The 72,089-nt window shown below is 36.3% G+C and overlaps 1 protein-coding gene across 1 annotated transcript; it reads left to right on the forward strand.

The window, feature by feature from the left end:
- Positions 1 to 28,976: 28,976 nt before the first annotated feature.
- Positions 28,977 to 29,762, forward strand: LOC147388927 (uncharacterized). Its single transcript, XM_086419686.1, has 3 exons — positions 28,977 to 29,167; positions 29,216 to 29,506; positions 29,669 to 29,762. Exons 1-3 carry the CDS (start codon positions 28,977 to 28,979, stop codon positions 29,760 to 29,762), a joined length of 576 nt encoding a protein of 191 aa, XP_086275812.1.
- Positions 29,763 to 72,089: the final 42,327 nt, after the last annotated feature.

Genomic DNA, 72,089 nt, shown 5'->3' on the forward strand with positions numbered 1-72,089 from the left:
TCAATTTTCTGCTACCTAGTTCAAATATCTCCTTTCTTAGCCCTTTGCAACCATTTTTTTAAAAAAAAAAATATATATAGATATACACACCTTTTTTTTCTTCAGCCCTATACCTAACCTAGGGGAGGAAAAATTCGAACTACGTTTTTGGTCTGGGGTACGTAGGCAACCTGAGAAGTTACTTTAGGGCAATCTAGGCAAAAGCTAAAACACTTGTTAGATTGAAAATCTAAAAGGGCAATCTAGGCAAAAGCTAGAGCATGCTCGCTAGTTTGAAAACTTGAAAAGGCAATCTAGGCAAAAGTTAGAGCAACAAAGCAAAATAGAAGAAAAACTAAGAGCAGTCCGAGCTGAAACATCAAAAGTCTAAATAATCAAGTTCAATACTTAGATTAAACCAGGCACAGACTCAAAAGCCACAAGTATCTTGTCTACAATCGATCTGAAAATTTTTACTTCTTCAAGGGAGAGAAAGGTGAATTCTATTATGAGTCTCAAAAGGAAATATTTTGTTCTCTTGAGCCTAACTCAAAATCTTCAATAAAATTAATCAAAATTAAAAGTTGGATCTTTATTGCGCTTGGGGTAATCAAATATTTCAAACCTTCATACAAGGGGAATTTTCTTTCTCCTCTAAATATGTAGTTTCCCCCTTTATACTATGGGCATTTTTTTAATTTTTGCATCATTTTCAATGGCATGTTTATTGTCAAACTAGGGGCATTTTATTTTTGAGCAATGTTAATCCTAAAAGATAATGGGAACCCCAAACTTAAGGTTACCCTCGTGACAATAATTTTTTGAAAAACCCTTGAGATCCAAAAGAAATAGAAACTTAGGTTTTAAATTCATAAAACTTTTGGATAAAACCTTGAGGCAAAAAGACAAAAGCACTTCGGATCTCACATTTGACTGTGCCCAGAGATTAACTAATAACTCATTAGGAGATATGGCATTCTTTCATTCCCAGATTCTTTTCCAGATCCATTCATTCTTAGATGTCGATCATTATCTTCCAGATTCATTATCTTCCAGATTTATTTGTCCTCCGATTCATTTTAATCAGTCTTCTCCAAATTCATTCATTCTTTCCCAAAAGTCATTCATTCCTCAGCCAGTTTTGCTCAATTGCCGCCAAGGGTTAATTTGAATTTTGCTCAGTTTCCGCCAAGGGTTATCTTGGATTTTGGTCAGTTGCTGCCAATGGTTAACTTGGATTTTGCTCAGCTACCGCCAAGGGTTATCTTGGATTTTGCTCAGTTGTCGCCAAGGGTTAACTTGGATTTTTCTTAGTTGCTGCCAAGGGTTAACTTTGATTTTGCTCAGTTGCTGCTAAAGGTTATCTTGGATTTTGCTCAGTTGTCGTCAAGGGTTTACTTGGCTTTTGCTCAGTTACCGCCAAGGGTTATCTTGGATTTTGCTCAGTTGCTGCCAAGGGTTAACCTTGATTTTGCTCAGTTGTCGCCAAGGGTTAACTTGGATTTTGCTCAATTTCCGCCAATGGTTATCTTGGATTTTGCTTAGTTACCGTCGAGGGTTTGCTTGGATTATGCTCAGCTAGATGCCGTCGCCGAGGGTTTGCTCGAATTATGCTCAGCCAGTTTCCACCAAGGGTTTTCTCGGATTATGCTCAGCTAGTTGCCACCGAGGGCTTTCTTGGATTATGCTTAGCTAGATACCACCGAGGATTTTCTCAGATTTTGCTCAGATTTTACTCAGATAGTTCATTACTCTTTCACCTCGAGCATGTAGAGTAGAACTCCCAGAAAAAATAGTTCATTACTCTTTCACCCCGAGTAGGTAGAGTAGAACTCCCGAAAAAAGTTCATTACTCTTTCACCTCGAGTAGGTAGAGTAGGACTCCCAGAAAAAATAATTCATTACTCTTTCACCCCGAGTAGGTAGAGTAGAACTCCCTGAATGTGCCCTCGATCTGCGGGGTGTGCAGATCAGCTTTTGACCCTTGAGGTTTGGGAGTCGCCACCTAGTTATTACGGTCTAGAAACCGGATATTGACTCTAAACGGATAAAGAAACTAATCTATTGAAGAAAAACTGAATCTGGGGATCACATTACGGGGTTGGAAGGTGTTAGGCACCAACCCCGCCCAGCCAATGCCGGTCTCTACTTATCCCAAATAAGACTACATTGCTAACAAATAACCTAGATAAAAAAAATAAAAATAATAAAAGAAAGTTTACCTTCGAAACGCAACAATTCTATTCCCTCAGATCTGATAAAATCACTATTTGTACCGTACTCCTTGCTTGTTCTGTCTTCGGATTTGATTTCTGATTTTCGAAGTGAGGTATCTCTTTCTTAGATCTGGATTCTTCGAGTTTGTTATGGATTTTGGGGTGTTTTTGAAGGGCTTTTAGGTGTTTTTTAGGCTAAAATCGAAGAAGGGATGCTAGGTAAGGAGTTGGGGCTCCAAAACTAGGGTTTATGGGAGGCTAGGGGGGGCTTTTTGACCTACTTCTCTTAGGGTTTATGATTTTATCCGAAAATAGGGTGTGAGAACCTCTATTTATAAATTTTTTTAGCGGTTGATTTAGATAGAGTTAGTGTTTAATTAGAGTCCTTTTAATTAGAGTTGTGTTTTAGTTAGAATTATTTTAGGTAGAGTTGTGTTTTAATTAGAATTGTTTTAGGTGGAGTTGTGTTTTAGTTAGAACTCTATTAGATAGAGTTATTATTTAATTAGAACTCTATTATGATTTTGACTTTTGGTCTTATTTGATTGACTTTTAATGTTTTGACTTTAGTCTTAATTGATTGACTTTTAATATCTTGACTTTAGTCTTGCTTAATTGACTTTAATTTTGACTTTAGTCTCACTTGATTGACTTTAATACCTTGAATTTAGTCTTGCTTGATTGACTTTAATTTTGGAGAACCCCCCCTCTATTATATCTGTAATTCTTTGGACCCCCAAATGGAGTGGTCCTTAAAAAAATATCTCACGAACCCTCAACAATTTTGCCTTAGAGCCCGATTGATCGATTTCTTTAGTTCAAAATTTTAAATTAATTTCATTAATGTTTCACTTTAATTATTTAATGTTTTATTTATTAATTTCAAAAATTTTAATTATGAAAATTGTGAAATTACCGTTTTGCCCCCGAAGAGGACTTTTCACGTTTTAAGTCAATTTTTAATGTTTTAAGATGTTTTAGAATCGATTTTTCGTAAGGAATTCAATGGAAATATTAGTTTGTATCATTTATGAAATTTTTTGTGTGAAATGGTCATGAACTTTATGAGGGGCATTTTCATAATTTTGTTAAATTCTGTGAAAATTGGCGAAATGATTTATTTGGTTTCGATTTGTTATTTTATGTGTTTTAATGAGTTTTCCTAATCGTAACATAGGCTCTAGGGTTGTTTTGATGTTAGGGGTATTTTGGTAATTTGATCATTTTTAGTGATTTTTATCGTGAAGCTTCTTTTTGGTCTGCAAGATGATGATTTCTATGTTTCTGGAGTCATATTTTCCTAGCGTAGCGTGGTTTCTAAGGTTTTGTCAGTTTGAGATACCTCATCCGAATTTCTGAAACACATCAGGTAACAAAATAAAGCAATGGAATACACATCCATCATTGAGAATCATTGCGATCGGGTTGACGAGTTGATTAATTAGGCGGATGCAAAAATGGGGTGTCTACACTCCCGAAAAAAGTTCATTACTCTTTCACCCTGAGTAGGTAGAGTAGGACTCCCAGAAAAAATAGTTCATTACTCTTTCACCCCGAGTAGGTAGAGTAGAACTCCCAGAAAATAAGTCCATTACTCTTTCACCCCGAGTATGTAGAGTATGACTCCCAGAAAAAATAGTTCATTACTTTTTCACCCTGAGTTTGTAGAGTAGAACTCCCAGAAAATAGTTCATTACTCTTTCACCCCGAGTAAGTAGAGTAGAACTTCCCAAAAAATTAGTTCATTACTCTTTCACCCTGGGCAGGTAGAGTAGAACTCCCAAAAAGCTTAGTTCATTACTCTTTCACTCCGAGTAGGTAGAGTAGAACTTCTCAAAAAAATTAGTTAATTACTCTTTCACCCTGGGCAAGTAGAGTAAGACTCCCAAAAAATTAGTTCATTACTCTTTCACTTCGAGTAGGTAGAGTAAAACTTTCCAAAAAAAATTAGTTCATTACTCTTTCACCTTGGATAAGTAGAGTAGAACTCTCAGAAAGCTTAGTTCATTACTCTTTCACTCCGAGTAGGTAGAGTAGAACTTCCCAAAAAATTAGTTCATTACTCTTTCACCCTGGGCAGGTAGAGTAGGACTCCCAAAAAGCTTAGTTCATTACTCTTTCACTCCGAGTAGGTAGAGTAGAACTTCCCAAAAAAATTAGTTCATTACTCTTTCACCCTGGGCAAGTAGAGTAAGACTCCCAAAAAATTAGTTCATTACTCTTTCACTCCGAGTAGGTAGAGTAAAACTTTCCAAAAAAAATTAGTTCATTACTCTTTCACCTTGGACAAGTAGAGTAGGACTCCTAGAAAGCTTAGTTCATTACTCTTTCACCCCGAGTAGGTAGAGTAGGACTCCCTAAAAAAAAAAAATTTATTCATTACTCTTTCACCCAAGGTAGGTAAAGTAAGACATTCAACTTTTTTATGCTCAGATTTTGCTCAGATTATGCTCAATTTATGCTCAGTTATGCTCAATTTATGCTTAGATTTTGCTCAAACCCTCTCAGATTTCAAGTGTACACACTTGCACATATTAGTCAAGGAGAATTTTTTTGAAATTCAAGGATCTGACATTGTCAGTGAGAGTTCTCGCTCAATGACCTGACAACTTTTTAGTTCGGGGAGAGTTTTACGCTCAAGGATCTGAACATCCCGACGAATTGCTAAATCAGGCTGCAAAATGAGCTGTCACTAGCTTTGGCATTCGGATATCGCACCATCTACCAAAATAGATTTGCTATCTAGTTTACTTCAACCTTCTACCAAAGAGGGGCATCTGTAGATATCCTATTTTTGCATTCTCCTGATTAATCAACTCGTCAGCCCGATCGCAACGATTTCCAATGATGAATGTTTATTCCATTATTTTATTTTGTTACCAGATGTGTTTCAAAAATCCGGATGAAGTATCTTGTACTGATAAAACTATAGAAACCACGCTATGCTAAGAAAACACGACCTTAGAAACATAGAAATCATCATCTTACAGACAAAAAGAAGCTTTACAGTAAAATTAATTAAAAATTATCAAATTATCAAAATACCCTTAACCTTAAAACATCCCTAGAGCCTACGTTACGCTTAGGAAAACCCATTCAAACGCATAAAACAACAAATCGAAACTAAATAAATCATTTCGCTAATTTTCATAGAATTTGACAAAATTACGAAAATGCCCCTCATAAAGTTCTCGACCATTCCACATAAAAAATTTCATAAATGACACAAACCAATATTTGCATTGAATTCCTTACGAAAAATCGATTCTAAAACATCTTGGAACATTGAAAAATAACTTAAAACGCAAAAAATCCTCTCTGAGAGCAAAACAGTAATTTTACAATTTTAATAATTAAAAATTTTAAAATTAATAAATAAAAAATTAAATAATGTAAAGTGAAACATTAATCAAATTAATTTAAAATTTTAAACAAAAAATCGAACAATCAGGCTTTCAGGCAAAATTGTTGATGGTTGCTAGGATATTTATTCAAAGACCCCTCCATCTGGGGGCCCAAAGAATTAAAGATATAATAAAAGGGGACTCTCCAAAAATTAAAGTCAATCAGGTAATACTAAAGTCAATCTTAAAGTCAATCAAGTAAGACTAAAAGTCAATCAAGAAAGACTAAAGTCAAAGTATTAAAGTCAATCTCATAAGACTAAAGTCAAAACCCTAATCTAAACTAATCAAGTCAATCTCATAAGACTAAAGTCAAAATCCTAATCTAAACAAATCAATTCAATCTCATAAGACTAAAGTCAAAACCCTAAATTAAAACCCTAAAGACTAAGTCAATCTCATAAGACTAAAGTCAAAATCCTAATTAAAATCCTAAAAGAAACCCTAATCAAACCCTAATTCTTCTAAAAAAGTTTATAAATATTAGCCTTCATACCCTATTTTCGTATCAAATAATAAACCCTAAGAGAAGTAGGTCAAAAAGCTTCCCTAGCCTCCCATAAACCCTAATTTTGAAGTTCCAACTCCTTACCTAACACCCATACTTCGATTTTAGCTTGAAAAACACTTAGAAACCCTTCAAAAACACCCCAAAAGCCATAACAAATTCGAAGAATCCAGATCTAAGAAAGAGATACCTTACCTTAGAAATTAGATCCGGAGACAGAACAAAGTGAGAAATACTATACGAGGAGCTATTCTATCAGATCTGAGGGGATAAAATCGTTGCGTTCAGAAAATGTGAGTATTTTTATTTTTTTTATTATTATTTAGGTCTTGTTAGCAATGTAGTTTTATTTGGAAATTAGTAGAGACCGGCGTTTGCCGGGCGGGGTTGGTGCCTAACACCTTCCAACCCCGTAACGTGATTCCCGGACCCGTATTTTTCTTTCATAGATTATTTTATTTACCTTTTAGAGTCAAAATTTGATTCCTAGACCGTAATAACTAGGTAGCGACTCCCAAATCTCAAAGGTCAAAAGCGGATCCGCGTACCCCGTGGATTGAGGGCGCTTTCAATCGTCGACCAAATTTTGACAACACACAGCTGGCGTCATCTGTAAGAACACCAGTAGTAGATTGATTTCAATTGAAACAATGGTGAGATCTACAAGAACAAATGAGGTCAATGCGCCCCTGTTGGTGGTTCCGGTCGTAGATGCGCAGCTTCTGACGATGTTGGAAGTTATGAGAAAGTAGAAAGAGGAGATGCAGAAGAGGATGGACGAGTTGATAGAACAAAATCAGAACTTGAGCTAGAGTCTTGATAACCGATAATAGGCGGAGCGAGACAACACGCCGAAGGATTCTCAGGTGACAAGTGAAGATGGCCATGCTTTCAGTATATAAGGGAAACACCATCATTAATTCCTGTAGGAGAAGACGAAACAGAAGTTGCTACGAAAACTACTCAAACTGAGCCTATAGCAGGCTTGACTAGAGAGGAGGCTAGAGAAATGATTAGAAAAGATAAGGAGATGATGAAGGGAGTAGATGCAGGCACAACAACCGCACAAGCCATACGAAAAATATAGAGATCCCCCTTTTCAGCAAGGATTTTAGTCGAAAAGATTCTTAAGAAGTTTGTGCCACCACGATTTACCCCTTATTCTGGGATGAAGGACCCGGTGGAGCATTTGTTTCATTTTCGATAGATGCCCGCATTGTGGGAAGAGAAAGAGGGGTTAATGTGTAGATTGTTCCCTTCAAGTTTACAGGAGAATGCTCTAACCTGGTTTCACAAATTGTCATGTGGGTCTATTGGCTCGTTTGAGGAGCTTTGTACTACCTTTGTCATATGGTACATTGGCAACCAAAAGAGTGGAGAGATGTTGATTCACTATTTAACATGAGGCTGGGATCAGGTGAGAGCCTCAAGGAATTACCAGGAAGTTCAGAGAGGAAGCGATGTCACTAGAGTGTCGTGACGAATGGACAACAGTAGTGGCGTTCAAGAGCTCATTACCCTCTAATTCAAGATTGTATAGATCCCTTATGAAAAAGAGACTAGAAACCTTGATTAAGTTATTTGAGAGAACGGAGAAGTATATCCACTTAGAAGATGATCTCCGAAGTTCAACGGGAAAGAGCAAAGTCATCTATGTTGTGGAAAAGCCTAGTGCCTATCTTCAGCCGAGGTAGCAGGATAGGAAGTGACTACGAGAGTAGGAATGGGAGAGGGGGAGATCTGGGACGTATTTCACTATGCCCTGAAGAGGTTTCTGTGAAAGTTGGCAGAACAGGACAGACTAAGAGATCTGCCCAAGAGACAGAGGGAAGACCTGCTGCAGGACAGGGATTACAAAGTGGAATAGTCCCGAGTAAGAGGGTAGGATGGAAGGACAACTGTAATACACGTTGTCCTTAGGGAGGAGCGTAGTAAGACTAGGCAGACCAGAACTGTTGAGAGGATAAAGAAGAGAAGGGTAGAGCATTTGGCCCACATCTATACGACAAGGTGTGGGCCTACCGAATTGGAACCCTTCGAAGAGAAGACGATGGCATTTACTTAGAAAGATTTGGAAGGGGTAGTGAGATCCCATTATGATGTGCTGGTAATAACCCTACAAGTAAGCACTTTATACTAAAGAGGGTGCTAGTAGAAGATGAGTGTCTCCAAACACTCAATTATACGCACATGTTTTGGATATTTATCTTGATTTTTGTACCTATTTCTCCATATTAAGGTAATAATTATGATAAGCCTCAAAACACAATGTTGCATGGCTTAATTATATATATATAAATTCATTTACTAGATAAATATAATTACGTGTGTTTCTTGTGCAAGAAATCAACATTTTGGAATCAAAATCTCAAGGTAAAAGTATTTGGGCCCACTTTGGAATGCCCTAATCCTTAACTTATATTCTCCTATTTTGTCTTTTTTGCAAAGAAAAGTGGAGGCTACTTTTAGACTCTTCTACACACATTTTTCTCTATAAATAGAGCCTCTATCTCTAGAGAAAGGGTCCCCTCTTTGTTCTCATATCCAAGACTCCTTTAATCTAAGGCTCTTAGCCTATTCTTTTTTTTTTGTATTTTTTTTTTCTAGTTATTTTCTTTTGATTAAATAATCTTGTAAGAAGAAGAAGAAGTTGTAAGTTTCTCCATGAAATGAAGAAAAGTTCTCTCATCTCTTATCTTCCATCTCTTGCAATGACATTAGGCTAAGTTCCCCTCCATTGGAGAGTGGAAAAGCCTAGAGCAAGTTCTTCTGTTGTTTCTAATTTCATGCCTTTCTGTTATTTAAAATGCTTATGAGTTCTCTTTAAGTTTCTTGCACATTTTATTCTTAATATAGATAATTTATGCTTAGATTAGATCAAGATAAAGTATGCTTAAACTAGATAATTGATAGTAGTAAGTTTTTAAAGAATTCTACTTTGTATATGTTCCCTCATTTCATTTCATTTGCAAAACGTTTCAATCTAAGGAGCTAACACCAAGTCCTTACGATTGAGTTATAAAATGGCTAGAGACTAGGAGTTGCTCATCAACATGTTTTAGATAGATCCATCTCCAATGGTGCCTTAATTTCATAAGTTTATTTGCTTTTAATTTCATTTACTTTAGTTCATTTTCTAGTAATTTTACATATTCTTATAAGTTCAAAAATACAAAGAAAAACAGTTTGAATTCCTTTTAGTTAATTTGAATTTTATCCTCTTAGCTTAACTCTACTCCTATTTTCTCTTGGGTTCGATCCCCTACTTTTCCCACAAGTAAGGTAAAAGTAAGATTATTATTAACTCCGGTGAGAAGAACAACGATAGTCTCATCAGAATTTTGGCACCGCTACAGGGGGAAAGGTAAAGGTAGTAGTGGTAAGTTTTTATTTAAAATTCATTTCTTTCATTTTTATTTTTTTTTATTTTTTTTTTTTGGTTTCTTTCTGTAATTTCAATTGTTCTTGAGGTTTTAAGAGAGAAAAAAGAAGAAAAAAACATTGAAAAAAAAATGTCATTCCCGTTTTCTTTTTCACCCTAGACAGTAGAACTTAAACTGACTGTAACTTTCTGCTCCGATCTCCGATTATCTATTATAGTATATCGGTTTGGGGTAGAACAAAATTTTCTATAAAATATGACAAAGTCAAAAAGATTGTAGTTAGTCAAATTCTGTTTTTGAGTCCGTTTACTATCATTTCTACTAACATTTCTGTTTTGCTCTTTGTAGGTAAACATTTTTTTCTTTTTTTTTTCTCTTTCAATTTCTTTTAATCTTTAGTTAGGTTTATTTTTCTATTTTAGAAACTCTTGTATAGGATTCCTTGTAATTTTTTTTTAATTATTCAAGAAGGCTTGGGAAGGACGACGGGTGGACAATACCGTCACGGCTCCTTAGGTTTGCACACCAAAATTGGAGTTAGTGGTCTAAGTCGATTCAAACCGTCTTCACCCTGTCTAGCACGGGAGGTAATCTCGAAACACCCACGCCTCTCTTTGTTAGTGGGTTACTCCTTACTTTTGTGTGTTATTTTTTCAATTTGCACACACTTGGAATAGTTAATTAAGTAGTAAAGAGCACCCCTCTTCTAGGGATCGCATGATAAGATAAGGATTGGAAGTCATTATCAATTTCTTGTTCTAATTAGGATAATCAACTCACTAGTCATCCAATCAAATCAAATAAAATCAATTAGACTTGACTATAGGGCCCACAAGCTCAATAGGAGAAATTTCGCTTCAAGTTGTGCCAATTGCGCTTCTTGGTTATATTTTGTATCTAGTAAGATCTTGCCCTTTGAGGGGATAGAATCAGTCTATTTAAGAAAGGAAGGTGATTTAAGAGTGCCCTTGCTTATGCATTGTGCGCCACCTCCGATCTGGAGATTCGAATGATTCAAAATTTACTTCATAGATACGAGTTGGAAGGCTAGTTGCGCTATTTCTACCCAGTTAGGAATTGTCTAGTTTTAGGCAACCTATTTAGGTCCAGTCTATTATTTTCGTGATTGTTTGATCGAATGTGTGATTTGCATTGTCATGGAGTTTAGTAGAGAATCTTGGATCCCATACGTCCTATGTGATAATTATGGTCATCCTCCCAAGTTTTGTCCGAGTCTACCCATGTTTCGTTCTACGCAAGCCAATATGCATCATTCTCAAAATTCATATTGGATGCCGACACCTAGCTCGTTCGACCAACCATACCACATAGATAATTGGTTTCCCTTGGATACCATACCGTGTTAGAACGAGTTCACTCAAGGTAGTCATTTTGGTAACCATGAAGATTTTTATATGCACAACACCTCGATGATGAATCCAACCATAATTTCCCAACAATCCTATGATTCTCAATATTTCTCCGAATATTGAGCTGTAGAGCCAGAGTCAACATTCAATGACTCATTTTTATCCTCTCCTCCAACTTCATCATTAGAGTCCTTGATGACTGAGTTGTTAAATCTACAACAATAGTTCATCCAACAACAACAGCTCCATCAACAACAACAGGATATAGGTCAAGCCTTAGCTAGCATAGGAACTCAATTGAGTCACCTAACGCTATCTTTAGAAGAAGAAAATTTTGATAAATTCAAAAATAAGGATATCTCCATCTTAGGAAATCCACAATTCTTTCAAAATAACCTTAGTGACCAGTTCTACTCTTTTGAAGATTTCAATGATTGTCCATCAATAATTGATAATCCCGTCTCAATTGAAGTTCAAATTCAAATCAACGAGGTTACAGTTCCAACCAAAGTAATGATGGAAGTCCAACTAGGTCAACTTACTATGTCCTTAGAAAAAAAAAGAATGATCAATTTTCAAATGAGATAATCCTTGAGAGCCAACAAATGTTTCAAATTCCCAATAAACTAATCAATTGTACAAATTTGACTAAGGAAACTGATCTACCATCAGAGAAAACAGTTGTTCAGGAAAAATCAAGGATGAACTCTAATTTGTTAGTCACACTAATTCCGACCACTACTGATCTAACCTCGTGCCCCATCTAACCTATTTTTTTTCAAGATTGTAAAGACCCTGCCTATCTTACAACTTTCATTCTCCTAGGAAATAGGATGGTTAAGAATTGTTTCGAAAAGGTGATGACACTAAGAACTGAGGATAAATGAGGGATGTTGATCATTTTAAAAAACCATTTTCATATCCCGTCAATGATCAAAATATGTCTGCTTATCATTTGGGGTGAGAAATCGATCGTTGTGTCTGTAAAATTAGATGTAGGAAAATACCTAGGATTCGGACCTTTTGATAGGTCTGGCTAAAGACGTTAAACTTAGCGCTGCTTGGGAGGTAACCCATGTGCTTTTATTTTAATAAGTAGTGTAGTTGGGAATAAACTTTCTTTTAAAAAAAATCCAATCCTAATCCCTTTCTTATTCTCTTTCTCTTCAAGATAACTCTCAACCAAACCAATCAATCAGCGTTACTAGGACTGCAGATTAGTCAACAATTGTTAATTGAGTAACAGAGATAGATGTTGGCCTATATTGAGAAGAAGAAGGCACAGGTCACTGAAAATTCAGATTCAAATTAGGATGAGTTTCATTATTAGATTATGACGTTTTTTTGTTGTTTCTTGATTCTTAGGTAGGATTTTATTTATGCAAAACTATTGTAGAAATTATAATTGTTATAACTTTCAATCTTTTTAGATAAGTTGTAACAAGATTTTACACTTTAATGCCCAATCCGTTTCAGGTGTGATCTAACATTTTTCTCTCTTTCCTTACTGCATGTATATTGAGGACAATATTTCATTTAGGTTTGGGGATATTAGGTTAGCTCACAAGTGCATTGCATATCATTCTAGTTTAGTTTCATATTTCATTCTAGTTTAGATTCATTTCAAAAAAAAAAATTTTAAAATATTTAACACTTTCTAAATATTTTCTTCAAAATCTTTGTATGTACTTTTTACAAATGAATTTTAAATATCTGGCTCATGTCCTAACTTTTGATCATAAGTTCTTTTTGGTTGTTCCTCATTAAGAAAATCATGAAAAAAATTACTTTGAAAAATTTACTTTTGATTGAGTACTTGAAAAAATAAGATTTTATGGAATAAGAGTTGACGATTTTCTTTGTCTAGAGTATTAGAGGAAACCTAGTTTAGTGAACTATGACTTCCTTGTCCTTTGGTTGGCTGATTAGAAGAAAAACATAATTAGGGTAATATGACTTGGACAGCAACCATAGGATTAAACTGGGTACCTTGAAAAGGGTTACCTGTTTTTTGTAAAAAGAACATCAGAAAATGGTGAAGTATGAAAAAGTTGAAAAAATAAAAAACAGAAAGATGTGAAAAAGACCAAAGTAAAGTAAAATGTTAGAACTGAAAAAATACAAAAATGAAAAAAGTCCAATGAGACCAATTAGTTCAGTAGGGTGAAAGCAGTCAATGGTAAAAACGTGAGTATACTGGAATATCACAGAAAAAACCCCTTAGAGGTTTTAAAGTGAACATCCACACCTCTCACAATCTTAGACATTATGCTTAGTTTCGAGTTAGAACTTAGGTAGAACCGACCATTCTTAGCAATTAGGAGGTAAAATCTTGTTTCTTAAAAAAATGTTATTTTTAAAAAGAAAAAAACTCAGAAAATCGCACAAGCACTCAAGTTATCTTTCAAATTTTATAAAATGAGGAATAAAAACTTAGAACTTTGTTCAAACATAAATGACTTTTGATTGATTTGTGAAATATCATTATGTTCGTCTTATATACTTTGATTTTGATTTTGATATTGCTGTAAAGTGTTGGAATTTTGTGGGTATATTTTTTGCAAACCTTCACGAGTCAAACTCGTCTACTAAGGGTAACCTAGCGGTTCAAGGGCTTGCTGCATTCGCTAAATGCAGTCGAGGTGCCTGCGAAAGTGGTAGTTTTATTTTTTAGGGACTAGAAAAAGGTAAGTTTGGGGGTGTGATGAGTATCTCCAAACACTCAATTATACACACATTTTCCAGATATTTATCTTGATTTTTGTACCTATTTTTCCATATTAAGGTAATAATCATGATAAGCCTCAAAACACAATGTTGCATGTTAATTAGACTTAATTATATATATTCATTTACTAGATAAATATAATTACGTGTGTTTCTTGTACAGGAATCAACATTTTAGAATTAAAATTTCCAGGTAAAAGCATTTGAGCCCACTTTGGAATTCCCTAATCCTTAACTCATATTCTCTTCTTTTGTCTTTTTGTGCAAAGAAAAGTGGAGGCTACTTTTAGACTCTTCTACACACATTTTTCTTTATAAATAGAGTCTCCATCTCTAGAGAAAGGGTCCCTTCTTAGTTCTCTTATCCAAGACTCTTTTAATCTAAGGCTCTTAGCCTATTCTCTTATTTTTTGTATTTTTATCTTCTACTTATTTTCTTTTGATTAAATAGTCTTGTAAGAAATAAAAGAAGAAGAAATTGTAAGTTTCTCCATTAAATGAAGAAAAGTTCTTTCATCTTTTATCTTCCCTCTCTTGCAATGACATTAGGCCAAGTTCCCCTCCATTGGAGAGTGGAAAAACCTAGAGCAAGTTCTTGTATTGTTTCTAATTTCATACCTTTCTTTTATTTAAAATGCTTATGAGTTCTCTTTAAGTTTCTTGCACCTTTTATTCTTAATATAGATACTTTATGCTTAGATTAGATCAAGATAAAGTATGCTTAAACTAGATAATTGGTAGTAGAAAATTTTCAAAGAATTTTACTTTGTTTATGTTCCCTCATTTCATTTCATTTGCAAAATTTTTTGATCTAAGGAGCTAATACCAAGCCCTTACGATTGAGTTATAAAAAGGCTAGAGACTAGGAATCACTCATCAACATGTTTTAGGTAGATTCACCTCCAATGATGCCTTAATTTCATAAATTTACTTGCTTTTAATTTCATTTACTTTAATTCATTTTCTAGCAATTTTACATCTTCTTATAAGTTCAAAAATACAAAAAAAAATAGTTTTAATTCCTTTTAGTTAATTTGAATTTTATCCTCTTAGCTTAACTCTACTCCTTCTTTTTCTTGGGTTCGATCCCCTACTTGTCCCACAAGTAAGGTAAAAGTAAGATTATTATTAACTCCGGTAAGAAGAACAACGATAGTCTCATCTGTAGACAACGACAGTTCGGTGGATATCTTATAAACGCCAGCCTTCTTAAAGATGGGTCTCAGCAGGAGTGTTCTTGCCCTAGCAGGAGCGCTGTTGGTCGACTTCGATGGGAGATTTAGTCAGTCCTAGGGGGAGATAGTATTACCAGTCAAAACAGGGCCAATAACCTTGATAACTCGATTTGTAGTTGTTGAAGCAAGTTCTCCGTACAATGCCATCCTGGGCATATGGTGGACACATGAGATGAGAGCGGTCTTGTCCACCTATTATGAAGTTCTAAGGTTTCCCATACCACAGGGGATGTGGGATGCTAAAAGCGACCAAGTAACAGTACAGATGTATGCGCTAAGCAGGAAAGAATTGATTGAAGACAAAGTTCAACAATAGCAATTACAATGGGAGGAGACCACACTTGTTGGACTCCCATGTTTGAAAGGAATACAGATGGTAGACGTTGGAAAAGGAAAGTAGATAGGACTAGGGGCCGAGCTGGAACCATGGGAGTTAATAATTCTGGTTCGACTATCGTTGTTCTTCTCACCGGAGTTAATAATAATCTTAGTTTTACCTTACTTGTGGGGCAAGTAGGGGATCGAACCCAAGAGAAAGGAGGAATAGAGCTAAGCTAAGAAGATAAAATTCAAATTAACTAAAAGGAATTAAAACTATTTTTCTTTGTATTTTTGAACTTATAAGAAGATGTAAAATTGCTAGAAAATAAACTAAAGTAAATGAAATTAAAAGTAAGTAAACTTATGACTTAAAACACCATTGGAGGTGGATCTACCTAAAACATGTTAATGAGCAATTCCTAGTCTCTAGCCTTTTTATAACTCAATCATAAGGGGTTGGTGTTAACTCCTTAAATCGGAAAGTTTTACAAATAAAATAAAATAAGGGAACAAAAACAAAGTAGAATTCTTTGAAAACTTCTTACTACCAATTATCTAATTTAAGCATACTTTATCTTGATCTAATCTAAGCATAAAGTATCTATATTAAGAATAAAAGGTGCAAGAAACTTAAAGAGAATTCATAAGCATTTTAAATAAAAGAAAGGCATAAAATTAGAAATAACACAAAAACTTGCTCTAGGCTTTTCCACTCTCCAATGGAGGGGAACTTAGCCTAATGTCATTACCAGAGAGGGAAGATAAGAGATGAAAGAACTTTTCTTCATTTCATGGAGAAAATTACAACTTCTTCTTCTTCTACTTCTTACAAGACTATTTAACCAAAAGAAAATAACTAGAAAATGAAAATACAAAAAATAAGAGAATAGGCTAAGAGCCTTAGATTAAAGGAGTCTTGGATAAGAGAACCAAGATGGGACCCTTTCTCTAGAAATGAAGGCTTTATTTATAGATAAAATGTGTGTAAAAGAGTCTAAAAGTAGCCTCCACTTTTCTTTGCACAAAAAGACAAAATAGGAGAATATGAGTTAAGGATTAGGGCATTCCAAAGGATAAGGGCATTCCAAAGTGAGCCCAAATTCTTTTGTTTTGAGATTTTGATTCCAATTTGTTGATTTTCTGCACAAGAAACACACGTAATTAGATTTATCTAGTAAATGAATTTATTTATATATAATTAAACCTAATTAACATGCAACGTGGTGATTTGAGGCTTATCATGATTATTATCTTAATATGAATAAATAGGTATAAAAATCAAGATAAATATCCGAAAAATGTGTGTATAAGTGAGTGTTTGGAAACACTCATCACACCCCCAAACTTACCTTTTTCTAGTTCCTAGAAAATAAAACTGCCACTTTCGCAGGCACCTCGACTGTAGTTAGCTAATGCAGCAAGCCCTTGAACCGCTAGGTTATCCCTAGTGGATGAGTTTGATTCGTGAGGGTTTGCAGAAAATATACCCACAAAATTTGAAAACAACTTTGAAGTAAAAATAGTCAAAATCAAAACTTATATTGAAAAGCACAAGTCTTTTTTTTTTTTGTCAATCAATTGGAAGTACTGCTTGGTATAGAGTCCCAACCCTTATTTCTCTATGACAAAATTTAGACTTAAATTGACCTTTGAGCGATAGTGATTCTAACTTAAAAATTTAAGAGATTCGATTTCCTCAAATGAGTTTCAACCTTCTAACTTCTCAAGAATAGTTGGAGTAACTTAGGGTTTAATTCTAAACTTAACATCCTGTCTGGGGTAGTGAGAAGTGTGGATATTCACTTTAATACCTCTTAGGGGCTTTATCTGTGATATTCCAATATACTCACATTTTTACACTTGATGGCTTTCACCCTACTAAAACTTTACATAAACTTTTAGATCTTTGATATTTTTTTTTTTGAAATGTCTTTTTTTTTTTCTATTACTTTTTCATTCTTTTTCTAAGAAAAGTAGGCAGCCCTTTTCAAGGTACCCTGTCTAATTCAATGGTTGTTGTACAAGGTGTATACAACCCAGTTCTGTTTTTCTTTTAATCAGCCAACCAATAGAACAAAGAAGTCAAAATTCATCAAACCTAATTTTTCCTTAAACTCTAGGTAGAAAGAAGGTAATAAGCTCTTTTAATACAATCTAGATTCTTGGTAACCTTATTAGAAGTGACTATAAACCAAAAGATAACTTTGCTCTAATTTTTGCCTAAGAGAAACACAAATGGGGACTCCAGATCATAGCTTCCAATGAAAGACTGATTAAATATTTTTAACTAAGTGCTTAAAGATACAAGCTAAGATTTTGAGTAAAATACAACAAAGTCGCCAACTAAATATTTTTCAAATTTTTTTTTTTTTTTTTTTATAAAGAAGAAAATAATAAGTGGAAATCCGACCCACACACCCCCAAACTTAAACATTATATTGTCCTCAATATTTCAACATATACATGCAAAAGTAAAATTGAAATTGACAAAATGAAATGAAGTGGGTTAGATAGCACCTGAGACAGACCCTATAGTCCTGTTGATATTTAACACAATGTCCCTTGAAGTGCATGGATTGCCTCCCAAAAGCGCTAAGTTTAACGTCTTTAGCTAGACGAAAACATAGTTAATTTTGATAGACGGGATCATCGAGAAAAAGAACTTCTTCCTGCGGAACATACTCGAGAAATGGTTTGAGACGTTGGCCATTCACTTTGAAAGTTGATCCGTCCTTAGGATTAAGGACTTCAATAGCACCATGAGGGTAAACTGTTTGGATAATATATGGGCCAGTCCATCGAGACTTAAGTTTTCCTGGAAAAAGGTAGAGTCTATTTTCATACAACAAAACTCTTTAATTAGGAATGAAATTCCTCCTAAGAATGTGCCTATCGTGAAAGAATTTGGTACACTCTTGTACCTTTTGGCACAATCATACGAGTCATTTCTAATATCTTCTAACTCGTCTAGTTGTAACTTTCGCTTATCACCGGCTTTATCCAAATCAAAGTTGAGGCGTTTGATCGCCCAATATGCACGATGTTCTAGTTCTACCGGGAGATGGCAGGCCTTGCCAAAAACTAACCGGTAGGGAGACATCCCTATGGGTGTCTTGAATGTAGTCCTATAGGCCCAGAGTGAATCACTCAATCTCAAAGACTAATCTTTCCTTGAAGGATTGACTGTTTTTTCTAAGATAGTCTTTATTTCCTTGTTAGAAATCTCCACTTGTCCACTTGTTTGTGGGTGGTAAGGTGTGGCAACCTTATGCGTTATGAGATATTTCTTCATCAACGCAGCAAAGATCTTGTTGCAAAAATGCGAGCCACCATCACATATGATAGCTCGCGGGTACCAAATCTTGAAAAAATTATCTCCTTGATGAATTTTATCACAATCTTGTGATCGTTAGTTCTACATGCCACAGCTTCGACCCATTTTGACACATAGTCAACGGCAACTAGGATGTATTGGTAACCCTAGGAGATAGGAAAAGGTCTCATGAAGTCTATACCCCACACGTCAAAAATTTCGATGATCAGTATAGGATTTTGAGGCATTTCATTTCTCTTAGAGATTTTTCCTAATCTTTGACATCTATCACAAGATTTACTAAACTCGTGGGCATCACGAAAAATACTAGGCCAGAAAAAACCGCATTGTAGGATTTTCATGACGGTCTTCTTACCACTAAAGTGCCCTCCGCAGGCATGATTATGGCAAAACTCTAGGATACCGACTCTCGGATGGCTTGTTAACTATCCTAGACAAGTGATCAGCTACGATATTTTCTGCCCCTTTTTTGTCTCGAATCTCGAGATCAAACTCTTGTAGAAGTAGAATCCAACGGATTAACCTTGCTTTAGCATCTTTCTTTGATAGAAGTTACTTCAATGCTGCGTGGTCTGTGTAGATCACGACTTTAGATCCTATGAGGTAGGGGCGGAATTTTTCAATGGCATAGACCACTGCTAGCATTTCCTTCTCTGTTGTAGAGTAATTAAGCTGAGCATCGTTTAGGGTTTTTCTAGCATATTGGATAACATGAGGTTGTTTTTCAATTCACTGACCCAAAACAGCGCCTATTGCATAATCTGAAGTGTCGCACATAACTTCGAATGGAATGCTCCAGTTTGGAGGTTGAATAATGGGTGTCGAGGTTAACTCAGACTTGAGTTTGTTGAACGCAGAGAGACATGACTCTGAAATGTCGAAAGGAACATCTTTTCCCAATAGCTCACATAAAGGTTTCGAGATTTTCTCAAAATCTTTAATGAATCTACGATAGAAACCTGCATGGCCTAGGAATGACCTAATTTATTTGATCGTTCTAGGAGGTGGTAATTTTTCAATTAGACCTACCTTTGCCTTATCTACCTCAATCCCCTTAGCAGAAACAATGTGCCCTAGCACAATCCCTGATGTTACCATGAAATGGCATTTTTCCCAATTGAGGACTAGATTGACCTCTTTGCAATGTACAAGGACCAAAGTCAAGTGATGGAGACATTCCTCAAAACTTGATCCAAAAACTGAAAAATCGTCCATGAATACTTCGAGATATTTTTCTAGCATGTCGGAAAATATACTCATCATGCACCGTTGAAAAGTAGCGGGTGCATTGCACAATCCAAAAGGCATGCGACGATACGCGAAAGTTCCGAAAGGGCAGGTGAAAGTTATTTTCTCTTGATCGATTTGAGCAACAGGTATCTGGTTGTACCCGGAATAACCATTTAAGAAGCAATAGTAAGAATGTCCTGCTAGACGCTCTAACATTTGATCAATGAAAGGTAAGGGGAAATGATCCTTAGGAGTCATCGAGTTGAGTTTCTTATAGTCAATACATACTCTCCATCCATTTTGAACTCGAATGGGGATTAATTCATTGTCTTGGTTCACTAGCACAGTGATACCAGACTTCTTAGGAACTACTTGTATAGGACTCACCCAACGACTGTCAGAGATAGGATAGATAATACCCGCATCTAGCAATTTCATCACTTCCATCCGAACTACGTCTTTCATTATAGGATTTAGTCGTCTCTGAGGTTCTAAGGAAGGCTTAGCGAAATCCTCTAAACGAATATGGTGCATTACCACAGATGGACTAATTCCCTTGATGTCAGCTATGCTCCAACCAATAGCTTCTTGATGTTCTTTTAATACTCCTAACAACTTTCCCTCTTGAACTTCATTAAGGTGAGAGGAAATGATTACGGGCAAGGTTTGATTCTTACCAAGAAATGCATATCTCAAGGTCTCTGGAAGCGACTTGAGTTCTAATTTTGGAGGCTCGATATAAGAAGGAACAAGATTGGATGTGCGCACAGGAAGACTTTCAGTTTTTGCGTGCCACCGCACAGAATCTAAGAGTGGAACAGATTCAAGCAAAGCATTGACTTCGCTTATAGACTCTTCGACGTCCAAGTCAAGGCTAAAGTGAGCCAAACATTTTGTTAGGGGATCAGAGTACCCTAACTCTTCATACGTTTGATTGACTAGGGTATCTATCATGTTCACTTCCTCCATACCATCATCTACATCAATTCCTTGAAAATTGTGGAAGACGTTCAGTTTCACTTTCATATCCCCAAATGCTAAAGTCATAATTCCATTTCTACAACGATTGACTGCGTCAGACATGACTAAGAATGGATGTCCTAAGATGATAGGAATATGACTATTCGAATTGATGACTGGCTCCGTGTCTAAGACAACAAAATCAACAGGGAAATATAAATCTTTGACTTTAACTATCACGTCCTCAACTATACCTTTTGGAATTTTTATGGACCTATCGGCTAGACTCAACGTGATATCGGTGGGTTTCAATACCCCCAAACCTAATTGTTTATAAATCGAATATGGTAAAAGGTTCACACTAGCCCCTAAGTCTAAGAGACATTTTTCGACCACTTGATTTCCAATATGAATGGAAATTGTCGGACATCCAGGATCCTTAAATTTTGGTGCAATCGTTTGTTGGATGAGAGACGAAGCTTGGGCTGCCATGATAGCTTTCCGAGGAAATGGTGTTTTCCTTTTAGCTGTGGTCAAATCCTTTAGGAATTTCGCATAAGAAGGTATCTGCTTAATGGCATCTAGGAATGGGATATTGATATGCACATTTTGGAAGACTTCTAAGACACCCTCAAATTGCTTACATTTTTTAGAATCTCTAAGGCGATGGGAAAATAGAGCTTTTGGAAGTGGCAAAATGATAGGAGGATTTTCCAAATCTTTCTCTTTCTCTATTGGAGACTCTATGACTTCTTTTTGAACTTTGTCCTTCTCTAGGACTTTTTCTCCCATGTCAAAAGGTTGGACCTTGTTGTCCACTTTTTTTCCCGAACGCAAGGTGTGGATAGCCTGGACTGAGTCTTGTGGAGCTTCAGAATGGCTTCCTACTTCGTATTGACCTTTCGATCCATTTGGAATCAAAGGTTGACCTCTAGGGTTAGGGATAGTCTGACTAGGAAATTGACCTTTCTCTCTCCCACTCAAGGAGAGAGCTAACTGCCCCAACTGAACTTCCATCTTAGCTATGGATTGCGCAGTAACCTGGTTAATCTGAGTTTGATTTTGATGGGTTTGCTGTTGAGTTTGGATGAACTGCTGTTGCTGTCTCATCAACTCGGCAATCATAGATTCTAAGGACGACTGTTGTTAGGCAGGCTACTTGTAATTGGTCATGGGATCTGGTATGATGGTTCTGTAATCTGTAGATTGTTGGGGTTGATAAGGGACTTGAGGAACAATAGCTTGATTTGTGGAAGAACCAGATTGCCTAGGAAAACACTTATTGTAATTTGACGGACCACTAGATTGAATAGGTTCGTTCTGCCTGTATGAGAAATTAGGATGAAACCTATTATCTGGGTGATACGTTTGGCTAAAAGAGTTTGGAATTGGCTTCCTAAAAGCACTATAGCCATTAATCGCATTTGCTTGTTCAGCTTTGATTTGAGGCAAGGTGGGACAACACTCAACCAAATGGTCGTTGCCGTCGCATATGACGCACAAAGAACTCGGTTCAACAGTTACTTGCAAAATTGCACGAGGGTCTAGGTGAGGTTTGGATGCCGAGATGGTAAAGGCATCTACCTTCTTCGTGAGATTGTTCATCCCACTCACTAGATTAGACATAACATTTTTGAGATCAGGGTCTGCCTTCATCTCATACATGCCTGTCTTTCTAATCAGATCATCTCTATCAAATTCTTCTTGGTTAGTACTCCAATTTTGAGCACTCTCAGCTAACTCTACGAGGAAATCGTACGCTTGATTGGGAGTTTGGTTTATGAACTGACCCTTATGCATTGACTTGACTAAGGTATGTTGATTCATTGTTAATCCTCTATAAAAACTTTGCACCAACTGTGCTTTGTCAATGCCATGGTGTGGGCACTTGACCAATAAATCATTGAATCTTTCCCAAGTTTGAGAAAATTCATCATCAGGACGGGCTCTAAAATTTCTAATAGAGTCCTTTTTTCTCAGTTTTGGCCACGGGATAGAATTTGGCCATAAATTTCTTGGATAGAACATCCCAGGTAGATATGGAATTGGTGTTAGGGAGTTCAACCACGCAGCTGCGTGGTCTTCAAGGATAACGGGAACAGAATAAGCTTGATACTCTCCTCATCTAGATTCTGATTTCTAAAAGTTTGACATATAGTCAAGAATCGATTAAGATGGGTGTAAGGTTGTTCACGCTCTAAATCGTAAAACTTAGGGAGCATATTAATGGTGGCAGCCCTAATTTCAAACTGAGGTGCATTGTTCAATGGTAAAATAATGCATGTAGGAAAAGATGCGAAAGCTGGAGCGAAGAGCTCATTGAGAGTTCGCTCTCGATCACCCATCATAACTACTGATGGTGTCTTGCGTATCCTATTGATGGTACGTTCGATCTCAGGATCAAATGGTTCTAACACGTTGTTTTGTGAACGTCTACTAAGCATGCAAATCACACAATCGATCAAACAATCACAAAAAGAAAAGACTGGACCTAGATAGGTTGCCTAAAGCTAGACAGCTCCTAACTGGGTAGAAATAGCGCAACTAGCCTTCCAACTCGGTTCTATGAAGTCAAGTTTGAATCATTCGGATCTCCAGATCGGAGGAGGCGCACAATGCATTACCAAGGGCACTCTTAAATACCTCCTTTCTTGAATAGACTGAGTCTATCCCCTCAAAGGGCAAGATCTTACTAGATAGAAAAATGACAAAGAAACGCAATTGGCACAACTTGAAGCGGAATTTCTCCTATTGAGCTCGTGGGCCCTATAGTCAAGTCTAATTGATTTTAATTAATTTGATTTGATGACTAGTGAGTTGATTATCCTAATTAGAGCAAGGAATTGGTAATGACTTCCAATCCTTATCTTATCATGCCATCCCTAGGAGAGGGGTGCTCTTTACTACTTAATTAACTATTCCAAGTGTGTGCAAATTAGAAAAATAACATACAAAGGCAAGGAGTAACCCACTAGCAAAGAGAGGCGTGGGTGTTTCTGAAAGCGCCCTCGATCCGCGGGGTGCGCGGATCCGCTTTTGACCCTTGAGGTTTGGGAGTCGCCGCCTAGTTTAGGTCTAGGAACCATAAATGACTCTACAATGGATAAAAAAGAACTAATCTACATAGAAATCTGAATCCGGGGATCATGTTACGGGGTTGGAAGGTGTTAGGCACCAACCCCGCCCGGCCAATGCCGTCTCTACTTATCCCAAATAGATCTACATCGCTAATGATAAACTAGATTAAAAAAAAATAATAAAAATTTACCTTTGATCTGCAAAGGTGCTATTCCCTCAGATCTGAAAAAAAAACAGTTCCTTGTACCGTACTCCTTGCTTCGTTTTGTCTCCGGATCTGATTTCTGATCTCCGAGGCAAGGTGTCTCTTTCTTGGATCTGGATGCTTCGAATTTGTGGTGGATGTTTGAGGTGTTTTTGAAAGGTTTTTGGGTGTTTTTTAGGCTAAAATCGGAATAGGGTGTTAGGGAAGGAGTTGGGGCTCCAAAATTAGGGTTTTGGGGAGGTTATGGAGGCTTCTTCACCTACTTTTTCTAGGGTTTTTTCTTTGATACGAAAATAGGGTGTGGAGGCTCCTATTTATAAAGTTTTTAGAAGCATTTAGGGTTTGATTAGGGTTTCTTTTTAGGGTTTCAATTAGGGTTTTGACTTAGTCTTTAGGGTTTTAGGGTTTTGACTTTAGTCTTATGAGATTGACTTGATTAGTTTAGATTAGGGTTTGGATTTAGGGTTTTGACCTTAGTCTTATGAGATTGACTTGATTAGTTTAGATTAGGGTTTGATTAGGGTTTTGACCTTAGTCTTATGAGATTGACTCGATTAGTACCTTGACTTCAGTCTTGCTTGATTGACTTTAATTTTGACTTCAGTCTCACTTGATTGACTTTAATACCTTGACTTCAGTCTTGCTTGATTTACTTTTAATTTTTGGAGAACCCCCTTCTATTATATCTTTAATTCTTTGAACCCCCAAATGGAGGGGTCCTTAAAGAAATATCCCACGAACCCTCAACAATTTTGCCTGAGAGTCCAATTAATCGATTTTTTAGGTTCAACTTTTTAAATTAATTTCATTAATGTTTCACTTTAATTATTTAATGTTTTATTTATTAATTTCGAATTTTTTAATTATGAAAATTGTGAAATTACCGTTTTGCCCTCGGAGAGGATTTTTTACGTTTTAAGTCGTTTTCAATGTTCCAGGATGTTTTGGAATCAGTTTTTCGTAAGGAATTCAATGGGAATGTTGGTTTTTGTCATTTATGAAGTTTTTTATATGAAATGATCGTGAACTTTATGAGGGGTATTTTCGTAATTTTGTCAAATTTTGTGAAAATTGGCGAAGTGGTTTACTTGGTTTCGATTTATTGTTTTATGTGTTTGAGTGGGTTTTCCTAAGCGTAATGCAGGCTCTAGAGTTGTTTTGATGTTAGGGGTATTTTGGTAATTTAGTGATTTTTATCGTGAAGCTTCTTTTTTATTTGCAAGATGATGATTTCTATGTTTCTGGGGTCGTATTTTCTTAGCGTAGCGTGGTTTCTAAGTTTTGTCAGTTCGAGATACCTCATCCGGATTTCTGAAACATATCTGGTAACAAAATAAAGCATTGGAATAGACGTCCATCATTGGGAACCTTTGCGATCGGGTCGACGACTTGATTAATCAGGCGGATGCAAAAATGGGGTGTCTACAGTTTCGAGATTACCTCCTGTGCTAGACGGGGTGAAGACAGTTTGAGTCGACTTAGGCCACCAACTCCAATTTTGGTGTGCGAACTTAAGGAGCCGTGACGGTATTGTCCACCCGTCGTCCTTCCTTAGTCTATTACAATCCAAGCCTTCTTGGATAATTAAAAAAAAAATTACAAAGAATCTTATACAAGTGTTTCTAAAATAGAAAAATAAACCTAACTAAAGATTCAAGGAAATTGAAAGAAAAGAAGAAAAAATAAATGTTTACCTACAAGAAGCAAAACAGAAATGTTAGTAGAAATGATAGTAAACGGACTCAAAAATAGAATCCGACTTACCACAATCTTGCTGACTTGGTCATATTTTATAGAAAATTTCATTCTATCCCAAATCGATATATTATAATAGATAATCGGAGATCAAAGCAGAAAGTTACAGTTAGTTTAAGTTCTGCTGTCAAGGGTGAAAAAATAAACGGGAATGACTTTTTTTTTTTTTCAATTTTTTTTTCTTCTTTCTTCTCTCTTAAAATCTCAAGAACACTTGAACTTATAGAAAGAAACCAAAATAAAAAAAATAAAATAAAATAAAAATGAAAGAAATTAATTTTAAATCAAAACTTACCACTAATACCTTTACCTTTCCCCGACAGCGACGCCAAAATTCTGGTTCGACTATCGTTGTTCTTCTCACCGGAGTTAATAATAATCTTAATTTTACCTTACTTGTGGGGCAAGTAGGGGATCAAACCCAAGAGAAAGGAGGAATAGAGCTAAGCTAAGAAGATAAAATCAAAATTAACTAAAAGGAATTAAAACTATTTTTTTTTTTTGTATTTTTGAACTTATAAAAAGATGTAAAATTGCTAGAAAATAAAATAAAGTAAATTAAATTAAAAGCAAGTAAACTTATGACTTAAAACACCATTGGAGGTGGATCTACCTAAAACAAGTTAATGAGCAATTCTTAATCTCTAGCCTTTTTATATCTCAATCATAAGGGCTTGGTGTTAGCTCCTTAGATCGGAAAGTTTTGCAAATAAAATGAAATAAGGGAACAAAAACAAAGTAGAATTCTTTGAAAACTTCTTACTACCAATTATCTAATTTAAGCATACTTTATCTTGATATAATCTAAACATAAATTATCAAAAATAAAAGGTGCAAGAAACTTAAAGAGAATTCATAAGCATTTTAAATAAAAGAAAGACATAAAATTAGAAATAACACAAGAACTTGCTCTAGGCTTTTCCACTCTCCAATGGAGGGGAACTTAGTCTAATGTCATTACAAGAGAGGGAAGATAAGAGATGAAAGAACTTTTCTTCATTTCATGGAAAAAGTTATAACTTCTTCTTCTACTTCTTACAAGATTATTTAACCAAAAGAAAATAACTAGAAAATGAAAATACAAAAAATAAGAGAATAGGCTAAGAACCTTAGATTAAAGGAGTCTTGGATAAGAGAACCAAGATGGGACCCTTTCTCTAGAAATGAAGGCTCTATTTATAGATAAAATGTGTGTAGAAGAGTCTAAAAGTGGCCTCCACTTTTCTTTGCACAAAAAGACAAAAGAGGAGAATATGAGTTAAGGATTAGGGCATTCCAAAGGATTTGGGCATTCCAAAGTGGGCCCAAATGCTTTTGTCTTGAGATTTTGATTCCAATTTGTTGATTTTCTGCACAAGAAACACACGTAATTAGATTTATCTAGTAAATGAATTTATTTATATATAATTAAACCTAATTAACATGCAACGTGGTGATTTGAGGCTTATCATGATTATTATCTTAATATGGATAAATAGGTACAAAAATCAAGATAAATATCCAAAAAATGTATGTATAATTGAGTGTTTGGAAACACTCATCAAGTGTTAGAGAAGGAACATAGACACATTTGCTTGGTGTCTCTAGAGATGCCAGGGATTAGTCCCGACATGATTTGTCACCATCTGAATGTCGAATCCGACTTCAGACCTGTCATGTAGAAGTCGAGGAGACTGGCACCGCAGTTTAGAGAAGCGATGAATGACGAGGTGAATAGGTTGATCAGGGTCAAATTTATCAGGGAGGTGCAGTTCTCAGAATGGATAGCGAATATTGTGGTAGTGCCCAAGAAGAATGGGAAAGTCAGAGTCTACATAGACTTCACCAATCTAAACAAGTCCTATTTGAAGGATAACTTTCCGATGTAGAGGAGAGACCAGCTTGTAGATGCGACTTCTAGCCACGAGAGACTATCCTTCATGGATGGTTAGTTTGGCTGTAACTAGATACATCTCAACCCAGAAGATTAGGAGAAAATGACATTCATTACAGAGTAAGGGCTCTATTACTATAAGGTGATGCCCTTTGTACTGAAGAATGCGGGGGCCACCTATTAGAGGTTAGTGACAGAGCTGTTCAGAGATCTGCTAGGCAAAACAACAGAGGTGTATATAGATGATTTGCTGTTCAAGAGCAAGATGAAGGAAAACCATGTTAGTAATCTAGAAGAAGTCTTCTCTAGGATAAGGAAGGTGGGAATGATTCTTAACCTAGAAAAATGTACCTTCACGCTAACCTCAGGAAAGTTCTTAGGGTATCTGGTTACAAATAGGGGAATTGAGGCTAACCCAGATCAGATCAAGGCGTTAATAGAGATGCCATCTCCAAACCCAGAAGCAAGTCCAGAAACTGGCAAAGGAAAGTAGCTACATTAACTCACTTCATAGCCAGATCCTCCGATAAGTGTAGGCCCTTATATTGACTATTGTTGAAGAACTCCCGGTTCGAGTGGATGGAAGAATGTGAGCGGGCGTTTTTCGAGTTGAAGGAGTACTTTGGCAAGCCACCCATACTCTCCATGCCGGAGGTGGGAGAAGAGTTAGGAGTGTATTTAACCACTTCGGAGCATGTGCTCAGTTCAGTCTTGGTCAAGATAGGGGCAATAGGGGAACAACCCATTTACTTTTTGAGTAAGACATTCACGGACGTAGAAATGCATTACACAAGGCTTGAAAAGGTGGGGTTAGCATTGATCTATAAGGCAATGCACCTGCGATCGTACTTCCAAGCACATTGAGTGCAAGTCATCACTGAATTCCCTCTAAAGACGATTTTAGGGAAAGCAAATGGGTGAGGCAGAATGACCAAGTGGACAGTTTAGTTAGCAGAGTTCTGCCTCGAGTACAAGCCTAGAGTTTTGGTGAAAGGCCAAGCAGTAGTCGACTTCTTGACAGATTTCCAAGTGGAAGAAAAAGTTGAATTATTGATAGAAGAGTTACAATAGGTGGAGAACCAGCAAGAGCCACCAAGCGGATCAGGATGGAAAGCCTATGTGGATGGTTCATCCAACTTCGAGGGGTCAAGAATTGGAGTAGTGTTGATCACACCAGGTCAAGCAAGGATAGATAAGGCGGTGACCCTAGGATTCAAGGCTTCAAATAACGAGGTAGAGTACGAGACAATGCTACTCGACCTCGAATCCTTGGTAGGACTGGGGGTAGTAGAGGCCACAATCTACAGTGACTCGCAGTTGGTGGTAAACCATATAAAGGAGACATTCGAGGCTCAGGATCCTCAGATGTAGCTCTACCTTGAGAAAATCAGAGCGACTATGCATCGAACAGGAGACAACAAGGTTGAACATAAACCAAGAGCTGATAACAGGCATGCAGATGCCCTGGCCTACATTGAGTCGATTTTGGTTGGACAGAATAAGAGGGAGCTACCATTAAACTACCAGGAGAACCCTTCCATAGATGAGTTTGGGTTGTCCAGTTTAGTGGCAACTGAAGCGGATCGAGGGTGGATAAGCCCGATCTTGGCCTACTTATAGCATGGGAAACTGTCCAGCGACCCAAAGGAAGCTAGGCGGGTCAAGAATATTGCAGAGAGGTACATGGTTCTAGATAGAACTCTGTACAGAAAATCCATAGAAGGGCTGCTCTTACGCTACTTGGTTCCAGTAAAAGTAGAAGAAATGTTAAGAGAGATCCATGAGGACAACTGTGAGAACCATTCAAGGGGGAGAACTTTAGCGCATAAGGTGCTCACCCAAGGGTACTTTTGGCCTTATTTGCAGAAAGATACAGCTTTGTACGCCAAGCATTGTGATAGCTGTCAGAGGCACGAGAAGATAATCAGGTAACCAGCAGTACAACTTCATTCCCTAATCAGCCCTTGGCCATTCGCTCAGTGGGGGATTAACTTAGAAGGCCCATTGCCCAAGGCTCTAGGAAATCTTACTTTCCTACTAGTGGCAACTGATTACTTTACTAAGTGGACAGAAGCACTCCCTTTGGCCAGGTTCCGGCAGCAAGAAGTCCAGAAGTTCCTCTGGGAGAACCTTATTTGTAGATTCGGTTTGCCTCGTACCATAGTTTCTGACAATAGAAGATAGTTTACAGGAGAGCAGATAAGAGAATTTCGCAGTGAGTATGGGATAAAGCAAGTATTCTCTACACCCCAGTACCCCCAGGGTAATGGGTAAACTAAATCCACAAACAAGGTGTTGCTAGACATTTTGAAGAAAAGATTAAGGAAAGCCAAGTGTAGGTGGACTTCAGTGTTGCACGGGGTCCTGTGGGCTTACAGAACGACTGTAAGAATATACACGAGAATGTCCCTATTTTCCATGGCTTATGGGGTAGAAGCAGTAATCCCCATTGAGAATAGTTTTTCCATGATGAGAACCAAGATAGTGCAGTCTGGGAGAAATAACCCACAGCTAGTTGCAAAACTAAACCTGATGGAAGAAAAACGAGACGCAGTATTAGTCAGACTAGAATATTATCACAGGAAGTTGCAAAATTACTTCAGTAAGAGGGTTCGCCCTCACCAGTTTCAGGAAGGTGATCTAGTGTTGAGGCGAGTATTCCAAAATACGGAAGAGTCGAACAGTGGTAAGTTATAAGAAAATTGGAAAAGGCCTTACAGTGTGGCAAAAGTGGGCCAAAAGGGAGTATATTACTTACTCACTATCAATGATCAGGAATTACCCAGACCTCGAAATGCATGTAACTTAAAGAGATATTATCAATAAATGTTTTGCTATATTTTTGCCATTTAGCTATGTTTGCAGGACTAAGCTGAAGAGAGGAGTTTAGCCGGGACTCGGGCCTACGTGGGTTTCCTCTACCTTCATTGGTGGAGTGAGATGTCTGGTAGGGGCCCAACTCTAACACGAGTAACAATAGTCGTGTGGATCCAGCTGGGATCCGAACCTACGTGGGTCTTCTCTGCCCTCGTTGGTAGAGTAAGATGGCTGGTCGGGGTCTTACTCTGTCATGAGTTAAAAGTAGATTTCAATGGAATCCAACTGGGATTCGGGCATACGTGAGTTTCCTCTGCCTTCATTGACGAAGTGAGATTTTTGGTTGGGGCTTAACTCTGACACAAGTAACAATAGCTGTGTGGATCCTACCAGGATTCAGACCTACGTGGGTCTTCTTTGTCCTTGTTGGCAGAGTAAGATGGCTAGTCGGGGTCCTACTCTGTCATGAGTTATAAGCAAATTTCAGTGGAATCCAGCCAAGATTCGAGCCTACATGGGTCTCCTCTACCTTCATTGGCTGAGTGAGATTTCTGGTCAAGGCTCAGCTCTAGTATGAGCAACAATAGTCGTGTGGATCCAGCTGGGATCCGAACCTACGTGGGTTTTCTCTGCCCTCATTGGCAGAGTAAGAAGGTTGGTCGGGGTCATACTCTACGACGAGTTCACTAGCCGAAAAGATAACCGATTGATTATAGCTGAAGTTGAGAAAGAGTTAGAGCTTTCTTTAAGGACAGTAACTTAGATAGCCGATTGCACAGTTAGTACAGCTCAAATTGTGTTGTAGTACAGAGTATGAGAAGAGTCAAAGCTTTCTTCAAGGACAGTGACTCAGAGTGCTGTTTAAGTGGTCAGTTTAGTGAAGATTATGCTATAGCTCAGACTATGAGCAGAGCCAAAGCCTTCTTCAAGGATAGTGACTCAGAATGCTGTCTAAGTAGACAGCTCAGTGTAGATTGTGTTATAACTCAGAGTGTGAGCAGAGTTAGAGCCTTCTTCAAAGACAGTAACTCAGGCAGCCAATGGCACAGTTAGTGCAGTTTGAATTGTATTCAGAGTATGAGCAGAGTCAGAGCCCTCTTTAAGGACAGTGACTCAGATAGCCGATTGCACAGTCAGTACAGCTCAGATTGTGTTGTAGTACAGAGTATGAGAAGAGTTAGAGCCTTCTTCAAGGACATTGACTCAGAGTGTCGTCTAAGCAGTCAGCTCAGTGTAGATTGTGTTACAGCTCATATTATAAACAGAGTCAGAGCCTTCTTCAAGGACAGTGACTTAGATAGTTGATTGTAGAATCAGTACAACTCAGATTGTGTTGTAGTGCAGAGTATGAGAAAAGTTAGTGCCTTCTTCAAGGACAGTGACTCAAAATACCGTTTAAGTAGTCAGCTCAGTGTAGATTGTGTTATAGTTGAGAGCAAGGCAGAGTCAGAGCCTTTTTCAAGGATAGTGACTCAGGCAGCTAAAGGCACAGTTAATGTAGTTCGAATTGTGTTCAGAGTATGAGTAAAGTCAGAGCCCTCTTTAGGGACAATGGCTCAGATTACCATTTGCACGAGTAGCTCAGCCCGGATGGTGTTGCACGTAACCAGGGTTAGAGCTTTCATCTAGGGCAGTGGCTCAAGAGTCCTTTACAAGGTTCTACCAAAAGTCACACATACTTTAGGTAGAACCTGGGGGAAGTAAAGTAGAAAGAAAGTATGATTAAGCAATAGCTTGCAAGAACAGTTAACAGTATAAGTGTTCGAGCAGTATGATTGAGTAGTGAGCAGCATGTAGAGCAGTTAGCAACCTGTAAGTATGAAAAGTTAACACTTTTAGTATGCGCAGGGGTTGTTCTAACCAGAGCATATGCAAGTAGTGTAGTGAGCAGATAGAGATTGTAGAGGCTGCAGTGTGTGTAAAAAGAAAAAATTTCATTAATAGTTAAGGAGAATGTACAAAAAAATCCCAGAGGAAGGGATAAGTAAAGAAAGCACAAGTACAACAATAGAGAACAAATTATCCTTTAGAAGAAGGCTGAGTAGTGGAAACAGGAGCAGTAAAAGTATATGTTTCATCAACAGTGCTAGGGGGATGATGAGTGTCTCCAAACACTCAATTATACGCACATTTTTCGGATATTTATCTTGATTTTTGTACCTATTTCTCTATATTAAGATAATAATCATGATAAGCCTCAAACCACCACGTTGCATGTTAATTAGGCTTAATTATATATAAATAAATTCATTTACTAGATAAATCTAATTACGTGTGTTTCTTGTGCAGAAAATCAATAATTTTGAATCAAAATCTCAAGGCAAAAGCATTTGGGCCCACTTTGGAATGCCCTAACACTTTGGAATACCCTAATCCTTTGGAATGCCCTAATCCTTAACTCATATTCTCCTCTTTTGTCTTTTTGTGCAAAGAAAAGTGGAGGTTACTTTTAGACTCTTCTACACACATTTTTCTCTATAAATAGAGCCTTCATTTCTAGAGAAAGGGTCTCATCTTAGTTCTCTTATCCAAGACTCCTTTAATCTAAGGCTCTTTGCCTATTCTCTTATTTTTTTATTTTCATTTTCTAGTTATTTTCTTTTAGCTAATTAGTCTTGTAAGAAGTAGAAGAAGAAGAAGTTGTAATTTTCTCCATGAAATGAAGAAAAGTTCTTTCATCTCTTATCTTCCCTCTCTTGCAATGACATTAGGCTAAGTTCCCCTCCATTGGAGAGTGGAAAAGCCTAGAGCAAGTTCTTGTGTTATTTTTAATTTCATGCCTTTCTTTTATTTAAAAATGCTTATGAATTCTCTTTAAGTTTCTTGCACCTTTTATTCTTAATATAGATACTTTATGCTTAGATTAGATCAAGATAAAGTATGCTTAAACTAGATAATTGGTAGTAGGAAGTTTTCAAAGAATTCTACTTTGTTTATGTTCCCTTATTTCATTTCATTTGTAAAACTTTCCGATCTAAGGAGCTAACACCAAGCCCTTACGATTGAGGTATAAAAAGGCTTGAAACTAAGAATTGCTCATCAACATGTTCTAGGTAGATCCACTTCCAATGGTGTTTTAATTTCATAAGTTTACTTGCTTTTAATTTCATTTACATTAGTTTCTTTTTTAGTAATTTTACATTTTCTTATAAGTTCAAAAATACAAAGAAAAACAGTTTTAATTCCTTTTAGTTAATTTTAATTTTATCTTCTTAGCTTAACTCTATTCCTCCTTTCTCTTGAGTTCGATCCCCTACTTGCCCCACAAGTAAGGTAAAAATAAAATTATTATTAACTCCGGTGAGAAGAACAACGATAGTCTCATCAGAATTTTGGCGTCGCTGCCGGGGAAAGGTAAAGGTAGTAGTGGTAAGTTTTGATTTAAAATTCATTTCTTTCATTTTTATTTTATTTTATTTTCTTTTGGTTTCTTTCTATAAGTTCAAGTGTTCTTGAGATTTTAAGAGAGAAGAAAGAAGAAAAAAACATTGAAAAAAAAAAAGTCATTCTCGTTTTCTTTTTCACCCTTGACAGCAGAACTTAAACTGACTGTAACTTTCTACTCCGATCTCCGATTATCTATTAGTGTATATCGATTTGGGGTAGAACGAAATTTTCTATAAAATGTGACATAGTCAGCAAGATTGCGGTAAGTCAGATTCTATTTTTGAGTCAATTTACTATCATTTCTGCTAACATTTCTGTTTTGCTTCTTGTAGGTGAACATTTTTTTTCTTCTTTTCTTTAAATTTCCTTTAATCTTTAGTTAGGTTTATTTTTATGTTTTAGAAACTCTTGTATAGCATTTCTTGTAATTTTTATTAATTATCCAAGAAGGCTTGAATTGTAATAGACTAAGGAAGGACGACGGGTGAACAATACCGTCACGGCTCCTTAGGTTCGCACACCAAAATTGGAGTTGGTGGCCTAAGTCGACTCAAACCGTCTTCACCCCGTCTAGCACGGGAGGTAATCCCGAAACACCCACACCTCTCTTTGCTAGTGGGTTACTCATTGCCTTTGTATGTTATTTTTTCAATTTGCACACACTTGGAATAGTTAATTAGGTAGTAAAGAGCACCCCTCTCCTAGGGATGGCATGATAAGATAAGGATTGGAAGTCATTACCAATTCCTTGTTCTAATTAGGATAATCAATTCACTAGTCATCCAATCAAATTAATTAAAATCAATTAGACTTGACTATAGGGCCCACGAGCTCAATAGGAGAAATTCCGCTTCAAGTTGTGCCAATTGCGCTTCTTGGTCATTTTTGTATCTAGTAAGATCTTGCCCTTTGAGGGGATAGACTCAGTCTATTCAAGAAAGGAAGGTATTTAAGCGTGCTCTTGCTTATGCATTATGCTCCTCCTCCGATCTGGAGATCCGAATGATTCAAACTTGACTTCATAGAACCGAGTTGGAAGGCTAGTTGCATTATTTCTACCCAGTTAGGAGCTGTCTAGCTTTAGGCAACCTATCTAGGTCCAGTCTTTTCTTTTTGTGATTGTTTGATCGACTGTGTGATTTGCATGCTTGGTAGACGTTCACAAAACAACGTGTTAGAACCATTTGATCCTGAGATCGAACGTACCATCAGTAGGATACGCAAGACACCATCAGTAGTTATGATAGGTGATCGAGAGCGAACTCTCAATGAGCTCTTCGCTCCAGCTTCCGCATCTCCTCCCACATGCATTGTTTTTCCGTTGAACAATGCACCTCAGTTTGAAATTAGGGTTGCCACCATCAATATGCTCCCTAAGTTCCACGGTTTAGAGCGTTAACAACCTTACACCCATCTTAATCGATTCTTGACTATATGTCAAACTTTTAGAAATTAGAATCTAGATGAGGAGAGTATCAAGCTTATTCTGTTCCCGTTATCCTTGGAAGACCATGCAGCTGCATGGTTGAACTCCCTATCACCCAATTCCATATCTACCTGGGATGTTCTATCAAAAACATTTATGGCCAAATTCTACCCCGTGGCTAAAACTGAGAAAATGAAGGACTCTATTAGAAATTTTAGAACCCGTCCTGATGATGAATTTTCCCAAACTTGGGAAAGATTCAATGATTTATTGGTCAAGTGCCCACACCATGGCATTGACAAAGCACAGTTGGTGCAAAGCTTTTATAGAGGATTAATAATGAATCAACGTATCTTAGTCGAGTCAATGCATAAGGGTCAGTTCATGAACCAGACTCCCAACCAAGCGTACGATTTCCTCGTAGAGTTAGCTGAGAGTACTCAAAACTGGAGTACTAACCAAGAAGAATTTGATAGAGACGATCCGGTTAGGAAGACAGGCATGTATGAGATGAAGGCAGACCCTGATCTCAAAAATGTCATGTGTAGTCTAGTGAGTGGGATGAATAATCTCACGAAGAAGTTAGATGCCTTTACCATCTCAGCATCCAAACCTCACCTAGACCCTCGTACAATTTCGCAAGTGACTGTCGAACCGAGTTCTTTGTGTGTCATATGTGACGGCAAGGACCATTTGGTCGAGTGTTGTCCCACCTTGCCTCAAATCAAAGCTGAACAAGCAAATGCGATTAATGGCTATAGTACTTTTAAGAAGCCAACTCCAAACTCCTTTAGCCAAACGTATCACCCAAATAATAGGTTTCATCCTAATTTCTCATACAGACAGAACGAACCTATTCAATCTAGTGGTCCGTCAGGTTACAATAGGAATTTTCCTAGGCAATCTAGTTCTTCCACAAACCAAGCCATTGTTCCTCAAGTCCCTTATCAACCCCAACAATCTACAGATTGCAGAGCCATCATACCAGATCCCATGATCAATTACCAGCAGCCTGCCCAACAACAGTCGTTCTTAGAATTTATGATTGTCGAGGTAATGAGCCAGCAACAGCAATTCATCCAAACGCAACAACAAACCCATCAAAATCAAACTCCGATTAACCAGGTCACAGCGCAATCCATAGCTAAGATGGAAGTTCAGTTGGGGCAGTTAGCTTTTTCCTTGAGTGGGAGAGAGAAAGGTCAATTTCCTAGTCAGACTATCCCTAACCCTAGAGGTCAACCTATGATTCCAAACAGATCAAAAGGTCAATACGAAGTAGGAAGCCATTCTGGAGCTCCACAAGACTCAGTCCAAGCTATCCACATCTTGCGTTCGGGAAAGAAGGTGGACAACAAGGTCCAACCTATTGACACGGGAGAAAAAGTCTTAGAAAAAGACAAAGTTCAAAAAGAAGCCATATAGTCTCCAACAGAGAAGAAGAAAGATTTGAAAAATCCTCCTATCATTTTGCCAATTCGAAAAGCTCCATTTCCCTATCGCCTTAGAGATTCTAAAAAAGGTAAGCAGTTTGAGGGTGTCTTAGAAGTCTTCCAAAATGTGCATATCAATATCCCATTCCTAGATGCGATTAAACAGATACCTTCTTATGCGAAATTCTTAAAGGATTTGACCACAGCTAAAAGGAAAACACCATTTCCTCGGGAAGCTATTATAGCAGCCCAAGCTTCGTCACTGTAGACACCCCATTTTTGCATCCGCCTGATTGATCAACTCGTCAACCCGATTGCAATGATTCCCAATGATGGATGTGTATTCCATTGCTTTACTTTGTTACCAGATATGTTTCAGAAATCCGGATAAGGTATCTCGAATTGACAAAACCTTAGAAACCACGCTACGCTAGGAAAATACGACACCAGAAACATAGAAATCATCATCTTGCAGACCAAAAAGAAGCTTCACGATAAAAATCACTAAAATTGACCAAATTATTAAAATACCCCTAATCTTAAAACAACCCTAGAGCCTACGTTACGCTTAGGAAACCCCATTCGAACACATAAAATAACAAATCGAAATCAAATAAATCATTTCGCCAATTTTCACAAAATTCGACAAAATTACGAAAATGCCCCTCGTAAAGTTCACAACCATTTTACACATAAAATTTTCATAAATAACAAAAACTAATATTTCCATTGAATTCCTTATGAAAATCGATTCTAAAACATCCTAGAACATTAAAAATCGACTTAAAACGTGAAAAGTCTTATCCGGGGGTAAAACGATAATTTCACAATTTTCATAATTAAAAAATTCGAAATTAATAAATAAAATATTAAATAATGAAATTTAAACATTAATAAAATTAATTTAAAATTTTGAACCTAAAAAATCGATTAATCGGACTCTCAGGCAAAATTATTGAGGGTTCGTGGGATATTTCTTTAAGGACCCCTCCATTTGGGGGTCCAAAGAATTAAAGAAATAATAGAGGGGGTTCTCCAAAAATTTAAAGTAAATCAAGCAAGATTGAAGTCAAGGTATTAAAGTCAATCAAGTGAGACTAAAGTCAAAATTAAAGTCAATTAAGCAAGACTAAAGTCAAGATATTAAAAGTCAATCAATTAAGACTAAAGTCAAAACATTAAAAGTCAATCAAATAAGACCAAAAGTCATAATAGAACTCTAATTAAATAATAACTCTATCTAATAGAGTTCTAACTTAAAATAATTCTACCTAAAACAATTCTAATTAAAACACAATTCTACCTAAAATAATTTTAACTAAAACACAACTCTAATTAAAAGATCTCTAATTAAACACTAACTCTATCCAAATCAACCCTAAAAAACATCTATAAATAGAGGTGCTCACACCCTATTTTCGTATCAAATCATAAATCCTAAGAGAAGTAGGTCTAGAAGCTCCCCTAGCCCCCCATAAACCCTAGTTTTGGAGCCCCAACTCCTTAACTAACATCCCCCCTTCAATTTTAGTCTAGAAAACACCTAAAATCCCTCCAAAAACATCCTAAAATCCACAACAAACTTGAAGAGTTCAGATCCAAAAATAAGGAGATACCTTGTTTCGGAGATCCGAAATCAAATCCGGAGACAGAACGAAGCAAGGGAGTACGAAACAAGGCTATTTTTGTCAGATCTGAGGGAGCCAAATCCTTGCTATCGGAAAGGTATGAAATTTTTTATTTTTGTTTTTATCTAGGTTTTTAGCAATGTGATATATTTGAGAAGTTAGTAGAGACCGACTTTGGCCGGGCGGGGTTGGTGCCTAACACCTTCCAACCTCGTAACATGATCCCCGAATTCAGATTTTTTATGGTAGATTAGTTCTTTTTATCCATGTTAGAGTCAATTTGGTTCTTAGACCACAATAACTAGGTGGCGACTCCCAAACCTCAAGGGTCAAAAGCGGATCCGCGCACCCCGCGGATCGAGGGCGCTTTCAGTCACTCATCTAACAAACGATTACACCAAAATTTAAGGATCCTCGATGTCCGACAATTTCTATTCATATTGAAAATCAAGTGGTCGAAAAATGTCTCTTAGACTTAGGGGCCAGTGTGAACCTTTTACCATATTCGGTTTATAAACAATTAGGTTTGGGGGTTTTGAAACCCATAGATATCACGTTGAGTCTAGCCGATAGGTCCATAAAAATTTCAAAGGGTATAGTTGAGGACGTGATAGTTAAAGTCAAAGATTTCTATTTTCCTGTTGTCTTTGTTTTCTTAGACACAAAGCCAGTCATCAATTCGAACAGTCATATTCCTATCATCTTAGGACGTCCATTCTTAGCCACGTCTGACGCAGTCATTCGTTGTAGAAACCGAATTATGAATTTAGCATTTGGGGATATGAAAGTGAAACTGAACGTCTTCCACAATTTTCAAGGAATTGATGTAGATGATGGTATGGAGGAAGTGAACATGATAGATACGCTAGTCAATCAAACGTATCGAGAATTAGGGTACTCTGATTCCCTAACGAAATGTTTGGCTCACTTTGGTCTTGACTTGGACGTAGAAGAGTCTATAAGCGAAGTCAATGCTTTGTTTGAATCCGTTCCACTCTTAGATTATGTGCGGTGGCATGCAAAAGCTGAAAGTCTTCCTGTGCGCACATCCAATCTTGTTCCTTCTCATGTCGAGCCTCCAAAATTGGAACTCAAGTCTCATCCAGAGACCTTGAGATATGCATTTCTTGGCAAGAATCAAACCTTGCCTGTGATCATTTCCTCTCACCTCGATGAAGTCCAAGAGGGAAAGTTGTTAGGAGTATTAAGGGAACATCAAGAAGCTATTGGTTGGAGCATAGCTGACATCAAGGGAATTAGTCCATCTATGGTGATGCACCACATTTATTTAGAGAATTTTGCTAAACCTTCCTTAGAACCTCAGAGACGACTAAATCCTGTCATGAAAGACGTGGTTCGGATGGAAGTGATGAAATTGCTAGATGCGGGTATTATCTATCCTATCTCTGATAGTCGTTGGGTGAGTCCTATACAAGTAGTTCCTAAGAAATCTGGTATCACTGTGGTAGTGAACCAAGACAACGAATTAATCCCCACTCGAGTCCAAAATGGATGGAGAGTGTGTATCGATTATACGAAACTCAACTCGATGACTCCTAAGAATCATTTCCCCTTACCTTTCATTGATCAAATGTTAGAGCGTCTAGCAGGACATTCTTATTATTGCTTCTTAGATGGTTATTCCGGGTACAACCAGATACCTGTTGCTCCAAACGATCAAGAGAAAACAACGTTCACCTATCCCTTTGGAACTTTCGCGTATCGTCGCATGCCTTTTGGATTGTGCAATGCACCTGTTACTTTTCAACGGCGCATGATGAGTATATTTTTCGACATGCTAGAAAGATATCTCGAAGTGTTCATGGATAATTTTTCAATTTTCGGACCAAGTTTTGAGGAATGTCTCCATCACTTGACTTTGGTCCTTCAACGTTGCATAGAGGTCAATCTAATCCTCAATTGGGAAAAATGCCATTTCATGGTAACATCGGGGATTGTGCTAGGGTACATTATTTCTGTAAAGGGATTGAGGTAGATAAGGCAAAGGTAGGTCTAATTGAAAAATTACCACCTCCTAGAACGGTCAAAGAAATTAGGTCATTCCTAGGCCATGCGGGTTTTTATCGTAGATTCATTAAAGATTTCGGGAAAATCTCGAAACCTTTATGTGAGCTATTGGGAAAGGATGTTCCTTTCGACTTTTCAGAGTCATGTCTCTCTGCGTTCAACAAGCTCAAGTCCGAGTTAACCTCGGCACCCATTATTCAACCTCCAAACTGGAGCATTCCATTCGAAGTTATGTGCGACACTTCAGATTATGCAATAGGCGCTGTTTTGGGTCAGCAAATTGAAAAACAACCTCATGTTATCCAATATGCCAGTAAAACCCTTAACGATGCTCAGCTTAACTACTCTACAACGGAGAAGGAAATGCTAGCAGTGGTCTATGCCGTTGAAAAATTCCGCCCCTACCTTATAGGATCTAAAGTTGTGATCTACACAGACCACGTAGCATTGAAGTACCTTCTATCAAAGAAAGATGCTAAAGCAAGATTAATCCGTTGGATTATACTTCTACAAGAGTTTGATCTCAAGATCCGAGACAAAAAAGGGGCTGAAAATGTCGTAGCTGATCACTTGTCTAGGATAGTTAACAAGCCATCCGAGGAATCCTTACCCATCTCTGAATCCTTTCCCGATGAGCAACTTATGCAAATCTCTCAAGCCAATGCTCCATGGTATGCGGACATTGTCAACTACCTAGTTACAGGTCAATTCCCAGTCAAGATGACTAGTCAAGAGAAACTTCGTCTTCTGTCAAAAATAAAATGGTATTTCTGGGATGAACCTTACTTATTTAAGTATTGTCCCGATCAAATCATTAGACGTTTTATTTCAACCTGTGAGCCAGTCAGTATCTTAGAGTTTTGCCATAATCATGCCTGCGGAGGGCACTTCAGTGGTAAGAAGACCGCCATGAAAATCTTACAATGCAATTTTTTCTGGCCTAGTATTTTTCGTGATGCCCACGAGTTTAGCAAATCTTGTGATAGATGTCAGAGATTAGGAAAAATCTCTAAGAGAAATGAAATGCCTCAAAATCCTATCCTGATCATCGAAATTTTTGACGTGTGGGGTATAGACTTCATGGGTCCCTTTCCTATTTCCCAGGGTTACCAATACATCCTACTTGCCGTTGACTATATATCAAAATGGGTCGAAGCTGTGGCATGTAGAACTAACGATCACAAGGTTGTGATAAAATTCATCAAGGAGACGATTTTTTCAAGATTTGGTACTCCACGAGCTATCATAAGTGATGGTGGCTCGCATTTTTGCAACAAGATATTTACTGCGTTGATGAAGAAATACCTCATAACGCATAAGGTTGCCACACCTTACCACCCACAAACAAGTGGGCAAGTAGAGATTTTTAATAGGGAAATAAAGACTATCTTAGAAAAAAACAGTCAATCCTTCAAGGAAAGATTGATCTTTTAGATTGAGTGATTCACTCTGGGCTTATAGGACTGCATTCAAGACACCCATAGGGATGTCTCCTTACAGGTTAGTTTTTAGCAAGGCCTGTCATCTCCCTGTAGAACTAGAACATCGTGCATATTGGGCGATCAAGCGCCTCAACTTTGATTTTGATAAAGCCGGTGAGAAGCGAAAGTTACAACTAGACGAGTTAGAAGAGATTAGAAATGACTCGTATGATTGTGCCAAAAGGTACAAAGAGCGTACCAAATTCTTTCACGATAGGCACATTCTTAGGAGGAATTTCATTCCTAATCAAAGAGTTTTATTGTATGATAATAGACTCCACCTTTTTCTAGGAAAACTTAAGTCTCGATGGACTGGCCCATATATTATCCAAACAGTCTACCCCCATGGTGCTGTTGAAGTTCTTAATCCTAAGGACGGATCCACTTTCAAAGTGAATGGCCAACGTCTCAAACCGTTTCTCGAGTATGTTCCGCAGGAGAAGTTCTTTTTCTCGATGATCCCGTCTATCAAAATTAACTATGTTTTCATCTAGCTAAAGACGTTAAACTTAGCGCTTCTAGGAGGCAATCCAGGCACTTCAAGGGACATTGTGTTAAATATCAACAGGACTATGGGATCTGTCTCAGGTGCTATCTAACCCACTTCATTTCATTTTGTCAATTTCAATTTTACCTTTGCATGTATATGTTGAAATATTGAGGACAATATAATGTTTAAGTTTGGGGGTGTATGGGTTGGATTTCCACTTATTATTTTTTTCTTTTATACAAAAAAAAAATTGAAAAATATTTGGTTGGCAACTTTGTGTATTTTTCTCAAAGTCTTAGCTTTTATCTTTGAAGCACTTAGTGAAAATATTTAATTAGTCTTTAACTAGAAGTTATGATCTGGAGTCCCCATTTATGTTTCTCTTAGGCAAAAATTAGAGCAAAGTTATCTTTTGGTTTATAGTCACTTCTAATAAGGTTACCAAGAGTCTAGATTGTATTAAAAGAGCTTGTTACCTTCTTCTACCTAGAGTTTAAGTAAAAACTAGGTTTGATGAACTTTGACTTCCTTGTTCAATTGGTTGGTTGATTAGAAGAAAAATAGAACTGGATTGTATACACCTTGTACAGCAACCATTGAATTAGACTGGGTACCTTGAAAAGGGCTGCCTACTTTTCTTAGAAAAATAGTGAAGAAGTAATATAAAAAAAAAAAAAAAGTCAAAGATCCAAAAGTTTATGTAAAGTTTTAGTAGGGTGAAAGCCATCAAGTGTAAAAATGTGAGTATACTGGAATATCACAGATAAAGCCCCTTAGAGGTATTAAAGTGAATATCCACACTTCTCACTACCCCAGACAGGATGCTAAGTTTAGAATTAAACCCTAAGTTACTCCAGTTATTCTTGAGTAGTTAAAAGGTTAAACTCATTTTGGGAAATCAAATCTCTTAAATTTCTAAGTTAGAATCACTATCGCTCAAAGGTCAATTTAAGTCTAAGTTTTGTCGTAGAGAAATAAGGGTTGGGACTCTATACCAAGCAGTACTTCTAATTGATTGACAAAACAAAAAAAAAGACTTGTGCTTTTCAATATAAGTTTTGATTTTGACTATTTTTACTTCAAAGTTGTTTTCAAATTTTGTGGGTATATTTTCTGCAAACCCTCACGAGTCAAACTCGTCCACTAGGGGTAACTTAGCGGTTCAAGGGCTTGCTGCATTCGCTAAATGCAGTCGAGGTGCCTGCGAAAGTGGCAGTTTTATTTTCTAGGGACTAGAAAAAGATAAGTTAGGGGGTGTGATGAGTGTCTCCAAACACTCAATTATACGCACATTTTCCAGATATTTATCTTGATTTTTGTACCTATTTATCTATATTAAGATAATAATCATGATAAGCCTCAAACCATCACGTTGCATGTTAATTAGGCTTAATTATATATAAATAAATTCATTTACTAGATAAATCTAATTACGTGTGTTTCTTGTGCAGAAAATCAACAATTTGGAATCAAAATCTCAAGGTAAAAGCATTTGGGCCCACTTTGGAATGCCCTAACACTTTGGAATGCCCTAATCCTTTGGAATGCTCTAATCCTTAACTCATATTCTCCTCTTTTGCCTTTTTGTGCAAGAAAAGTGGAGGCTACTTTTAGACTCTTCTACACACATTTTTCTCTATAAATAGAGCCTTCATTTATAGAGAAAGGGTCCCATCTTGGTTCTCTATCCAAGACTCCTTAATCTAAGGCTCTTTGCCTATTCTCTTATTTTTTGTATTTTCATTTTCTAGTTATTTTATTTTAGCTAATTAGTCTTGTAAGAAGTAGAAGAAGAAGAAATTGTAAGTTTCTCCATTAAATGAAGAAAAGTTCTTTCATCTTTTATCTTCCCTCTCTTGCAATGACATTAGGCCAAGTTCCCCTCCATTGGAGAGTGGAAAAACCTAGAGCAAGTTCTTGTGTTGTTTCTAATTTCATACCTTTCTTTTATTTAAAATGCTTATGAGTTCTCTTTAAGTTTCTTGCACCTTTTATTCTTAATATAGATACTTTATGCTTAAATTAGATCAAGATAAAGTATCCTTAAACTAGATAATTGGTAGTAGGAAGTTTTCAAAGAATTCTACTTTGTTTATGTTCCCTTATTTCATTTCATTGTAAAACTTTCCGATCTAAGGAGCTAACACCAAGCCCTTACGATTGAGGTATAAAAAGGCTTGAAACTAAGAATTTCTCATCAACATGTTCTAGGTAGATCCACGTCCAATGGTGTTTTAATTCATAAGTTTACTTGCTTTTAATTCATTTACTTTATTTCTTTCTGTAAAGTTTACATTTTCTTATAAGTTCAAAAATACAAAGAAAAACAGTTTTAATTCCTTTTAGTTAATTTTAATTTTATCTTCTTAGCTTAACTCTATTCCTCCTTTCTCTTGGGTTCGATCCCCTACTTGCCCCACAAGTACGGTAAAAATAAGATTATTATTAACTCCGGTGAGAAGAACAACGATAGTCTCATCAGGGGATCAGCAACTCTGTCTTGATCCTCGACAATAACAATGATGGATGATTTGACAGGGGGTGGATCAACAAGCTGAGTTGAGGAACCCGCTACCTGAGTGAAATTTGATGAGTGTTTCCAAACATTCAATTATACACACATTTTTCGGATATTTATCTTGATTTTTGTACCTATTTATCCATATTAAGATAATAATCATGATAAGCCTCAAATCACCACGTTGCATGTTAATTAGGTTCAATTATATATAAATAAATTCATTTACTAGATAAATCTAATTACGTGTGTTTCTTGTGCAAAAATTCAACAAATTAGAACCAAAATCTCAAGACAAAAGCATTTGGACCCACTTTGGAATGCCCTAATCCTTAACTCGTATTCTCCTCTTTTATCTTTTTGTACAAAGAAAAGTGGAGGCTAATTTTAGACTCTTCTACACACATTTTATCTATAAATAGAGCCTTCATTTCTAGAGAAAGGTTCACATCTTGGTTCTCTTATCCAAGACTCCTTTAATCTAAGGCTCTTTGCCTATTCTCTTATTTTTTGTATTTTCATCTTCTAGTTATTTTCTTTTGTTTAAATAGTCTTGTAAGAAGTAGAAGAAGAAGAAGTTGTAATTTTCTCTATGAAATGAAGAAAATTCTTTCATCTCTTATCTTCCCTCTCTTGCAATGACATTAGGCTAAGTTCCCTTCCATTGGAGAGTGGAAAAGCCTAGAGCAAGTTCTTGTGTTATTTCTAATTTTATGCCTTTCTTTTATTCAAAATGCTTATGAATTCTCTTTTAAGTTTCTTGCACATTTTATTCTTAATATAGATACTTTATGCTTAGATTAGATCAAGATAATTTGTAGTAAGAAGTTTTCAAAGAATTCTACTTTGTTTTTGTTCCTTTATTTCATTTTATTTGCAAAACTTTCCGATCTAAGGAGCTAACACCAAGCCCTTATGATTGAGTTATAAAAAGGCTAGAGACTAGGAATTGCGCACTAACATGTTTTAGGTAGATCCACCTCCAATGGTGTTTTAATTCATAAGTTTACTTGCTTTTAATTTCATTTACTTTAGTTTATTTTCTAGCAATTTAACATCTTCATATAAGTTCAAAAATACAAAGAAAAACAGTTTTAATTCCTTTTAGTTAATTTGAATTTTATCTTCTTAGCTTAACTCTGTTCCTCATTTCTCTTGGGTTCGATCCCCTACTTGCCCCACAAGTAAGGTAAAACTAAGATTATTATTAACTCCGGTGAGAAGAACAACGATAGTCTCATCAGAATTTTGGCGCCGCTGCCGGGAAAAGGTAAAGGTATTAGTGGTAAGTTTTGATTTAAAATTAATTTCTTTCATTTTTATTTTATTTTAGTTTTTTCTTTTGTTTTCTTTCTATAAGTTCAAGTGTTCTTGAGATTTTAAGAGAGAAGAAAGAAGAAAAAAACATTGAAAAAAAAAAGAAGTCATTCCCGTTTATTTTTTCACCCTTGACAGCAGAACTTAAACTGACTGTAACTTTCTGTTCCGATCTCCGATTATCTATTATAATATATCGATTTGGGGTGAACGAAATTTTCTATAAAATATGACCAAGTCAGAAAGATTATGGTAAGTCAGATTCTATTTTTGAGTCCGTTTACTATCATTTCTGCTAACATTTCTGTTTTGTTTCTTGTAGGTGAACATTTTTTTTTCTTCTTTTCTTTCAATTTCCTTGAATATTTAGTTAGGTTTATTTTTCTGTTTTAGAAACTCTTTTATAAGATTCTTTGTAATTTTTTTTAATTATCCAAGAAGGCTTGGATTGTAATAGACTAAGGAAGGACGACGGGTGGACAATACCGTCACGGCTCCTTAGGTTCGCACACCAAAATTGGAGTTGGTGGCCTAACTCGACTCAAACTGTCTTCACCCCGTTTAGAATGGAAGGTAATCTCGAAACACCCACGCCTCTCTTTGTTAGTGGGTTACTCCTTGCCTTTGTATGTTATTTTTTTAATTTGCACACACTTGGAATAGTTAATTAAGTAGTAAAGAGCACCCCTCTCCTATGGATGGCATGATAAGATAAGGATTGGAAGTCATTACCAATTCCTTATTCTAATTAGGGTAATCAACTCACTAGTCATCCAATCAAATTAATTAAAATCAAATAGACTTGACTATAGGGCCCACGAGCTCAATAAGAGAAATTCCGCTTCAAGTTGTGCCAATTACGTTTCTTGGTCATTTTTCTATCTATTAAGATCTTGCCCTTTGAGGGGATAGACTCAGTCTATTCAAGAAAGGAGGTATTTAAGAGTGCCCTTGCTTATGCATTGTGCGCCTCCTCCGATCTGGAGATCCGAATGATTCAAACTTGACTTCATAGAATCGAGTTGGAAGGCTAGTTGCGTTATTTCTACCCAGTTAGGAGCTGTCTAGCTTTAGGCAACCTATCTAGGTCCAGTCTTTTCTTTTTGTGATTGTTTAATCGACTGTGTGATTTGCATGCTTGGTAGACGTTCACAAAACAACGTGTTAGAACCATTTGATCCTGAGATCGAACGTACCATCAGTAGGATACACAAGAGACCATCAGTAGTTATGATGGGTGATCGAGAGCGAACTCTCAATGAGCTCTTCGCTCCAGCTTTCGCATCTTCTCCTACATGCATTGTTTTACCATTGAACAATGCACCTCAGTTTGAAATTAAGGCTGCCACCATTAATATTCTCCTTAAGTTCCACGGTTTAGAGTGTGAACAACCTTACACCCATTTTAATCGATTCTTGACTATATGTCAAACCTTTAGAAATCAGAATCTAGATGAGGAGAGTATCAAGCTTATTCTGTTCCCGTTATCCTTAGAAGACCACGCAGCTGCGTGGTTGAACTCCCTAACACCCAATTCCATATCTACCTAGGATGTTCTATCCAAGAAATTTATGGCCAAACTCTACCCCGTGGCCAAAACTGAGAAAATGAAGGACTCTATTAGAAATTTTAGAGCCCGTCCTGATGATGAATTTTCCCAAACTTAGGAAAGATTCAATGATTTATTGGTCAAGTGCCCACACCATGGCATTGACAAAGCACAGTTGGTGCAAAATTTTTATAGAGGATTAACAATGAATCAACGTACCTTAGTTGAGTAAGTGCATAAGGGTCAGTTCATGAACCAGACTCCCAACCAAGCATATGATTTCCTCGTAGAGTTAGCCGAGAGTGCTCAAAATTGGAGTACTAACCAAGAAGAATTTGATAGAGATGATCCTGTTAGAAAGACAGACATTGAAAGCGCCCTCGATCCACGGGGTGCGCGGATCCGCTTTTGACCTTTAAGGTTTGGGAGTCACCACCTAGTTATTACGGTCTAGGAATCGGATACTGACTCTAAACAGATAAAGAAACTAATCTACTGAAGAGAAAACGGGTCCGGGGATCACGTTACGGGGTTGGAAGGTGTTAGGCACAAACCCCGCTCGGCTAATGCCGGTCTCTACTTATCCCAAATAAGACTACATTGCTAACAAATAACCTAGATAAAAAATAATAATAATAAAAGAAAGTTTATCTTTGATACGCAAAGATCTTGTTCCCTCAGATCCGACAAAAACTGCTCCTTGTACCGCACTCCTTGCTTCGTTCTGTCTCCGGATCTGATTTCTGATCTCTAAGGCAAGGTATCTCTTTTTTTTTTATCTGGATTCTTCGAATTTATTATGGATTTTTGGGTGTTTTTGAAGGGCTTTTAGGCATCTTTTAGGCTAAAATCGAAGTATGGGTGTTAGGTAAGGAGTTGGGGCTTCAAAACTAGGGTTTATGGGAGGCTAGAGGGACTTTTTGACCTACTTCTCTTAGGGTTTATGATTTTATACGAAAATAGGGTGTGAGGACCTCTATTTATAGATTTTTTTAAGAGTTGATTTAGATAGAATTAGTGTTTGATTATAATTCTTTTAATTAGAGTTGTGTTTTAGTTAGAATTATTTTAGGTAGAATTGTATTTTAATTAGAATTGTCTGAGGTAGAGTTATATTTTAGTTAGAATTCTATTAAATAGAGTTATTATTTAATTGGAACTCTATTATGATTTTGACTTTTGGTCTTATTTGATTGACTTTTAATATTTTGACTTTAGTCTTAAATGATTGACTTTTAATATCTTGACTTCAGTCTTGCTTAATTGACTTTAATTTTGACTTTAGTCTCACTTGATTGACTTTAATATCTTGACCTTAGTCTTGCTTGATTGAATTTAATTTTTTTGGAGAACCCCCCTCTATTATATCTTTAATTCTTTGGACCCCCAAATGGAGGGGTCCTTAAAGAAATATCTCACGAACCCTCAACAATTTTACATGAAAGCCCGATTGATCGATTTTTTTAATTCAAAATTTTAAATGAATTTCATCAATGTTTCACTTTAATTATTTAATATTTTATTTATTAATTTCAAAATTTTTAATTATAAAAATTGTGAAATTATCATTTTGCCCCCGGAGAGAACTTTTCACATTTTAAGTCGGTATGTAATGTTTTAGGATGTTTTAGAATCAATTTTTCGTAAGGAATTCAATGGAAATATTAGATTGTGTTATTTATGAAATTTTTTGTGTGAAATGGTTGTGAACTTTATGAGGGACATTTTCGTAATTTTGTCGAATTTTGTGAAAATTGGCGAAGTGATTTATTTGGTTTCGATTTATTATTTTATGTGTTCGAAAGGGTTTTCCTAATCGTAACGTAGGCTCTAGGGTTATTTTGATGTTAGGGGTATTTTGATAATTTGATCAATTTTTAGTGATTTTTATCGTGAAGCTTCTTTTTGTGTCTGCAAGATGATGCTTTCTATGTTTCTGGGGTCATATTTTCCTAACGTAGCGTGATTTCTAAGGTTTTGTCAGTTCGAGATACCTCATCGGGATTTCTGAAACATTTCTGGTAATAAAATAAAGCAATGGAATAAACATCCATCACTGGGAATCGTTGCGATCAGGTTGACGAGTTGATTAATCAGGCGAGTGCAAAAATGGGGTGCCTACAGATGCCCCTCTTTGGCAGAGGGTTGAAGCAAACTAGATAGCAAATCTATTTTGGTAGATAGTGCGATATCCGAATGCCAAAACTAGTGACAGTTCATTTTACAGCCTGATTTAGCAATTCGTCAGGGCATTTAGATCCTTGAGCGTAAAACTCTCCCCGAACTAGAAGGTTGTCAGGTCCTCGAGCTTGAACTCTCACTGACAATGTCAGTGCACGTGTGTGCAATGGTGTGATGCTTACTGAGTAAAAATATGTCAGGTCCTAGAGATATTCTCTTACTGATAATAATGATTTAAAATTAAAATGTGCTTATGCAACGAAAGCAATCATGGCAAGGTTGAATAATGAGGTAATTGGAGTCATAACATTGTAGGAACTTCTTTAAATCCTATTTGAAATTCCTTTTTAGAATTCGAAAAAGTATGAGTCTCGTTTATCAGACTCGAGCCTATTGTAGCCAAGCTTCTCGGGCTAAAGAACTTAAACAATCCTATTAATTCAATATGATTTCAAACAAAGCTGGAGTCTCGTTTCTCAGACTCTGACTAAGGTTTATAGGAACTTAAACAATCCTATTAAAATTGGAGTCTCTTTTCTCGAACTCGAACTAAGGTTAATAGGCACTTCAAAAAACCTATTCATTATATGATTCAAAAAGTTGGAGTCTCGCTTCTCAGACTCGAACCTAGGTTTGTAGGCACTTCAAAAAACCTACTCATTCTATGATTCAAAAAGTTGGAGTTTCGTTTCTCGGACTCACACTTAGGTTTGTAGGCACTTCAAAAAGCCTATTCATTCTATGATTCAAAAAGTTGGAGTCTCGTTTCTCGAACTCGAACTTGGTTTGTAAGCACTTCAAAAAGCCTATTCATTCTATGATTCAAAAAGTTGGAGTCTCGTTTCTCGGACTCGAACTTAGGTTTATAGGCACTTAAAAAAGTTTATTCATTCTATGATTCAAAAAGTTGGAGTCTCGTTTCTTGGACTCGAACTTAGATTTGTAGGCACTTCAAAAAGTCCATTCATTCTATGATTCAAAAAGTTGGAGTCTCGTTTCTCGGACTCGAACTTACTAAGCCACGTTTCTCGGACTTAGATTTATAGGAACTTAAACAATCCTATTAATTCATTCTATGATTTAAAATCGAGCTCAAAGTTTGAAAGATCAGGCCTTTATTGACTTATCATGCATCTGGATTCATAATTATCATTGGGCTTCGTCGGACTTTTAAGCTTTTGTATGATTTTCTTTTTATCATGTGATTAAGAACAAAACTTTGGAATTAAATGACTTTCAAAAAATGCCCCTAGTTTCAAGGTTGGCTTTAACTAGAACTTGACTTCGAGACTGATGGAGTGGATTACACTTGAAAAACATGGACTCTGATGTATGACAGACAGAATAACTGACATTCCTTTAAATTTAAGACTCTTAAGGTTATCATATGTGCAATAAGGGATTGATCATTATTTTTGAGAAATGCTTGAGCTGGACTTAAAAAATCTTGATAAATATTAGAATAGAAGATCTTTCTCTTCAAAGTGGTTGATGATTCTACATCTTCCATTAGCGAATACTTGAACAAGTAAACATACTTTTGAAGATCCTACATTGTTCAAGATGACTCCTGATTTTTTTCGACTTCAACATTGTCTTCGTCGGATGTGAGCTCTTGGCTGAAAAACGAATATTGTGACTTAAATGGTTCTGCATTTTCTAGTTTCTGCACAAGCTTCCTTCTAAATTTTTCTTCTTAATGGGACCTTTCCTCCTGTTTGATGATGCCCTAATTTTTGCCTAGATCGCCTCTTCAGGGTTTCAATCTAGCGGGCTTTATTTTTTTTTCTAATAATACCTTGATTTTTGCCTAGGTCGCCTTTTCAGGTTTTCAACCTAGCAGGCTTTCTTTTTTATGGTTATTCCCTAAATTTTACCTAAATCGCCTTTTCAAGTTTTCGACTTAGCGGGCTTCTATTTTTTTTTTATGATCTTGAATAACCAACTCGACAACTTCTTGGTTCCCTGCACCTTAACCGAATCAATTAGCATTCAAGAGGACTTAATAGGTAGGCTTAGGATATGGTTCAGAAATAAAAGATATAAGGCTCAACTTCCCAAAATACCCCTAGTTTGATATTCTCTCTATTCTGTCAATTATTTAGATTTTTTCTAAATGCCCCTAGTTTGGTATTCTTTTCTTTTATCAATTCTTTTGATTTTTTTTTCTAATGCCCCTAGTTTAGCATTCTTTTCTTTTGAACATTTCAATAGGGGATTTTTCATTTAAATGACACTTTTTTTAAGAGAATACATTTTTTTTTTCATGACCGGGCCTAAAGTAATTTCTCAAGTTGCCTACGTACCCCGAATATTTCTTTTATTTTCTTTTGGGATCAGGTTAAAACGTAGTTCATACTAAGATTCCCTCCCAAGGTTGGTCGGCGTGGTTTAGAAAGAAGAGGCTATTGATTTTTTTTTTAAAGGCTGCGAGGGGGCTAAAGAAGGTTGTCTTCTTCTTGGTAAGACAGGAAAATGATTTGACCAATGAAGGCCTCATTTTGTGAAATACTACTCAATTTGGTCAAGATTTTAGAAACTCGATGTCTTGATTGCTCCATCGAGTAAGGTTTTCTTTTGAGAATGAGTAATCTTCAATCTTCTTCTGAGAAGGAATAATCTTCAGTCTTTTTCTGATAAAGAGAAATCTTCGGTCATTTTTTACAAAGTTGAGTGAGATTGACTTCTTTGTATTTGATGTTGACTCGTTCAATCCTTTCCAAACTTCGAAAAAAAATCTTATATTCTTTCGCGAATGAGAACTCTTCTTTCTTAAGTGAAAAACATGATGAATCCCTTCTTTGCAGATCTTAACACCCTTGTTGATGGTTTCAAATACATCATTCTTGATTTGATTTTGAAGTTCACCCTCAACTTTAGGATTTGATATATTTTTGTGCAATCTATCCATATATTCTCACGAGACCATGCAGGAACGTTGTTGAATTTCTCAAGTAAATTTATTATTCTTTTCATGTTCTTCTAAGGAAAATGTAGTACCCATTTGCACTTTTTGAGTGTACTCTTTAATTCAAATATTTATCGAGTTTGATTAGTGAGCTCTAAGTCAATCCTCATATTAGATATTATGCTCAAATCATTATTACACGCATGATAATCAGAAGCTTCTATATTTTATTGGAATTGAAAAACATAGATTGACAAACTCGACTAAAACTTGAAAATTGAAGAAAGACTAACGTAACTGAAACAACTAACTGGATTTAAAGACTGACGAAAACTGGATTGACACTCAAAGAAAACTAGGGACAATTATCTACAAAGAGAGAAGATTTTTCTGAGTGGATGGACTACTTGGATTTGACATTAGTACTTTGACTAAACGACTCTTTTAAAGGACCCAAAATGACACAGATGAGGGTTTAGAATGTTTAGGGGCACCTATGATTAACCATTGATTCTGAAGGTTTGTCACTTAACCACATGATTAAAATTTTGATATAAATTAGCTCTCCGGTGAGAAATATCGAATCCAAATGCACTATAAATCTATATTAACCAAGAAAGTGAGAAAGGTTAGATGCGGGTCTACCCCTGATTGGGATTGAACCTTTGATTAGACAAATTAATTTGATCCTAAGATCGAATCTTTCTATACAAAGTGGTCTGGATCTTTAAAAGTGAAACCAATTAGTCCAACTGATTTGGTATTGATCAATTTGATCCATTTGTCAATTGGGCCAACTGGTTTAAGTGGTTCAACTTAATCGGTACATTTCACCGATTGGATCGGACCGATATTATGGGTTTTGTTTGATCAGTCTAAATCAGTTCACCCACTTACCTGTTTGTTGGATTAAATTGAGCAACCCGGGAACACCCATAGTTAGTTCAGGTTGTGACCTATAGGAAAACTTCTAGACTCTAGGTTTACTACGTGCAATGCAATTTATCTGGCCACCCTTGCCCAAGTACACCTATATACCTCTCGATACGTGGTGACTTGGTTTGATATACCGTATAGGTGATAATCTAAAACCTCAACTCACTTCTCTGAAGTCAAAAACAGCCAGTTTGATCTCCAGTTGAGAGGTGGCGCACAATGCTGAGCAAATGCCCACTTAAATACCTCTCGTCTAGAATAGACGTAGTCTATCCCCCTCGTACAGTAGGGTACAGTGGGACAAGATCTTGCTTAGGCACTGGTTTTGACCAAGAAGTACAATTGATATACTTAGATTATCTTTTACATACCTATGGGTACGAGTCAAGAGTTGTAGTTTTCATAAATGGTTTGGCATCCCACGAGGGGACCGACCACGTACTAGTACTACGTTGGCAATCGGGACATGTGAGTGTGTGGTTCACAATAGGTAAAAGGCTCAGGTCGCTCCAGCCTGGGTGCATCAATATATCTCTCAGAATCACCTGATCAGACGGTATTGATGCCCCAGTTTGATATACCCTAAGGTACGTGACTGGAGTTGTGATTTTCATGAATGACGTCGCATCTCCAAAGAGATCGGGCCACGCACTAGTGCCACGTTGGCTGTATGGGACGTGCAAGCGTGCAAAACAATAAACATGCATGTGGTGTGTGCAAGATAGGGTGGGGTGTGCCCGGAGTTTTTTTTCAGATAAATGGGCCTATATGCCTGACCTAATCACAAGAGTATGAATTCCAATTATTGATCAAGAAATACACACAATATTCATAACATCAAGATCGAATCAAGGCATGTACATCAAGGATATGTATATCAAGATCATAACATGTTAGATGGGCAAAAATTTATAGCACAAAAATAATCAATATGATCTAACATTGGAATAAGCATGGAAGAGAATTTTTTCTTTTTTTTTATAATCCAAACAATATGTTTTTTATCATAGTCAAATCAAGGGTCCCTTTTAAGCGATTCAAAAATAATTTGAGATTTCTGTGAATATTGAATTGACGGTAGATTGATAATTGTAGAGATTAAGAGTTATAATTTATATAAAATAAAAAATTTAAATATTTTTTTGATTATTTTAACACGTTTTCTTTAAAACGCTTTTTTTAAATTTTTTTTCTACACGTTTTTTTTTTAAATTTTTTTTTAAATGTTTTTTTTTAATTTTCAAAAGTTTTTTTTTTAACGTTTATTTGATTTTGATTTTTTATTATTATTTTTATATATTTTTTTTAAAAAATAGCATTTTATTTTTTTAATAATTTTTTAATTTTCCTTAAATGTTTTTTTAATTTTTTTAAAGTTTTTCTTTTTAATTTTTTTAAACAATTTTCTTAATGTTTTATTTTTTTGAAAAACGTTTTTTTTTTAATTTTTAAAATTTTTTAAAGTTTTTCTTTTTTTAACTTTTTATACATTTTTTTTTAATTTATTTTTTTTAAATGTTTTTTTTTTTCATTTTTTAACGTTTTTTTATTTTTTTTTTTACGTTTTTATTGTTTATTTTTTTAAAGTTTTTTTTTTTTTTAATTTTTTTAAACTTTTTTTTTTTTAATTTTTTTATTTTTTAAAAAAGTTATTTATTATTTTTTTTTAACGTTTTTTTTTTAAATTTGTTTTTAACATTTTTAAAAAATTTTAATTTTTAATTTTTTAAAGTTTTTTTTTTAATTTTTAATTTTTTTAAAAACGTTTTTTTGTTTTTTGTTTTTTGTTTTTTTGTTTTTTTTTTTTTTAACTTTTTTAAAATTTTTAATTTTTTTTAAAAAACAATGTTTTTTTTTAATTTTTAATTTTTTAAAGTTTTTTTTTTTAAAGTTTTTATTTTTTTTTACTTTTAAAAAAAAAAAATTTTGTTGTTTTTTAAATTTTTTTATTTTAACCTTTTTTTATTTTTTTTATTTTTTTTAACGTTTTTTTTTGTTGTTTTTTAACATTTTTTATTTTTATTTTTATTTATTTTTAATTTTTTTTTTTTTACATTTTTTTATTTTAAAATTTTTTATTATTATTTTTTTAAAGTTCTTTTTTAATTTTTTTTCAATTTTTTTAAACGGTTTTTGTTTTTTTTAACGTTCATTTATTATTATTTATTATTATTTTTAAACGTTATATTTAATTTTTTTTAATGTTATTTAAAATGTTTTCTTCTTTTTTTTTATGGTTTTAAAAAAAATTTGTTTTTTTTTTAAACGTTTAGTTATTTGTTTGTTTTTTTAAATGTTTTCTTTTTAAAAAAAATTTGGAAAAACGTTTTTTTGTTTTTTTTTTAAAGTATCCAAAATTGAACCAAAAGATACTAATAAATGATAATACAGACCTAAAAATAATTGAAAAAGTGACCCTTAATTGAACCATAAAAAAAAAGTGCCAAAACAAAGTATCCGAAATTGAACCAAAAGATACTAATAAATGATAATACAGACCTAAAAATAATTCAAATAAAAAAATGGGTCATTCCTCATGTCATCAACCTTTGATATCCTGCATTATTTAAGGTCATTCTGAATGTCCCCCAATTAAACCATAACAAAAATGTGCCAAACAAAAATATTTAACATCCCAATCAATGATAACCAATAGAGCCAAAAGAATGATAAAAATCAAAATAAGAAAATAAATAACTAAAAATAAAATAAAATAAAACAAAAACTAGGTCCAACTGGCAATGCTCCCACACTTGGGGCTTTTCAAGTCTGATCCTCAATAATCCCTAGTGGAGTCGCCACTGAAAGCGCCCTCAATCCACGTGGTGCGCGGATCCGCTTTTGACCTTTAAGGTTTGGGAGTCGCCACCTAGTTATTACGGTCTAGGAACCGGATACTGACTCTAAACAGATAAAGAAACTAATCTACTGAAGAGAAAACGGGTCCGGGGATCACGTTACGGGGTTGGAAGGTGTTAGGCACCAACCCCGCCCGGCTAATGCCGGTCTCTACTTATCCCAAATAAGACTACATTACTAACAAATAACCTAGATAAAAAAATAATAATAAAAGAAAGTTTATCTTTGATATGCAAAGATCTTGTTCCCTCAGATCCGACAAAAACTGCTCTTCGTACCGCACTTCTTGCTTCGTTCTGTCTCCGGATCTGATTTCTGATCTCCGAGACAAGGCATATCTTTTTTTTTAATCTGGATTCTTCGAATTTGTTATGGATTTTGGGGTGTTTTTGAAGGGCTTTTAGGCATTTTTTAGGCTAAAATCAAAGTATGGGTGTTAGGTAAGGAGTTGAGGCTTCAAAACTAGGGTTTATGGGAGGCTAGAGGGACTTTTTGACCTACTTCTCTTAGGGTTTATGATTTTATACGAAAATAGGGTGTGAGGACCTCTATTTATAGATTTTTTAAAGAATTGATTTAGATAGAATTAGTGTTTGATTATAATTCTTTTAATTAGAGTTGTGTTTTAGTTAGAATTATTTTAGGTAGAATTGTATTTTAATTAGAATTGTCTTAGGTAGAGTTATATTTTAGTTAGAATTCTATTAAATAGAGTTATTATTTAATTGGAACTCTATTATGATTTTGACTTTTGGTCTTATTTGATTGAATTTTAATATTTTGACTTTAGTCTTAAATGATTAACTTTTAATATCCTGACTTCAGTCTTACTTAATTGACTTTAATTTTGACTTTAGTCTCACTTGATTGACTTTAATACCTTGACCTTAGTTTTGCTTGATTGTGAAAGCGCCCTCGATCCGCGGGGTGCGCGGATCCGCTTTTGACCCTTGAGGTTTGGGAGTCGCCACCTAGTTATTACGGTCTAGGAACCGATCAATGACTCTAAACGGATAAAAACTAATCTAAAACCAAAAAAAACTGAATTCGGGGATCAAGTTACGGGGTTGGAAGGTGTTAGGCACCAACCCCGCCCGGCCAAAGCCGGTCTCTACTAAATTCCCAAGTAAATTACATTGCTAAAACCTAGATAAGAAAATAAATAAAAATAAAAGGTTTACCTTTCCGATGGCAAGGACTTGGTTCCCTCAGATCTGACAAAAAGAACTCCTTGTACCGTGCTCCCTTGCTTCGTTCTGCTTCCGGATTTGACTTCGGATCTCCGAGGCAAGGTATCTCCTTGTTTTTTGAATCTGAACTCTTCAAGTTCGTTGCGGATTTTGGGATGTTTTTAGAAGGCTTTTGGGTGTTTTCTAGACTAAAATTGAAGGAGGGATGTTAGCTAAGGAGTTGGGGCTCCAAAACTAGGGTTTATGGGAGGCTAGGGGAGCTTCTAGACCTACTTCTCTTAGGATTTATCATTTGATACGAAAATAGGGTGTGAGCACCTCTATTTATAGATGTTTTTAGGGGTTGATTTGGATAGAGTTAGTGTTTAATTAGAGATCTTTTAATTAGAGTTGTGTTTTAGTTTGACTTGTTTTAGGTAGAATTGTGTTTTAATTAGAATTGTTTTAGGTAGAATTGTGTTTTAATTAGAATTGTTTTAGGTGGAATTATTTTTAAGTTAAAACTCTATTAGATAGAGTTATTATTTAATTAGATCTCTATTATGACTTTTAGTCTTATTTGATGACTTTTACTTTTAATTGTTTGACTTTTGGTCTTAATTGATTGACTTTCAATATTTTGACTTCAGTCTTGCTTAATTGACTTTAATTTTTGATTTCAGTCTCACTTGATTGACTTTAATACCTTGACTTCAGTCTTGCTTGATTGACTTTAAATTTTTGGAGAACCCCCCTCTAAAATATATTTAATTCTTTGGACCCCCAAATGGAGGGGTCCTTAAAGAAATATCCCACGAACCCTCAACAATTTTGCCTGAGAGTCCGATTAATCGATTTTTTAAGTTCAAAATTTTAAATTAATTTCATTAATGTTTAAATTTAATTATTTAACGTTTTATTTATTAATTTCGGAATTTTTTATCATGAAAATTGTGAAATTACCGTTTGGCCCCCGGAGAGGACTTTCATCACGTTTTAAGTCGATTTTTAATGTTCTAGGATGTTTTAGAATCGGTTTTTCGTAGGGAATTCAATGGAAATATTAGTTTTTGTTATTTAAGAAATTTTTGTGTGAAATGGTTGTGAACTTTATGAGGGGCATTTTCGTAATTTGTCAAATTCTGTTAAAATTGGTGAAATGATTTATTTGGTTCCGATTTGTCATTTTATGTGTTCGAATGGGTTTTCCTAACCGTAACGTAGGCTCTAGGGTTGTTTTGAGGTTAGGGGTATTTTGGTAATTTGATAATTTTTAATGATTTTTATCGTGAAGTTTCTTTTTGTCTGCAATATGATGATTTCTATGTTTTCTAGGGTCGTACTTCCTAGCGTAGCGTGGTTTCTAAGGTTTTGTCAATTCGAGATACCTCATCTGGATTTCTGAAACAAATCTGGTAACAAAGTAAAGCAATGGAATACACATCCATCATTGGGAATCCTTGCGATCGGGTTGACGAGTTGATTAATCAGGCGGATGCAAAAATGGGGTGTCTACAGATGCCCCTCTTTGGGAGAGGGTTGAAGCAAACTAGATAGCAAATCTATTTTGGTAGATAGTGCGATATCCGAATGCCAAAGCTAGTGACAGTTCATTTTGCAGCCTGATTTAGCAATTCGTCGGGTGTTCGGATCCTTGAGGGTAAAGCTCTCCCCGAATTAAAATTTGTCAGGTCCTTGAGCGCAAACTCTCACTGACGATGTCAGATCCTTGAATTTTAGAAAATTCTCCTTGACTGAAAGAACAAGTGTGCAAGTGTGTGCACTGTGTGAAACTGAGTAAAATCTGAGCATAAACTAAGCATAACTGAGCATAAATTGAGCATAAAAAAAAAATTGAATGTCTTACTTTACCTACCATGGGTGAAAGAGTAATAAACAATTTTTTTTGGAAAGTTTTACTCTACCTACTCGGGGTGAAAGAGTAATGAACTATTTTTTCTAGGAGTCCTACTCTACCTACTCGGGGTGAAAGAGTAATGAATTCTTTTTCGGGAGTTCTACTCTACCTATTCGGGGTGAAAGAGTAATGAACTATTTTTTCTGGGAGTTTTACTCTACCTACTCGGGGTGAAAGAGTAATGAACTATTTTTTCTGGGAGTCTTACTCTACCTACTCGGGGTGAAAGAGTAATGAACTATTTTTTCTGGGAGTTTTACTCTACCTACTCGGGGTGAAAGAGTAATGAACTATTTTTGGAGTTCTACTCTACCTACTCGGGGTGAAAGAGTAATGAACTATTTTCGGGAGTTCTACTCTACCTACTCAGGGTGAAAGAGTAATGAACTATTTTTTCTGGAGTTGTACTCTACCTACTCGGGGTGAAAGAGTAATGGACTTATTTTCTGGGAGTTTTACTCTACCTACTCGGGGTGAAAGAGTAATGAACTATTTTCGGGAGTTCTACTCTACTACTACTCGGGTGAAAGAGTAATGAACTATTTTCGGGAGTTCTACTCTACCTACTCGGGGTGAAAGAGTAATGAACTATTTTCGGGAGTTCTACTCTACCTACTCAGGGTGAAAGAGTAATGAACTATTTTTTCTGGGAGTTCTACTCTACCTACTCGGGGTGAAAGAGTAATGGACTAATTTCCTGGAGTTCTACTCTACATACTCGGGGTGAAAGAGTAATGAACTATCTAAGTTAATCTGAGAAAACCCTCGGCGATATCTGACTAAGCATATCCGAGAAAGCCCTCGGTGGCAACTGGCTGAGCATAATCTGAGAGCAACCCTCGATGACATCTGGCTGAGCATAGTTCGAGCAAACCCTCGGCGATAACTGAGCAAAATCCAAGATAAACCTTGGCGGCATCTAAGCAAAATCCAAGATAACCCTTGGCGGAAACTGAGCAAAATCCAAGATAACCCTTGGCGGAGACTGAGCAAAATCCAAGATAACCCTTGATGGAGACTGAGTAAAATCCAAGATAACCCTTGGTCGCAACTGAGCAAAATCCAAGATAACCCTTGGCGGAGACTGAGCAAAATCCAAGATAACCCTTGACGGCAACTGAGCAAAATCCAAGATAACCCTTGGCGGCAACTGAGCAAAATCCAAGATAACCCTTGGCGGAGACTGAGCAAAATCCAAGATAACCCTTGATGGAGACTGAGTAAAATCCAAGATAACCCTGGTCGCAACTGAGCAAAATCCAAGATAACCCTTGGCGGCAACTGAGCAAAATCCAAGATAACCCTTGGCGGAGACTGAGCAAAATCCAAGATAACCCTGACGGTAACTGAGCAAAATCCAAGATAACCCTTGGCGGCAACTGAGCAAAATCCAAAATAACCCTTGGCGGAAACTGAGCAAAATCCAAGATAACCCTTGGCGGCAACTGAGCAAAATTCAAGATAACCCTTGGCGGAGACTGAACAAAGTCCAAGATAACCCTTGGCGGAGACTGAGCAAAACTGGCAAAGGAATGAATGAATTTTGGAGAAAACTGATTAGAACGAATCGGAGAACGAATAAATCTGGAAGATAATGAATCTGGAAGAGAAATGATTGATTCCAAGAATGATTGAATCTGGAAAAGAATCTGGAGAACGAAAGAATGTTATATCTCCTATGTGAGATCCAATATGCTTTTGTTTGAACCTCAAGGATTTATCAAAAAGTTTTATGAATTTAAAACCTGAGTTTTTATTTCTTTTGAACCTCAAAAGTTTTTCGAAAGAACTGTTATCAAGAGGGTAACCTTACGTTGGGGTTCCTATTATTTTTTAGGATTAACATTGCTCGAAGACAAAATGCCCCTAGTTTGACAATGACCATGGCCTTGAAAATAATTGAACACATCATAAAAAAAAATGCCCTAGTATAAGGGGGAAAAGTTACATTAACAAAAGAAAGAAAATACCCCTTGTATGAAGGTTTGAAATAATTGATTACCACAAGCGCAATAAAGACTCAACTTTTAATTTTGATTAATTGTATTGAAGGTTTTGAGTCAGGCTCAAGAGTACAAAATATTTCCTTTCGAGACTCATCATAGAATTCACCCTTATCTCCCTTGGTTCACTTGGGGTAGTAAACTTTCAGATCGATCGTAGACAAGATACTTGGGGCTTCTGAGTCTATGCCTGGTTTAAGCTAAGTATTGAACTTGATTATTCGGACTTCTGATGTTTCAGCTCGGACCGCTCTCAGCTTGGGATTTTCTTCTGTTTTTCTTTGTTGCTCTAACTTTTGCCTAGATCGCCTTTTCAAGTTTTCAATCTAGCGAGCTTGCTCTAGCTTTTGCCTAGATCGCCTTTTCAGGTTTTCGATCTAGCGAGCTCTTTTTTTTCTTTGCTCTGATTGTTGCCAAAGTTGTCCTTTCAGATTTTCAACCTTGCGAGCTTGCCTTAATTTTTGCCTAAGTCGCCCTTTTCGGGTTTTCAACTTAGCAGGCTTCATCATTTTTTATCTTCTTCTTCTCTTCTGAACTTATGGAGTTGTTGTCTAATCATGCTTTGCTATCTTCCTTGACTTCTCGCACGGTACTTAGGAGGACTTTCATGGGTAAGCTTAGGACTGGGTATAAAAAGAAAAGGATTTGAGGCTAAAAACCCAAATGCCCCTTGTGTGGCATTTCCTTTTAAGTTATTTCTTTTTCTTTAAATTTTCTTTCCCACTTTGAATTTCTTTTTCTTTTGAATTTTCTTTGATTTTTTTTTTTTTTGATTTTTTGTGTGGGAAATACATTTTTTTTATTTTGATGTGGTCGGACCTGAAGTAATTTCTCAGGTTGCCTACGTACCCCAGAATTTTGGGATCAGACCAAAACGTAGTTCGAAGCTTCCCTCCCCTAGGTTAGGTGATCGGGCTGAGAAGAAAAAAGGCATCATTCATTTTTTTGAAAAGGTTACAAAGGGTTGAGAAAGGATATGTTAACAGGGTAACTGGGTAATATGAGGATTGATTCGATCAAAGATGGCCTCCTTAATGTAGTAGTACCGCTTGATCTGGTCAAGGTGGTTGGTTCTGGTAGTTCACCTCCATCATGATCTTGAAGTCTGACGACTTTTCCAGACAGTATTTCCTTAATGAATGAATTTCTCCAATTTAGACTTTCTCTTATAGTCGATGAGGAGTGTTCAATTTTCTTTGAAGTCTGATAGTTAAATCTTTGACTTGTAAATGATGAGCTTTAACCTTCTTGTCAAATGCACATGTGACTCTTCTTAGATAAGCTTGCACGTGGTACAGGGCTTTAACTCGTTTTCTTCGATCAAGTTTAATTCTTCATACTGCTGACGAACCCAATCTGTTTCTAACAAATGATTTTCTAACAAGACCCTGAGAGACGAAATTTTCATTTCAACTGGTAAGATTGCTTCCATGCCATACACTAAGGAGTAGAGAATAACTCCAATAGAGGATCGAATTAGAGTTCGATATGTCCACAGCGTGAATGATAATTTTTCTGACCAATGTCGATGTTATTGACTCATTTTCCTGATGATAATCTTGATACTCTTACTAACTGCTTCAACCGTTCCATTGATCTGAGGACGGTAGGAGGATGATTTGTGATTCCGGATCTTCAACTTTGAACACAGAGTAATGATTTAAGCTTTGAAGTACGACCCATTATCAGAGATCAGTTCAAAAGGTATCCCCATATCGATTGATAATATGTGATTTGCAACTCAAGATGTAGTAAGGATAGTGCTGATATATTTTATAACATCTTCTTTGATTCCATCGATATAGACGAGTATCTATTCCGTGTTGAACAACACCCAAGCTTGTACCTAACATACCCTCATATGATCACACGAACAAGTCTTTTGAAATTTCTGAGAAAATTCATTATCTCCTTGTTTCCTCTAGAGATAAGATGGTTTCTATTTGAATCTCTTTAGGAATTTATTTCTGTTCCGAGGTCAATGACCTTTGCTTTCTTGAGCCCGACTCTTATCTTCTTGTCTTTGAATCTAGATTATTAGTTAATTCCTTAATGCGCTCGAGATATTCAAAAATTTCTTTTGTACGATCAATTCAGAAGGGGCGACAGACACCTCTATAAACTCGACGAACTAACTTGACTCAATAAGAAAGAGTAGGCTCAATCTAAGGAAGACATGACCTTGCTAGAAAAAAGGACTCGAGCTAACCCAAATGACTCATAAAAACTCAAGACTACCAAAAACGGGCCTGATGAGAACCGAGACATTGCTTACAACCTGTAGGATTGAAGCACTATGATTTTCAAAGAATAACTGGATGATGTTGAAAAATTTTGAGGTCATTTCTGACGTTGACTTGATATTGACGTTTATTCTAACTAACCGGATTTACAACCTTATCTTGACGATGGACGATTGAGCTTAGATACAATGATAACCCTTAAACCTCTTTGAAGGTGAATTTAACCAATTTCAGTGTCACCACCTTGATAACATTTTAAATGAACCTGAGATTTTATTGAATTTTGTGCACCAATCCATTAAAAAGTTCATCCATTTAATGATTATTCAGAAGAAAAATATTGACAAATAATGTTTCATTGAATAAACTTCAACATATTTCAATAAATTTTTTCATGCAAATATATATCTTTTGTAAATCATTTTTCCTTCATTTTCTTTTCTTTTGGAAAACATTTTCTTCTGGAAAATATTTTTTCCTTTGAAAAATAATTTTTATTTGGAAAACATTTTCTCTTGGAAATATTTCTAGAAACATTTTTTTCTTAGAAAACATTTTTTCTAGAGAATAACACTTTTTCTGGAAAACACTTCTTTTGGGAAACATTTTGTCATAGAAAATACTTTCTTTTTCTTCTTTGAAAATTCGATTTCCATTTAACTGGCCCGGTCCATCAGGATTGTTGGATCGAGTTGGGCGGGTGGGTCATTTGCAAGAGATGGATTTTTATGGGTCGGTGCACCCATTTTGATTTTCAAAACAAAAATTTCTTTGATCCTTGAGGACAATCATGCACTTTGATCTCAACATTCATATCACTCACAAACATTCATCCAACAACATGCATTCATTCAATAAACAACCCGGGAACACCCACGATAAGTTCGGGTCGTGACCTATGGGGAAGGTTTCTAGACTCTAGGCTTACTACGTGCAATGCATTTTTATCTGGCCACCCTTGCCCAAGCACACCTATATACCTTTCAATACGTGGTGACTTGGTTTGATATACCGTATAGGTGATAATCTAAAACCTCAATTCACTTCTCTGAAGCCAAAAACAGCCAGTTTGATCTCCAGTTGAGAGGTGGCGCACAATGCTGAGCAAGGCCCACTTAAATACCTCTCGTCTAGAATAGACGTAGTCTATCCCCCTCGTACAGTAGGGTACAGCGGGGCAAGATCTTGCTTAGGCACCGGTTTTGACCAAGAAGTGCAATTGATATACTTAGATTACCTTTTATACCTACGGGTACGAGTCAAGAGTTGTAGCTTTCATAAATGGTTTGGCATCCCACGAGGGGACCGACCACGTACTAGTACTACGTTGGCAATCGGGACATGTGACTGTGTGGCTTACAATAGGACAAAGGCTCAGGTCACCCCAGCATGGGTGCATCAATATGTCTCTCAGAATCACCTGATCAGACGGTATTGATGCCCCAGTTCGATATACCCTAAGGTACGTGACTGGAGTTGTGGGTTTCATGAATGACGTCGCATCTCCGAAGAGACCGGGCCACGCACTAGTGCCACGTTGGCTAAATGGGACGTGTAAGTGAGTAAAGCGGTAAACGTGCATGTGGTGTGTGCGAAGTAAGGTGGGGTGTGCCCGGGGCCTTTTCCAAACAAATGGGCCCATGGCCCAATCAAACCAATTAGAACATGAATTATATGGATATAAGCATCATTCCAATCACATAAACATTTAATCATGATCAACATTATGACCAACATCAAACATGCATTCCCAATGATATTATGGCACATTAAATAGGCAATTATCATGAATTAATAATATGGTCCGAACCATGGAAATAAGCATGCACATCACCTTCATATACCAATCATGGTAGTTTATAGTCCCGATCATCGCAATATTTTGAAATTTTATAGTCCAATCAAGGGTGTTTTGGGGCGACCCGAAATAATTCGAAATTTCTAAGGGTATTGAATTGAAGGTATAATGATGATTGATGAGATAATGAGGATGGTTTTGTTCATTTATTTTTTAATTTTTTTCTAAAATAAATTGAGCCCAATCAAGGAAATTCAAAAAACAAAACAAAGAAAACTTGCATATATGTTGCTATGGGTAACATTTAGAAAATGACTTTGTTGTTTTTTTGAACTCCTTTTTTTTTATAAAAAGAAAATCTCCAATCTTTTTTTTTATTATTTTGATTTTTTCTTTTTTAGAAACAAATTAATTTCCCTTTTTTTTAAAAAAAAAAAATTGATTTTGTTTTAAAACAGCAGGATAACGTCGAGCTCAACGTCGAGATCAACCTATAACAGCAGCCTAGTCGTCGAGATCAGCAGGTTAAATCGTCGAGATCAGCAGGTTGAATCGTCGAGATCAGCCTATAACAGCAGGCCAGCGTCGAGATCGACAGCAGACCAGCGTCGAGCTCACGGCAGCTTAACGTCGAGATCAACGCTTAACGTCGAGATCAGCAGAGCTTAACGTCGAGATCAAACTCATAACAGCAGAACAGCGTCGAGATCAGCTCATAACAGCAGACCAGCGTCGAGATCAACCTATAACAGCGTCGAGATCAGCCTGTAACATGGGATTTTTCGACGAATTGTTCGCCATTTCAGTGCTGTGATGAGAGGAATCTCTCTATGAACCTCCTGCTAATGATTTTAATCTATCTGAACCATTAAAACTTTGCCATTTCTATAACAGCCACAAGAGGCAATGATTTCACGAGGAAACCTTCGAGATTGGTAGGTTTGACGATTCTAAACCTCACGTCTCTAAATCAGATGAGATCAGGAATCTTCTTCAAACATTAAGGCTTAAAACGATCAGAGTGGACAGTTCAGTCAGACCGAGCGGTTTCTGTTGAGAACGCGGAAGAACATGATTGAAAACCCGATTAAGAAGAGGGCGCGAGGTCGAGAACAAGATCAAACATCCCATCTTTAGATCGCTCAAGCTTCGCAACACGAAAATGTGGGTTTGGAACCCTTGAGGATTGACATTCGTAAGTCTCAACAGCGCTGGGTGGAGAAGAAGATGGGTTTTTTTTAAAAAAAATTTTTTAAAAAGGGTTGAATGGAAATAACAAAATGGGTTTTTTATTAACAGCCCCCCAGATTGATTTGCTATGCGCACACCCCCCCAACAGTTTCTGCCGACAGAAATTCAAGAAATTTTTTTTTTTTATTAACCTGTTTGAGATGCTGTCAATGGGCAGCCTCTCTTGCCTAATAAACTAAAATAAAACCGAATACCTACCTAATAAGCGAAAAAACGAATAACTAATAAAAAAAATCTTTTTTTTCAATGGTCAAATGTTAAATCAAGCACCCACCCAAATTTTCAATCGAAATATACTTATATATGTAAAAAAAATCATGGTCCAAAAATCTCATCCTCAATAAAAGTATTCCTTCGAAATCTCGTATTATTTCGGATCATTCCGAATGGCCCTTGATTAAACCATAGAGATGATATATTAAATCAAAGTGCTCCAAGTAGAATCAAACAATCAATGACGTACCAACAAGAATAAAAATAATAAAGAAACAATAACATGAAACTAACTAAAAATTAAATAAAATAAGTAAAACAAATAAAACTAGGTCATTGGCAATGTCCCCATACTTGGGGTTTTTCAAGTTTGATCCTCAATGTCCCCAGTGGAGTCGCCACTGAAAGCGCCCTCGATCCGCGGGGTGCGCGGATCCGCTTTTGACCCTTGAGGTTTAGGAGTCGCCACCTAGTTATTACGATCTAGGAACCGATCAATGACTCTAAACGGATAAAAACTAATCTAAAACCAAAAAAAACTGAATTCGGGGATCAAGTTACGGGGTTGGAAGGTGTTAGGCACCAACCCCGCCCGGCCAAAGCCGGTCTCTACTAAATTCCCAAGTAAATTACATTGCTAAAACCTAGATAAGAAAATAAATAAAAATAAAAGGTTTACCTTTCCGATGGCAAGGACTTGGTTCCCTCAGATCTGACAAAAAAAGAACTCCTTGTACCGTGCTCCCTTGCTTCGTTCTGCTTCCGGATTTGACTTCGGATCTCCGAGGCAAGGTATCTCCTTTTTTTTGAATCTGAACTCTTCAAGTTCGTTGCGGATTTTGGGATGTTTTTAGAAGGCTTTTGGGTGTTTTCTAGACTAAAATTGAAGGAGGGATGTTAGCTAAGGAGTTGGGGCTCCAAAACTAGGGTTTATGGGGGGCTAGGGGAGCTTCTAGACCTACTTCTCTTAGGGTTTATCATTTGATACGAAAATAGGGTGTGAGCACCTCTATTTATAGATGTTTTTAGGGGGGGTTTTGGATAGAGTTAGTGTTTAATTAGAGATCTTTTAATTAGAGTTGTGTTTTAGTTTGACTTGTTTTAGGTAGAATTGTGTTTTAATTAGAATTGTTTTAGGTAGAATTGTGTTTTAATTAGAATTATTTTAGGTGGAATTATTTTAAGTTAAAACTCTATTAGATAGAGTTATTATTAATTAGATCTCTATTATGACTTTTAGTCTTATTTGATTGACTTTTAATGTTTTGACTTTGGTCTTAATTGATTGACTTTCAATATTTTGACTTCAGTCTTGCTTAATTGACTTTAATTTTGACTTCAGTCTCACTTGATTGACTTTAATACCTTGACTTCAGTCTTGCTTGATTGACTTTAAATTTTTGGAGAACCCCCCTCTAAAATATATTTAATTCTTTGGACCCCCAAATGGAGGGGTCCTTAAAGAAATATCCCACGAACCCTCAACAATTTTGCCTGAGAGTCCGATTAATCGATTTTTTAAGTTCAAAATTTTAAATTAATTTCATTAATGTTTAAATTTAATTATTTAACGTTTTATTTATTAATTTCGGAATTTTTTATCATGAAAATTGTGAAATTACCGTTTTGCCCCCGGAGAGGACTTTTCACGTTTTAAGTCGGTTTTTAATGTTCTAGGATGTTTTAGAATCGGTTTTTCGTAGGGAATTCAATGGAAATATTAGTTTTTGTTATTTATGAAATTTTTTGTGTGAAATGGTTGTGAACTTTATGAGGGGCATTTTCGTAATTTTGTCAAATTCTGTTAAAATTGGTGAAATGATTTATTTGGTTCCGATTTGTCATTTTATATGTTCGAATGGGTTTTCCTAACCGTAACGTAGGCTCTAGGGTTGTTTTGAGGTTAGGGGTATTTTGGTAATTTGATAATTTTTAATGATTTTTATCGTGAAGTTTCTTTTGGTCTGCAAGATGATGATTTCTATGTTTCTGGGGTCGTACTTTCCTAGCGTAGCGTGGTTTCTAAGGTTTTGTCAATTCGAGATACCTCATCTGGATTTCTGAAACAAATCTGGTAACAAAGTAAAGCAATGGAATACACATCCATCATTGGGAATCCTTGCGATCGGGTTGACGAGTTGATTAATCAGGCGGATGCAAAAATGGGGTGTCTACAGATTGACTTTAATTTTTTTGGAGAACCCCTCTCTATTATATCTTTAATTCTTTGGACCTCCAAATGGAGGGGTCCTTAAAGAAATATCTCACGAACCCTCAACAATTTTACTTGAAAGTCCGATTGATCAATTTTTTTAATTCAAAATTTTAAATTAATTTCATCAATGTTTCACTTTAATTATTTAATGTTTTATTTATTAAATTCGAAATTTTTAATTATAAAAATTGTGAAATTATCGTTTTGCCCCCGGAGAGGACTTTTCACGTTTTAAGTCGGTTTTTAATGTTTTAGAATCGATTTTTCGTAAGGAATTCAATGGAAATATTAGATTGTGTTATTTATGAATTTTTTTGTATGAAATGGTTGTGAACTTTATCAGGGACATTTTCGTAATTTTGTCGAATTTTGTGAAAATTAGCGAAGTGATTTATTTGGTTTCGATTTATTGTTTTATGTGTTCGAAAGGGTTTTCCTAATCATAACGTAGGCTCTAAGGTTATTTTGATGTTAGGGGTATTTTGGTAATTTGATCAATTTTTAGTGATTTTTATCGTGAAACTTCTTTTTGGGTCTGCAAGATGATGATTTCTATGTTTCTGGGGTCATATTTTCCTAACGTAGCGTGGTTTCTAAGGTTTTGTCAGTTCGAGATACCTCATCGAGATTTCTGAAACATTTCTGGTAACAAAATAAAGCAATGGAATAAACATCCATCATTGGGAATCGTTGCGATCAGGTTGACGAGTTGATTAATCAGACGAGTGCAAAAATGGGGTGTCTACAGGCATGTATGAGATGAAGGCAGACCCTGATCTAAAAAATGTTATGTCTAGTCTAGTGAGTGGGATGAACAATCTCACGAAGAAGTTAGATTCCTTTACCATCTCAGCATCCAAACCTCACCTAGACCCTCGTGCAATTTCGCAAGTGACTGTCGAACCGAGTTCTTTGTACGTCATATGCGACGGCAATGACCATTTAGTCGAGTGTTGTCCCACCTTGCCTCAAATCAAAGCTGAACAAGCAAATGCGATTAATGACTATAGTGCTTTTAGGAAGTCAACTCCAAACTCTTTTAGCCAAACATATCACCCAGATAATAGGTTCCATCCTAATTTTTCATACAGACAGAATGAACCTATTCAATCTAGTGGTCCGTCAGGTTACAATAGGAGTTTTCCTAGGCAATCTGGTTCTTCCACAAACCAAGCTATTGTTCCTCAAGTCCCTTATCAACCCCAACAATCTACAGATTGCAGAGCCATCATACCAGATCCCATGACCAATTACCAGCAGCCTGCCCAACAACAGTCGTCCTTAGAATCTATGATTGCCGAGTTGATGAGACAGCAATAGCAGTTCATCCAAACTCAACAGCAAACCCATCAAAATCAAACTCAGATTAACCAGGTCACTGCGCAATCCATAGCTAAGATGGAAGTTCAGTTGGGGCAGTTAGCTCTCTCCTTGAGTGGGAGAGAGAAAGGTCAATTTCCTAGTCAGACTATCCCTAACCCTAGAGGTCAACCTTTGATTCCAAATGGATCGAAAGGTCAATATGAAGTAGGAAGCCATTCTGGAGCTCCACAAGACTCAGTCCAGGCTATCCACACCTTGCGTTCGGGAAAAAAGGTGGACAACAAGGTCCAACCTATTGACATGGGAGAAAAAGTCCTAGAGAAGGACAAAGTTCAAAAAGAAGTCATAGAGTCTCCAATAGAGAAAGAGAAAGATTTGGAAAATCCTCCTATCATTTTGCCAATTCCAAAAGCTCCATTTCTCCATCGCCTTAGAGATTCTAAAAAAGGTAAGCAATTTGAAGGTGTCTTAGAAGTCTTCCAAAATGTGCATATCAATATCCCATTCCTAGATGCCATTAAACAGATACCTTCTTATGCAAAATTCCTAAAGGATTTGACCACAGCTAAAAAGAAAACACCATTTCCTCGGGAAACTATCATGGCAGCCCAAGCTTCGTCGCTCATCCAACAAATGATTGCACCAAAATTTAAGGATCCTGGATGTCCGACAATTTCCATTCATATTGGAAATCAAGTGGTCGAAAAATGTCTCTTAGACTTAGGGGCTAGTGTGAACGTGATAGTTAAAGTCAAAGATTTCTATTTTCCTGTTGACTTTGTTGTCTTAGACACGGAGCCAGTCATATTCCTATCATCTTAGGACGTCCATTCTTAGCCACGTCTGACGCAGTCATTCGTTGTAGAAACGGAATTATGACTTTAGCATTTGGGGATATGAAAGTGAAACTGAACGTCTTCCACAATTTCCAAGGAATTGATGTAAATGATGGTATGGAGGAAGTGAACATGGTAGATACGTTAGTCAATCAAACGTATCAAGAGTTAGGGTACTCTGATCCCCTAACAAAATGTTTAGCTTACTTTGGCCTTGACTTGGACGTCGAAGAGTCTATAAGCGAAGTCAACGCTTTGCTTGAATCGGTTCCACTCTTAGATTCTGTGCGGTGTCACGCAAAAACTGAAAGTCTTCCTGTGCGTACATCCAATTTTGTTCCTTCTTATATAGAGTCTCCAAAATTAGAACTCAAGTCGTTTCTAGAGACCTTGAGATATGCATTTCTTTGTAAGAATCAAACCTTGCCCGTAATCATTTCTTCTCACCTTAATGAAGTTCAAGAGGGAAAGTTGTTAGGAGTATTAAAAGAACATCAAGAAGCTATTGGTTGGAGCATAGCTGACATCAAGGGAATTAGTCCATCTGTGGTAATGCACCATATTCGTTTAGAGGATTTCGCTA

The sequence above is a fragment of the Akebia trifoliata genome, chromosome 12 (assembly GCF_017979445.1).
Source record: "Akebia trifoliata isolate Shusen 1 chromosome 12, ASM1797944v1, whole genome shotgun sequence".
Lineage (NCBI taxonomy): Eukaryota > Viridiplantae > Streptophyta > Magnoliopsida > Ranunculales > Lardizabalaceae > Akebia > Akebia trifoliata.

What these genes read in the sequence shown, in the direction of transcription:
- LOC147388927 (XM_086419686.1), top strand. Translation starts at nt 28,977, where the DNA reads ATGCATCGAACAGGAGACAACAAGGTTGAACATAAACCAAGAGCTGAT. An exon ending in GCAACTGAAGCGGATCGAGG is followed by an intron (nt 29,168 to 29,215) that starts GTGGATAAGCCC and finishes GAAACTGTCCAG; the next exon opens with CGACCCAAAGGAAGCTAGGC. An exon ending in AGGCACGAGAAGATAATCAG is followed by an intron (nt 29,507 to 29,668) that starts GTAACCAGCAGT and finishes CCCTTTGGCCAG; the next exon opens with GTTCCGGCAGCAAGAAGTCC.